The 72,089-nt window shown below is 31.9% G+C and overlaps 4 protein-coding genes, 1 long non-coding RNA gene and 2 pseudogenes across 13 annotated transcripts in view; 2 read left to right on the top strand and 5 right to left on the bottom strand.

Annotated features, from left to right (window-relative positions):
• Positions 1–6,993, top strand: part of LOC114367997 (plastidial pyruvate kinase 2-like) — an 8,862-nt gene extending 1,869 nt beyond the window's left edge. The window contains exons 3-12 of the mRNA XM_028325307.1: positions 2,753–2,918; positions 3,651–3,785; positions 3,933–4,043; positions 4,147–4,235; positions 4,376–4,438; positions 4,556–4,731; positions 4,944–5,046; positions 5,158–5,306; positions 5,731–5,839; positions 6,557–6,993. Of these exons, the coding sequence (XP_028181108.1) occupies positions 2,753–2,918; positions 3,651–3,785; positions 3,933–4,043; positions 4,147–4,235; positions 4,376–4,438; positions 4,556–4,731; positions 4,944–5,046; positions 5,158–5,306; positions 5,731–5,839; positions 6,557–6,664 (1,209 nt within the window). The 3' untranslated portion in view covers positions 6,665–6,993. The remainder of the gene's footprint in view (positions 1–2,752; positions 2,919–3,650; positions 3,786–3,932; positions 4,044–4,146; positions 4,236–4,375; positions 4,439–4,555; positions 4,732–4,943; positions 5,047–5,157; positions 5,307–5,730; positions 5,840–6,556) is intronic.
• Positions 6,994–9,597: 2,604 nt separating this feature from the next.
• On the bottom strand, positions 9,598–12,568 carry LOC114368317 (annotated as a pseudogene).
• Positions 12,569–22,644: 10,076 nt separating this feature from the next.
• On the bottom strand, positions 22,645–24,349 carry LOC114366924 (acidic endochitinase-like). The gene is made up of 2 exons (XM_028323962.1): positions 23,887–24,349; positions 22,645–23,338 (listed from the first exon to the last, which is right to left on the bottom strand). Exons 1-2 carry the CDS (start codon positions 24,290–24,292, stop codon positions 22,845–22,847), a joined length of 900 nt encoding a protein of 299 aa, XP_028179763.1. The 5' UTR covers positions 24,293–24,349; the 3' UTR covers positions 22,645–22,844.
• Positions 24,350–26,959: 2,610 nt separating this feature from the next.
• Positions 26,960–29,717, bottom strand: LOC114367651 (annotated as a pseudogene).
• Positions 29,718–30,640: 923 nt separating this feature from the next.
• On the bottom strand, positions 30,641–33,649 carry LOC114425487 (receptor-like protein EIX2). 5 transcript variants are annotated; one of them, XM_028392424.1, is made up of 4 exons: positions 33,042–33,649; positions 32,745–32,808; positions 31,443–32,613; positions 30,641–30,865 (listed from the first exon to the last, which is right to left on the bottom strand). In XM_028392424.1, the coding sequence occupies exons 3-4, from the start codon at positions 32,034–32,036 to the stop codon at positions 30,776–30,778; spliced, it is 684 nt and encodes a 227-aa protein (XP_028248225.1). In that variant the 5' UTR covers positions 32,037–32,613; positions 32,745–32,808; positions 33,042–33,649; the 3' UTR covers positions 30,641–30,775. The 5 variants fall into 5 exon arrangements, with proteins under 5 accessions (XP_028248225.1, XP_028248227.1, XP_028248226.1 ...); XM_028392426.1 differs by having other exon boundaries at positions 31,443–32,606; XM_028392425.1 differs by having other exon boundaries at positions 32,745–32,781.
• A 2,753-nt stretch (positions 33,650–36,402) lies between these two features.
• On the bottom strand, positions 36,403–40,306 carry LOC114425353. The gene is made up of 2 exons (XM_028392248.1): positions 39,681–40,306; positions 36,403–36,746 (listed from the first exon to the last, which is right to left on the bottom strand). Exons 1-2 carry the CDS (start codon positions 40,079–40,081, stop codon positions 36,641–36,643), a joined length of 507 nt encoding a protein of 168 aa, XP_028248049.1. The 5' UTR covers positions 40,082–40,306; the 3' UTR covers positions 36,403–36,640.
• A 14,627-nt stretch (positions 40,307–54,933) lies between these two features.
• The window catches only part of LOC114367433, a 20,959-nt gene continuing 3,803 nt past the window's right edge, over positions 54,934–72,089 (top strand). The window contains exons 1-9 of one of the 5 annotated variants that reach the window (XR_003657199.1): positions 54,934–55,240; positions 55,375–55,509; positions 55,981–56,016; positions 56,198–56,308; positions 56,593–56,686; positions 56,900–56,985; positions 57,736–57,852; positions 57,966–58,061; positions 67,653–68,052. This is a non-coding gene — a long non-coding RNA (uncharacterized LOC114367433). Of the gene's footprint in view, positions 55,241–55,374; positions 55,510–55,980; positions 56,017–56,197; positions 56,309–56,592; positions 56,687–56,899; positions 56,986–57,735; positions 57,853–57,965; positions 58,285–67,652; positions 68,053–72,089 lie in introns of those variants that run through there. The other 4 variants (XR_003657202.1, XR_003657201.1, XR_003657198.1 and 1 more) reach the window with 4 other exon arrangements.

The raw sequence follows: 72,089 nt of genomic DNA, 5'->3' as shown, positions 1-72,089 counted from the left end.
AATAGCTGGAAAATATGATATCAATAGGCAGTTATTGATATTTATTTCACTTTCGTTTCTGTTCTTGGAAACATAATTAAATGGCCAAGAGGTAGTGGTTAGACACATGCTACATATTGTAATAATTTAATTTGGAAACTTGTGTCGTTACTCTCTGTTGTCTAAATCCTATTTAATGGTGTTATAGAGCTAGGTATTCCTAATTTGATGGGTGACAATTTCAATTTATTCTCTTTCTTTAACCACTGAGAAGTTGAGAATGTGATGTATTTGTATTTAGGCCCTATGTTTAATAGCATAGCTATCAATCCTGGATAGTGGCACGTAATGATAATTGTAAGATTAAGAAATGTCTTTAACCTTGGAAATGCTAAGCAGGGTGGCCACTACAACAAAATTATAATCATAAGATTAAAAATTTATATGATTCATATACAAACAATCAGAAGTTTAAAAATGACCAAGTTGGACATTTTTTTTTTTTGATCAGCAAAGATAATATTTTATAGATATGTAAAGAAGTACCAGAGGTACTATATTACAGCAGTATGGGTACCATAGCAATGGTTCCAAACTCAGACAAAACAGGTCTGAGAGGGAACCAGTATATGGGTACAGTAAATATACATCTATTAGTCAAAAAGATCTATCCTCTACTGATGCAAAAGCTGTGTCTAATGCTACTTGACCATTGATTAAAATGGATAGTAAAATCTTTCTCAAAGTGCCTGAGCCACGTCCATAGAGTGAATATTGCATCTTCAAACAGTTTGTTAGCATTAAAGGTTGCATTAGAGAACACTATGCTGTTCCTAAGCTTCCATGTGGACCAAGTTAGAGCCAACCACCAGCATTGCCATCTCTGCATCCTAACACCATCAGCCTGAACATCTATGTGTTGGAGGAAATGCTGTTTTGGGGTGAAGGGGACAGCACCTTTTGAATTCAGCCATGAGATAGTTTCCCACCAAATAGGCTGGATTCTATCACAGTGAAGAAATAAGTGGGCTGAATCCTCCTCGCTGTTTCTGCAAAACGGGCATGAAGTTTCTGTGAGCTGCACTTGTCGACGCTGTAAATTCTTTTTTGTGGGTAGCCTATCGAGAATTAACCTCCAAGCAAAAACTGTTATTTTAGTTGGAACCTTTACACTCCACAGTTTGTCAAAACAGTCCTCCCAGCTTTCACCTACAGATTCCTCCATTAGCATTTTGTAAGCATTGTGTGCTGAATATTGACCTGTTCGGTCTCCCGTCCACTCCCACCTGTCGGATCCTTGTTGCTGAATAATCTTATGTTGAAGCTCGTTTAAAAAGCTAACAGCCCTATCAACTTCGTTGGACATTTAAAAAAACAATAGATAGCAGAAGAGAACTCGCATCAGAGAAAGACAAAACTTGAAAGATCTGTTTCAGAATGTGTAATCTGCTTCCACAAAGGACCTAATGAAACAGAAAGAACATAGGGATGCAACAGTAACTGAGATCTAAGAGAAATGGGAACAAAACAGAATAGAGAACTGCAGAGATCACAAGCTGGCTAGGAGTCATGGGCTAGCCAGAGAACAATGGAATATGCTAGAAATATGGCTAAAGAAGGACCTTTGGGTGTGCTTCGTCCAGACACAGATGTATATATGTGTAGTATAAATTATTTAGCTTGTAACTGTAGTCTTTGAAATGACGGCCATCCTGCTATCTACTATCCCACTATAGAACTTTTGGGATTGGCCTCAAATCCAGAATGCTTCAATATCTCGGATGGATAACTGCGTTAGGAATATGTTTTGAATTTTGATTAAAGAAGAAATTTATTAAGGTGTAGGTAATAAAAGTACTAGCCATTCATTGAGGCATAAGGGATTCTCTGCTCAAAAATGGAAAATAAAACTGCTAAGAAAGAGGAAACATCAATAGAGCAAGGCTGTCCAGTCCTCTGAATATCTGGTGAGGAACCCCTTTAAAGATACAATGGCTTCACCTCAAACAAGCCAATGAGCAATTACCTTATCTATTCCCAAACAAGGTTGTCAATGCAAGCATAATAGCTGCTATAGAAGCATAGCAAACATAGAGCCTCTCCTGAATGCATGTACCAGAGCACTACACTGTTGTGGTATTGAGTGCCACCACCATGGTGGGATGTAATAGTGGCCGCCATTCTGCATTGAGCCTTGTTTCAACCTCACTAAAACCCACCTACATCCATTGGGTTGTGCCGTTGACTATGATCCAAAATTAACTTCTGGTCAATTAAAACTTAGATAAAAATGTGTTATGCTTCAATCAAATGTTCCAAATAATTGCATAGTTGCACATTGCCATTGAAAGTTAACATCTTTACTTATACCAGAGCCCCCAAAGCTAATCAGCCGAAAGTATTATACTGTTAAAGGATCAAGGGCAGTCCTTAGCTCCCGTGCTTATAATGTTAGCTCTTGGTCAACTGCAATCAAATTGACTAGCTAGTGATTATACTTTAATGGCCGTCAGCTTCCAGCATGCCCCTTTTTCTCTCAATTGATTGATTGATTGTATTCAAGCTATAAATAAGAGTGCATGTCTGATTTAATTAAATTTGACAATAATTGTTTTTCTTTTGGTTATAAGCTGTTTCAAACAAAAAAAAGCTAATATGAACATACACAAGATCAAATATGCGGCATATACACACAATTCCTCCCAAACATTTTTCTTTTCAATTCTTGAGTATTTGATTCTGTTATCTAATATTTATTTTTCTACTTTCTTAGGGTCCTGAAGTTAGGAGTGGGGATTTGCCACAACCAATTACATTAATGCCTGGTCAGGAATTCACTTTTACTATTCAGAGAGGTGTTGGAACTGCTGATTGTGTTAGTGTGAACTACGATGATTTTGTCAATGATGTGGAAGTGGGGGACATGCTTCTTGTCGATGGTATGGTTATCAACTGATCAACTAAATGTTCAAACTCCATAAACTTTTTTGTTATGCTAATGGATTGATAAATTAGCTCTCCAACATAAGTGTAATTTATGAATATTTATTAAATTTCATTGAGGAGTTTTCCTTGCAATGCGGAAGAAATCTCAAAGTCATAACAGAGTTAATGCATTTTTACGGATAGGCATCTTGGTGCAACCTTCTGGTGAAATTATGTTATCAATTCTTTTTGAGATACATTGGTAGCTTTTTTGATCTAAGAAACATGTTCAGGGTTAATGGAAAAAGCATTTGTTTGTACACAAGTGTTGTAATCTATTGTATACTGTCATTAAGTTTGCCCACAAACATGTTAGGACCCTGTTATCTTGCCTTCCATCTTTGTTTGTGCAAGATAATGGGATGCTGTTTAGCTCTGTTGCATAAGTTTCAATCTACATATGAAATTAACTAAACTGTTGAGATATGTAATCCTGATGTTCTTCCTAAGAATGTGATCGGCTAGATAGAATATATAACATAGCAAAAACTTACTTGACACTTATATAAGGGAAACCTAGTGCTATTACTATAAAGTTCCCACCATGTGGGGTCCAGAAAAGGGTCAGACCCTTTATTTAACACTCTTTATAGTTGTACAATATATCCACTTGTCTTTTGTTATTAAAAAAAGGTTTGAACTTTTGAGTGAAAAGGTAATGATGCTTACTCTTTGATGTGATGTAGGTGGTATGATGTCAATGGTTGTTAAGTCTAAGACAAAGGATTCTGTGAAATGTGAAGTTGTTGATGGAGGAGAGCTCAAGTCAAGGCGACATTTGAACGTTAGAGGAAAAAGTGCAACTCTGCCTTCAATCACTGGTCAGAATTCAGATTATTGATCCCAATCTTGACGATGCTCTGGTGTCTATTTCTTTGTGTGCCTCTAGTTGTGTGGGAGGGTAGTTGCTCAGGATTGATGTTATGGTGGCTTCCTATGGACATAATATTCACATTAATTTGTTGCAGAGAAGGATTGGGATGATATCAAGTTTGGAGTGGATAACAAAGTTGACTTTTATGCTGTTTCCTTTGTTAAGGATGCTGAAGTTGTTCATGAGCTGAAGAATTATTTGAAGAGTAAATATCTAAAATATTTTAAAAATACTTTTTAACATTTATCCAATTAGTTTGCTGCATATATTGATTATAAATATGATAAATTTTCCATTTGGTACTGCAGGCTGTGGTGCTGATATACATGTCATCGTAAAAATCGAAAGTGCAGACTCTATACCAAATTTGCATTCAATTATCACTGCGTCTGATGGGGTGCTAATCTAATCCTTGCATTATTTCTTTATGCTTTACTGTTGCATGTATTTTGCTTGTGGTTATGAGTCATAAAGTTTGTAGAGTATTTCTGTACCGATTGCTTATAGTGACCTGTCTATTTTTACCCTTTTGTTTAGGCTATGGTTGCCAGAGGAGATCTTGGCGCTGAGCTCCCTATTGAAGAGGTTCCACTTTTGCAGGTAAACTCCTTTACCTCTTAAATCCATAGTAAAGATAATTATCAATTGGTATCATTTATGCCACTGGAAGGATGTCATTTTGAGCTCATCTTAACATCGTAATGCTTGTTATTGTAGGAAGAGATAATCAATTTGTGTCGTAGCATGGGAAAGGCTGTTATTGTGGCAACAAATATGCTAGAAAGCATGATTGTTCACCCAACTCCAACCAGAGCAGAGGTATCGGATATAGCAATTGCTGTTCGAGAAGGTTCTGATGGAATAATGTTGTCTGGAGAAACAGCTCATGGAAAGTAAGTAAATAGTTTTCCTTCCCCTATAGTGTCCAATTATTCAGTCACTTTATTTTACTAGTAGCATGTATATGACTTTTTGGCAAATCTGGGCTTTGAATTGTAATGTTTCTTAGGTTTATACAGAAGCAGGGGTATGGGTTGATACTGTGAAAATAATGGAATTGTTTTGTTTTTATTATCGAGCCAAAAATAATTTTATTTTACTGCAGGTTCCCACTAAAAGCTGTGAAAGTAATGCACACAGTAGCATTACGGACTGAAGCTACTATACCAGGTGGTCAAATGCCACCTAATATTGGTCCAGTGTTGAAGGTTTAAGTCACTCTATTTGTTGCCATGTTGACTTTTTATTTAACCCTTTGCACTTCCTCATTTAATTGTTAGATCTGAAATTTGTATTTTATTTTTTTGGATTCAATGTAGAACCACATGAGTGAGATGTTTGCATACCATGCAACCATGATGTCTAACACTCTTGGAACCTCAACTGTTGTCTTCACTAGAACGGGTTTCATGGCTGTCCTTCTGAGCCATTATCGTCCTTCGGGCACCATATTTGCTTTTACAGATGAGTGAGTTCTTTTTGTCCCCTTATCGATAAAATGACTTATATATTTTTTTAAAGAAACTTGTATGGATATTTTGATTTTTTTCCCTTGTTTGACATTTGTTCAAAAGTTAACTAAGATTTTTCAATTTCTTAGTTGAATGTCTGCACACTGTAGCATACAAAACTTCATGTTTGGTCACCTTATGAAATGTTCTGATTTTCAGAGTCCTCTAGGATTTGCAGATAATAAATTTGATGAATCAGCTTCTTTAAATGAATCACTACTGTTCCATTTTTGAGAAGCTGTTAGATGCAACAGTTACCCATGAGTTGATTTCTTTTGTTTCAATGGCGTATGCATCTCAAAAAATGAGAATCACTTTGCATGTATCTGCTTGAAAGCATGGACAGATTGATTATCTAACCTAGTTTTGCTGGTCATGCAGGAAGAGGGTACAACAGAGGCTGGCTTTGTATCAAGGAGTCTGTCCAATATACATGGAATTCTGTGACGATTCTGAGGCAACTTTCAGAAGAGCCTTGAATTTGCTGCAGGTAATCTTTGGAGGATGTGTACACTGATTTACAGTGTTGTGTTTATTTTCTGTGATTCATACTTTCAATGCATATTCAATGCCAAGCCTTTCTTCCGGTGGATTGGCATTGAACATGACTCAATTATATTCCAAACACAAACTTTAGTTGTTTTGGATTCAAATTACTTCTACTATGTAACATGATAAATGGTAGTTTGAACTGATTTTAAAATCTCCATATGGTTTCCCACTAGGGTAGTTTTTAGTTTTTACATTCAAGATTTATGTGTTTGAGTCTATTCATGCATGCAGTACTTTACATCATGTGAAATTCTTGCCACTGGTGTATGGCATATGCCAATGCTTCGTGTTGTACTTCCCTACGAAAATATCTACTGTTTCTACTAACTGACCTTGATTTTAACAAGCATGTTTTTGTGCTATGCCACTAATGAGTAGGGACAATTGGCTCTGCAATTCCTTTTTAAAAGGCATTTCCCAATCAAAGGAAAAAAATCCTTTTAAATGATTTGCCTTTTGTCAAACTTAGATCAAATATAGTTTTGATATACGATATGATTGTTTACATGTGGCTATAAAATGAAATTCATTAACTTATGGAACATACTTCTGCCTCAAAAATACTACTCTCACCTTAAGTGACTGCTTAAACCAGGGCTTGTGCAATTGTTTTATTGTTTCTTTATGATGATATTTGCATGGTTTTCGTGCACAGAAGCAAGGAATGGTGAAGGAAGGAGAAGAAGTAGCACTTGTACAAAGTGGTAGGCAACCCATATGGAGGTTCCAATCCACGCACAATATCCAGGTTAGGAAAGTGTAAACTAGAAGAATGGAGGTGGCCACGAATAATGTTTCAAGACACAGTACGTTTAGCTTCACAAGAGCATCATCTTATTATTGCCTCTTAGTTGGTTGATGCTAGTATTTTTTTGTTTTTGTTGGCTTGTTTAGGTTCCATATTTCAAAATATTATTGCTATTATTTTTTTCCTCTGTAATTTTGTCACGTTTCTAAATGTTATTGAAATTTTGGTTAAGAAATTGAAATCAGAAATATACTTTCAGCATCAAGGACTGACTTGTTTGTCATGCTAAGTATGGATAAACGACTTAATAATACTTTGAGGGCAAGTCCCGATGCAATGGTAAAGTTGTTTCTTGGTGATTGTCTCCTTGCATATATAAGGGTAAGGAATAATGACCCTCTTCCATATTTTTGCATAAGGAGGAAACTTGTGTTAGTTTTATTTAACAAGAGTTTATGTCAGTTTTATTTTATAAGGTTTTGTGGGTTTTAAGTAGTTGCATTTTAACCGTTTACTGTCAAAAAATGATTGTAGTTTTTAGTCTTTGAAAAAATTCAAAAATTCAAGTTGACTGATTTTCTTATTATTCAATGAGATATTTATACATGCATTTCAATTTTATCCTTTAATAAATACAATTGTCTTGATTGATTTAATAATATATTTATTAAAATTAAGAGAATAAGGATATTTTAGTAAAATTGTTTCCTAATAACTATTTTCTTGGAATTTTTGCTTTTTTAATCTACGTGAAAAACTTTAAATATCAGTCATTTTAAGTTAAAAAAGTATTACGATAGATTTAACTGTGATGCTTATTGAATTAGGTTGAAGTGTCTATATGACAGTCTAAATAAATTAAGTGGAAACCTTTTTAATGTACTGTTTAGTAGAGCCGAAAGAAAAAAAAATGAGAAGATTTAAATTAGTGTATGAAAATGTGAGATTCTTGCCAAATTTTTGAAAATTCTCACTAGTAATTTTTTTTATCCTGAAAATTAAAGACAAATAATTTATAGTAATTTATGTATTATGCTTAATCAATCAACTGCATTAAATTCTATAATAAGGTTCTCTAGTTGGTAAAATAATGACACTGCCTTTAATGTATTGATTACACGCGTGTCACGGGATGTTATTATTGCCTCAATAGCCAATGCGACAGTCCAAAAGCTGTGAATTATAAAAATAAAGTGATAAAGACCTACATATCATGTCAGTATCAATTGATTTTTTTTAACTCGTGCTAAGAAATTATATTGTGACGTGTTAAAATCTACAACAATTTGTTTAAGATAAATTTACGCCAAATTAGTCAAATAGGGTAAATAATAATTTTTGTGTATGAATGTCTAAAGTGTTAGATAAATTTATTTATGAAAGATAAAATTTTAAATTTTAATTCAGAAAATAGAAAAAAAAATGCATTTTTATGTGGCATATTTAAGGATGAATTTGTTAGTATTTTATACATTTAAAATCAACAATGACTATTTATCGAAATTATAATTTAATTTTTATCTTTCCTCTTTTTTTAATTGTTTGAAAATATAATATTATAATAAATACTTAAAAAAATAAGAAAACAAGCCTAGGTTAGAACAAATATAATAATAAGTATAATTGTTTAATAAACATAATTGGTTTGTTATTTAGGTCATGACAAAATCAAATTGAGTATCATTTTATTTAGATTAACTCAATAATGGTATATTTACTTGAGTTTCATATTTTGAGTTAGTCATCATGTTGAAGAATGTCCATTTTCCCTCATTTAGAATGTCCATTTTCATCATCATCATGAGTCATCACGTTTCACCTCTTCTCCATCATGAGTCATCCCGATTTATCTGTGGTTAAGCCAATTGATATTGGGGTATATTAGTTGTAATTTCTCATTTTCCCTTGTTTGTTATCCAAATTGGACTACGTGTATTTGGTAAATTCATGAATTCTCGTGCTGATTATATTCCTACACTCGATGGTACTTGATAGTATATTACAGAATGAGTCAGTAATATGCAGGATTTCTCACGTCAGTACTTCTATTTTGAATTTAGATGAGTAGTTGAGTTTTGTGTTATGCACTTCAGTTTATGTGATTAATCCTTTAGATGATGCACTGGTCTTTGTTGACCTTAGATATTGATGCACTGATATTCTGATTATTCGACCAAATCATGTAGTTGTTCGTGTAGTTCTCTAGTGGGCTTTCCTACGTTTGATTTTTTTTAAAAATTCTATTACCAAATTTCTCTCTTTTTCAATGAGTATTTTGACTTGGTGGTTCTTTGTATTTTTAATGGTTTTCTTGTTCCCTAAAGCCCTGTGTACCTTGGAGGATTTAATAGTTTTTGAAAGAATATTTTCATTTAAGCCATTTGGACCTTTACAGTTTTTGTTAAATGAGCCATCATTACATTTAATGGTGCAAGGTTTATGCACGTATAAGCATTTGCATGTGTAAGTTTTGTGGTTGTGTTGTTCACCCATGATGAGTATATATTATGCTGGAAACTCCTTGGCATCGATTCACAAACAATATCTGGATATTTGAATTTTCTTTTTCTAATAACCATAAGAAGGATCTATTAGCAAGGTTATCCGATTCGCGATTTTACATAGACTCGTAACAGCTCTATAAACTCGACTTGTAAAATTGAATCGTAAACTCATAAGAATTTACTCAAATAAAAAATATATATTAATATTTTTATATATAAAATCATAAGTAAATATTTTAATCCTAAAATAAATGAAAATAATCAAATTCTTAGTGCAAGTACAACACAATGGTATGAGAATGCTTAAGCATATTCATAATCAAATTATGTGCCAACATACAAAATCATCAGAGCATAAAGGTTTAAGCAATTATTCCATAATACTAAAACAAAGAAATTTAATAACCTTTTCACTGAAAACAAATGCACATCTTTTTCTAATCTCTATATTGTCTTTACTTTGGGGATCTTCTTCCTGATTTGCCTTCTAATAATCGAGTACTTCATCTCTATAAAAAAATAGCAATGCATGGCAAAGTGCTATAATTCTTTACTAATTATAAGATCATCATATAGAAACAAATACACATATCTTTTTCTAATCTCACATATCGAGTACTTCACTAATAATTATAAAATCATGAGATAGAAACACATAAAAATAGTTTGCACATACCTGAACGAAATCATTCAACAATAAATAATATTCAGGGATATTAGATCTATAGTTGTAGAAATCATACAGAATTGGAGTAGAAAGCCCCATATACAAGAGCTAGAAAAAGAAAAAAAAAACAGAAATCAAGGTTATAATTCTTTAGTACCAAAACAAAGATCAAAACCGAAAAAGTAAATTGATACAGCTGTGGATACTAGAGGTGCTGATAGTAACATTGATGCTGCTAATCCAGACACTTCCAGCTCGTTAGAGCAGCCTACTACAAGGCCCAAGCGTACTATTCAGCTACCAAACAAGTATCAAGACTATATCACTTACAAATGAGAATAAATTGCCGTTTCTATTTCTTTCATTCTGTACTTCCTTTTGCTTCTAGAAACTGTGTGAATCAGCATTCTGTTATGATTGCTGAGCTGTAGTATCTAGCACTAGATTTGGATTGTTGCTTTATATTCAGTATTTTCCCTAGTGGAAAGGTATGAATGAAAATTTTATGAAAACATTTCCCCTCTTCCATTATGCTTTAGGAGGCTCTCTCAGACCTCATATATCTGAGATAATATCATCCCGTCATCATAAATTTAAGAATGACAACTTCAATTCGCTTCAAAGCTAAGAGAGCAAGCCTTACTAGAAGATAAGATACAAATGTACTGTCACACAAATAGAATTCCTCCAACCCCCCTTAGTAATATGGTAGAGGCAATGACAGGCCGAACCTATATTTAACATTTTAATCAGAAAGGTATATACAAGTAAAAATTAACTACATTCCAAAAAATGTATAATTTGAGAAAAGAAGACCTTACATTAATATCTGGTATCGCTACCCCCACCTTGGAGGATAAATTTCTCCTCACAATAGTGAGCTTGGGAATCAACTCCTTTTCAATGGGTCCATCACTGTGAAAAGGGGAAAACACTTGACAAAATAAGCAGCTGCAGACTTCATCAGTGAAAAGGGAAAAACATTTAACAAAAATCAAAAAAAGGGAAAAAACTGAAAAACACTTCACCGTGTCGTAGTCTCGCACTCTGACACCGAACACCTCCCTTCACCGTTGCACCCCACGGTTGCACACTTGTCCCTTCACCGTCGCACCCCACCGTCGCAGCAAGAAGCCAAGAAGCACAAATGAAATAAGCAGTTGCAGAACTCGAACAAGTCAAATAGAGAAAATGAAGCGCGACCAAATAAAACGACGTCGTTTTGGGATTTTAGTAAACCCACAAACTCGGGGGTAGACTCGTGAGTCTACCCAAACTCCCCCAAGTCTGCGCTAACTCGAACGAGTCTACTCCATTTTTAATTCTGCTCCCGATTTAACTTGCTAAGACTTAGTAGAATCATAAAATCGTACGATTCTACGATTTAAAACCCGAGTTGGATAACCATGTCTATCAGGTTACATGCAATATACAAGAGGATTATACACACACAACATTAGTGCTTCCGATGTTCCAACATTCTAATAATGTGCATACATTTAATAGAGCAATCATTTCTCGTATATATTCCTTAGTAGGACACTAGAACAAAAATTCTGTCATAAGTTAAATAGAGCAAGTTAACTTGGCTTTAATTCATTGTGCAACTTTACCTTACTTTATTAATGTCTATAACTTATTATATTTTTTTGTTAATTATTGTTAAAGTTTGTTATTTTTATTTATTTTAGGATTGAAATATTTACTTATGATTTTATATATAGGAATCTTAATATATTTTTTTAATTGAGTAAATTTTTACAAGTTTATGATTCTATTTTATGAGTCGAGTTTACAAAGCCTCCACGATTTTATGTAGAATCGTGAGTCTGATAACTTTATGGGGTTCTATGCCTATATAGATTTCTCTCCTTTAGCTAACAAAGTAGATTTTTTTTTTTTGCATTTTCCCTCTAAATTTCTTTTCCTGTTCTTCTAATTTTTTTTTTTGAGAGAAAAGAATATTGATGTTCAGAAGGTTAGGGAATCCTTTCGGTACACACAATCGGAGTCAACATGTGAGCATTTTTTCTCTAAAGATAATGTTTGTGTGCTTTAATTTAGACTATTTAAAACTTCTCCTCTTTAAAATTATTTTTCTTTGTACTTATTATATTTTATATTACATTATTAACCCATAATTTGTCATATTTTAAAATTATATTGATAATGTTGTTCTTTTATTTAGTTTGAGACTTTATATTTTCTTTTCATTTGTTTTATTTTATTTTCTTCTCATTTATTTTATAAAAATGAAAAACATATTTTAGTTTTTAAATAAAAATATTTTTTCTTTTAATTTCTTAATTAATGTTTTAAGGACACTGATTATTGTCATTTTTCTTTGTTTTTATATGTTTGTTTATCAAAATTAAATGTGTTACATAAATTTCTTAAAGATGAGGCATTGATTCACATAAGTTTAAAGTTCCGGAGCAGCATCGCATTGATTCCTTTCTCCTTTTGAGAGGTCACTATTAGCTAGTGATAGTTAGGACGTGGTAGCTAGAAATGATAGTTACTTAGACTCCCTCTAGAAGAATTTAGCATTTAAGTTAAAGAAAAGGATGCAGGTTTGTGCTTAAATATTGTGGTTCACGGTTTTTTTTTTTTTTTTTTTAAATCAGCGAAGAAGAATTCTTATAAAATGGTACCAGTGAAAATTACATTAAAAAATTACAGAAAAATGTCAACACAGGTTAATAAGTATTAGAATCCAATAATTAGATAATAATACCTTTTAACCATTGTCACATAAACTCCTACCCAGTAGCCAATGACACTGGTAAGCCCACGCAAGTGCGTATGTAAATAGTCATCTATCAGTATTACAAAAATTAGACTAGAGAAATTACAAAAAGCTGCATACACTTCAATTTTGACACAACGCCAGTGCAGCCTTAGGACACATCATCACTTACAGTTGTTCTTACTCATTTGATTTTTTTTAATCATAGTTTGGAAGTAATTTTTTAATTTTTATAGATTATATTTTAATTCTGTTTTAGATTTTATAGTTTAAAAGTAATTATTTTAGTGTTTTTATAGTTTGTATTTAAATTCTTTTTTATTCTTTATAGTTTAAAAGTAATTATTTTAGTTCTTTGTATTTTAATTATTTTTTAATCTTTATTATAATTAAAAAAATATAAAAAAAATTATTTACAAATTATAATTATTTTTTATTATAAATTATCCTGAGATAAATTAGTTACAAATTACTTGCTAATATTTTTGTAGTTAATTGTAATTGATAATATTACTCATATTTTGATATTTTGATGGTAAGGACTAAAAGGAAATTAAAATATAAAATATAGAAACTAAAAAGATCACTTTCAAACTATAAAAACTAAAAGAGAATTAAAAGACAAATTATAAGGACTAAAAAAACTACTTTTAAATTACAGAGACTAAAGAAGAATTAAAATATAAATGTGAGGGACTAAAAGAAAATTAAAATATAAATTATAGGAACTAAAAAAATCACTTTCAAATTATAAGAACTAAAAAAATAATTAATCCTTGTTTTAATTTCTGGTACAATTTTGAGGACATAGGTACCATTGATCACATATGAATAATCAAATTATGTCCAGATTTTTAAACCAATTCCAGATGTGAAAGATAGCTTCATGGATGAGACTTTGTTTATCAAACCAGAGAGTCCATAAAGATGCAATTATTTCTAGCTTTCCATAATGACCATACAATAGCAATCCACATACAAATCCATTTATCACTTGCTTTTTCCTCTCATTAATAGGAACATGTTGCAAATAATGCTGCCTAATGGATCTAGGGAACACACCTTGTACTCCACACTACTTATAACACAAGTGTCATATTTCCACCTCCCAAAAAGGATATAACCATAGGCCATCTTTATTATGTAGGAATTTTTTATTCCAATAATTAATGTGGGCTATAATATTATAAGATAATTATATCAGCTATTTATCATTAATGGTTTTATTTTATCTGATCAAATTAAGTGAGTTCGTTAGACAATCGATAATATAGACTTAAATGAGTAGATGTCAGTGTTGACCCATTAGAAGATAATGAAAACTTTATTAGGTTAACACTATAAGAAGACTATGGTTTCCAATATACCAAGTCATCACATATAGTTTCTCTCTTCTCCCCATCTGAAGAGTTACAAAGGTCCTATTAAGGAATAAAAAAGTTCTGGTTGAGGAAGAACCATGAAGCTACCGGTTAGGTTGTTAGCCTATTATCCTTTCCGTAACAGATTCTAAGAAGATCACATAGATCCAAATTCAAATTCCATGTTCTGTTTGATTAATCATTATGGATCCAAGTATTCCTAAAACTCTTCATAATAGTCTAACATAATATGTTTTTGGTGATTATTGGTATTTTATAAGGATCCCCTAAAATTCCAACAAGTGGTATCATAGCCACTATTACTATTAGATTAGTAGGATTTAAAGTTATTTGATTCTAATTATACCTGGATTGCTTTGGTTATATGAACCCAATTTTTTTGGAAAGAAGCCGTAGAAATTGTTCTTGCTGTATGAATTTGGATTTGACACTGATATCACTTCTTGCACACTTTGGGCAATTCAAAGTGAGCTATAACACTCAGAAGGACAACTGATCCACTAATGAGCTTATATCTCATTGTTAATATTTGATCATTGCGCTGAAAGTACCAATTACAAGTTAATTTCTCTAGGAATTAATGTTGTGCTAGGTATCTTGAGATGAGTCTATTCCACAAAATATTTGCATGTTTTGTTATATATATTTTTTATATAACTAAATTATATGTGAAAGTTGTGTAATTTTAAGACCTGCCATTTATTATATTAAATTGTCTTGTATTTTTTGGTTAAATTGATTGAAACATGTTGTCAAAATAACCTTGGTTGCGTAAGTTGATTTGCTTGAATTTACATGGATGTTGTATGGAATTATTCATGCGAATTGTGCTCGTCCTAAAGGAAAACACAATTTGGCAGAATAATTACATGCTTGTGATGGTAAACATGTGGTGATTATAAATAGTGTGATTTTCTATGTGAACAATGAAATGTTAAGACAATAATTATTTGCCCGGAGTAATCATCATATAAGTTTTCCATGTGAGCAATGGAGTGTCCAAAGACAACCTTTGTTTGACAGAACTTATAACCAATGTTTGATCAATGCGTTGAGAGTATCACTTACAGTTAGTCTTTTTCAATCCAAAGATTGAGAATTAATAGTGCGCTAGATATCTTGTTTGGGTCTTGAAATTTACCATAAAGATTATTTTTGCATTGTATGTTTATTTTCTCTTCTTTAATTGTTATTGTTGATACTATTATGGTTTAAATTACTCATATTATTTAGATCCCAAATTTACATGTATAAAATAATTTTTTGTGTGAGTCTTAAGGTGATATATGAGTAATCTTGGTATGCAATACTAGAAAGTAGTAAAACACATTATGTATTAATTGAAGAGAACAAGAAATTACATGTTTTTATATTGAAAGTCTAGAAGTTTAGAGATCATTGGGTATTCTGATTTTGATTTTTTCGGAATGTCTTAATAGCAATCACTCCAGGTAATGATCCATATATAATTATGTTGGTGAAATTAATATTTTTCTATGAGACATCATACTAGAATTATGATTGTTAAATTATTGTAATTGATTTACCCGTTGTTGCCAACATTAAGTAGCCATCACGTATTTATTGGAACAATATCTTAACGGTCTTATTAAGGATTCAACCAAGTAAAAGTTGGTTGACATAAAGTATTTGGTGGTTAAATAAAGAATCCAGAAAATACAGATTTGTATATAACATATAGGGACTCATTCCATGCTAGCTGATTCACTTACTAAAGGTATGACACTTAAAGTTTTTTATGAGCACACTGCTCATATAGTACTTTAGTTTAGTAAGAGTCTTACTTATGTTCTATATCTTATAGTTTACAAATATTTTGTTGTTTGGATTTTCTGGAGAAATAAAGTTGAAGTTTATCATTTCATTATCAGCTTGTTTTGTTTGCAATATTTATGTTGTGTTTGGATAGATCTCTATAAAGAATAAAGTTTGGATCAATTGAAAGTATAATAGGCATGACTAAGATAACATTGCATGTAATTTTCATGCTGGTTATCCATATTGACCTATGTCATTGAGTGTAATGATGTGGTGGTCATTGGGGTCTAGTTACATTTGTTGTAGTGACGAAAGCCATAATGATTATATTATTGATATATGAAATGAACCATGTTGTTAAGGTGAAAGTCTAAAGGTAAATAACATACATATTAAGCATGTCTAAAGATAAACAAGCTTTTAAGAGTTACAAATGTCCTATTAAGGAATAAATAGATTCTAATTGAGGAAGAACCATGAAGTTACAGGTTACGTTGTTAGTCGATTATTCGTTCCGTAACAGATTCTAAGAAGATCACATAGATTAGAAATCACCTACGGATTCAAATTCCGTTGCATTTATTTGATCAATCATTATGGATCCAGATATTTCTAAAACTCTTAATGATAATCTAACGTAATATGTTGTTAATGATTATTGATATTTTATAAGGATCCCTAAAATTTTAACATATTAAACACATTTTTTTTTCTTGAGATTATTACTGCTTGGTAAATGGTAAACAATCTCTGAGTAGTCTCCATAAAAAACGTTGTATTTTAAGAGGAATATTTGAGGACACAAATCTTCCAAAAAGAGAATTGTGAAACTCTAAATTATCAAGTCCACATAAATGTGTGAATGCAAACTTTGACATTATAGATATCACTTTGATGAGGTATTCATCTCCAAGTATCCAAAGTATTTATTTTGCAAGAAAATCTCCCTCAACTCACTATGAAATTTCTCCACATCAATGTTTTCCCGTTGGAACCATTCCTTCCAAATTAAATTCCACTCGCATTTAACCCCGTATCACCTCCCAACATCACCATTTTCTTTGTTTCTTTGGCAATAATTAAGAAAAAGCCCAGGGTATCTATATGCTAAACACTCCCACCCAACCAAAGATCGCTCCAAAATAAAAAAAGAATCACCCTTCCCCAAAATTCACTCAACCGAAGTGTTGAACCACGACAGAGAAGGTTGGCTCCCACAAATCATCCTCTAATATCTCCATTAAATAGATGATTTTTTTATTGACCCCTTCTAGTTGCAACCCTCTCCAACTCCCATATTTTAACTCAAGCACCTCACAAAGCCCATGCTTACCCATCATAAGTTCCCACTTCCATTTTATCATAAGAGCATTATTGAAAACAAAAATATTTTTTATGCTTACAAATTTTTTTTCTTGACAAATTTTGTCCCAACTTTTCCAACAAATTTTCTTTTTCCCCTCCTCCCTACCCCAAAAAAAATTCTTTGTATGCCCACTAATTCTCCCCCAACCCCCCCCCCCCCCCCCCCCCCCCCCACAGATAATAATTACAGTTCTAAAATGCAATTGCTGATAATCAGTGGTTACATGTGAATACTATTAGTCTATTACCAAAAACAACATTCTTGGAGACCTCCTCCTAGTCTCCAACAATCACTTATTTTTCTATAAATTTTATATATGTAACATTTTAACATGTATCACTTATTTTTCCCCATAGAATGCTCCAACAATTATTCAAAAAAAAAAATGATTGGATATTAGTTTTCTATTTTATCTTTTTTGAAGAATTCTAATGTAAAATATTTTTTATAAAATGATTTATGAGTTAGTCATCCATTTATTTTTCTGCTATATAATTGATTTTTTCATTTACTCTAATAACTCTTTTTAACTATCACAAGAAACATATTATAATTTAAAATTATCAAAAGTTAAGTAAAAATAATATTTAACAGAAAAAATGGAAGAGTAATTAATAGAAAAATAATTATACAGTCTCTATCTTTCAGTGGTTTGGTCACAAATTAATGACCTAAACTTTACTTGTAATGTGAAAAGTTTGAGAATCTTGAAGTCGTTAACTTAAGGAAATTAAAACTTTACCTGACCACTATTGTAAACTTTTTATTCTTTTGATCTTTTCTTTTTTACACTAAAAAACAGAAGAAGAAAAGTAAACCATTTTTTTAATATGTTATTTGCTTGATATGTTATTTGAATTTATAAAAAGAACAAAAACATCGCTGTTAAAATTATATAACAACATAATGACAATTAATTTTACCCTTTTCTTTCGAGCAAAAAAATGAAATGTTAAGATAATAATTAAATAATAGTAATGGAAGAAAGAAAAATAACACATGAATTAACCCATGGAGTACGTGGATGAGGGTCGAGGCTCTTTATACTTAGTCCCCCCATTTTTGCATGCCAGCCATGGTCCACAGTTACTTTGTACCCTTCTAATTCTAGTTATCAAAAATATATTTTCCATCCTCTTAAATATAAAATATTTAAAATTTATTTTTGAAATTTTTTAATATATTTTTTATTCTCATCAAATTAAAATGTATTATTTTTTAGTCTAGACTAAATTCGGATAAATCCAAACATACAATGATAATTTTTTACATCAATTATGTAAATGACAAATATAAATATGACATTTTTTATGTAAAATGTGACTTTTTTTATATTAATTGTGCATATAACTAATATAAAAAAATTGTATATGTAAATTTAAACGTCTAAACCTTATTTGGAGCCAAAAAAATAATACATTCTAATTTTATGAGAATGAAAAATATATTAAAATTTTTACAAGAACAAATTTTAAATATATTTATATTTCTGATGACAAAAAATATATGTTAGTCTGTATAATGTTTATTAAAAAAACCTGCTATTATTTCTTCCGCATCCTAGCTATGCATCATTGTAGTAACTTATAAAAAAAGGGGAAAAAATTAATGGTGTGCCTCAACTTTAAACGTATGTGAATATGCCTTTCCTCACAACCACAACCACAACCACTGTACCTGCAGCTTCCATAACATGCCCAACCTCCATTATTCCTAGCTTCACTTAGGTGCAATCTTACTCCCCATCACAATCATACTATCTGTTAATAAGTATTGTGCTATATATAAATAATGTGTTATAATGTAACTGATGCGCGCTTAAGGGTATTTTATTAGTGGATAGTTAATTGTCACTCTCTTACGTTATAATCAAGACTCTTCACTTGTCAGTCTATAAACTCATCTGCATGAGCTGTAGTAAATTGTAATGTGCAGCCAAATAGTGATAGAACATATATATTAGGCTTAAATAACATTTTCATGATTTTAAGTTGCGGTTGCAAATGCCGTCGTGGTTGCATTGCGGCAATTACAATGCGAATTGTGGTTGCTGCAAAATGAAATTATTATATATGTCTACTTAATGTAAAAATAATTTTAACAATTATTCTAATTATTATATTTCTTAATTCATTTATAAGAAATCATAATTTCTCATTCAATTTAAGATTTGGTATCCTCCACCATTCCATGCGGGTCTTCCCTTTTTTTTTTACAAAAAAATGAAAAAGCACGATGCTAAGGTTGTGTTGCAACTCTAATGCGGTTTCATTGGGGCTACGTTGCAACATTTTATGTGATTCAAAATCACAGCGTAATTGTGGGCTGATGTGGTTGTGGGCACAATAGCGTGGTTGTAGATGGAAATTTAAAACCATGAGCCTTTTAGTTCTTATAAAATATTTTTTTAGTTTTTTTTAAAGATTTTGTTTTGATTAGTCTTTTTAATTTTTTCTTGTTTTAGTTTTTCTTGTCAAGATATAAGAATTAAGTTGACAACTTAAATTTGACGGGATAATTACATGTAATTTTCTTGGATAAGTTTTGTTTTTAAATTTTCATTTATTCAAAACAATTAATGATGACATATTAGTTGTGATAAGGAATTTAAAAATATTTTTTTTTTAAAATGTCTTGTTAGAATCCTTGAATGATAATATGTGAGTTGAAATCAGAATATTTTATTTGACTCTCAATGATCTCTTTTATAGAAAGATTAAATTATCTAATCTCAAATTTTTTTCAAATAATGTAAATAAGAAAATATAAAATAATTATCTTATCTTTCCTTTGATAAAAGATATTTTCTAGTATTAAGATTATATCTTTATCTTATGATTAAGAAATAAAAATTTTCTTTTACCTTATTTAAATCTCTTTTATATTCAGGATTTGAGTAACCTATTCCATTGACCATCAAGTATGGTGATTAATCCTAGTAGATCAATAATTTAAGACTCAATTCAAACAAGTAACTCGTTGAAATTAATTTAAACCAATTGAGTAGAACCTGAGTTAAAAATTAATTAAACTCATTCAATAAACAAATTAAACTTGAATTATGTATAGTTTAATTCGATGTATTAATTTATGAACCAAAACTCGATATATATATATATATATATGATGGGTATTAGGGTTTAATACTTTAATCTGATTGGTACACTAGGATACAGCTTCTTCCTAAAAATATTAGTTTGGATATTGGATTTTTAATTTTTTAAAATAGTTTGGATATTCGCTTCTAAAATGGTTTTCGTAAAATCGTTCTGAAAAGTCATTTTAAAATATGTTTTTTTCATTAAATATTGGATGGTACAAAATAACTGCAGCTTATATAAATAAATATTTTAATTAATTAACTTACATTGTTTTCTGAAATGCTGGGCCAGAGCTGCTAAAACATCTAATTAACTCAATTTATAACCACACCAAACAAAATTACTTTAAATTCATTTTTTTAGATTTTAAATTTAATTCATTTAATGAATTTTAAAAAATTCAATCTATGACCACCTTTGCTGGTTAATTAATTGGTTGGCTTTCAATTGAAAACCCTAAACTAACTTAAAACGAATTATAATTTTATCTATCAGAATATATTCTGTCAGATGAAATTACAATTTCTTTTAATTTTCTACTTTACAGGTTTAAATATTTATATCAAAACGATAATTTAAATTCAATTTAAGTTTATATATTTTACTATATAGTATTTTTTAGTCTATTTATAATAAATTCATTATAAAATATTATCAATCAATATTTCTATAATGAACATATTTAAAATCTTTACAAAACACAAATAAAAACATTTATTGACTATATTTTTTTACCGCAAAAATGTTGTTAAAACTATTCTTACAACTTGGATTTGATAACAATTACACTGTAAATAAATTTTTAATTATTTAACTCATGCATCAAACAAAAATATATGTTGACACACTTCTATTAAATTTTGCTTGTACTAAAAAGAACAGATAGGATTTTTTTTTAAGAGATTTTTTTTAAGAGAGACAAAAGAGATAAGATGAGTATATGACATAGAATCTACGTTAACACATTTTTTTATGACTCCACGTTAACACTTAGGTTATTTTTTGACAAAATTAACTAAAAAATTAGTTGAAAATTGAAAGAAATAGCTAGCTAAAAATTAAAAGCTAAAAAATTAATTTTTAAATTAGAAGTAGCTAGCCGGTTAAACTAATTGTTTAAATCACTAAAAAATATAAAATGGTAAAAAAATAATAAAATTATAATTTATTTAAAAATGTAACATGAAAAATAAATAAATATATTGAGGATAAAAATAAAAAAATATAAAAAATTAGAAGATAAAAACTATGATTTTAAAAAATATTATTTTAAGTAACATTTTTAAAATGCTAAAAATTACTTATTAAAATTAACTTTTAAGTTAATAAAAAAATTTAAAATTAACTAAAATATGTCACCAAATATAACCTTAACCAGAAGAAGAAATCAGATTTCGTGTACCGGTGACAAAAGAGAAAACGTACATAACTACATAACGATATTTATTAAATAAATTTTTCTATGGTCAACCCTAAAACAAGAAGAAAGTCAAATTATAGATACGTCTCAATCAACGAGTCGTAAACTAATAAAATAATTAAGAACCTCTCCATCAACATGTAGTACGCATTAGGTTAATAAAAAGATTTTTCTATACACCATTAATATTAACTTTGCAATCTATTATACATTTTTTATACCATGCATTTCTTTTATATGACTCTTATAATACAAATTTATGCAAATGAATAAAAATTGTTTTTATTTGAAATATCATTATAAAATAATTGAATTATTTTATCAATTCATATTCAAATTAAATTAAAATTAATTAAATTTAATATAATATATTTAATCATTTTAACATCTAATAGTAATAAAAATACCATTTAAAATTCTATGCTATTTCAATATTTAATTTTACAGTTTTTTTATTCTCAAAATATTTAAATTATATGAATGTTTTATAATAATCATTATATATATTGTAGAATGGATATGTCTCATCTAAATATTTTATAATTTATTTAAATATTTTTTCATTAAATATAACTCTATTTTTTGTTATTAAATATATTAATAATGATATCATACAAATTATTCAAATAACTCTGATTTTAATATTTATCGAACCTTTTAGATAGTAAATTAATTTAAAATTTTATGAATAGTTATCATACAAATTATTCAAATAAATAATAATTTTCACTATATGATACATAATATGTGGAAAATATTTATTTATATAAATTTATAAAAAAAAACTAAAAATAAGTTTAATGGTAAAATTAATTCTTTTAACTTTTAAACGTAAACTTCTCATACTATTTTTTTAGTATTTCAAATAAAATAAATATTTATAAATTATATATATATATATATATATATATATATATATATATATATATATATATATCCAGTAGTGTATATTTTATTAATTGCTAATAGAAGAATAAATACAGGAAATTTTCTAGAAGAATCATGAAATTTTCAAACCATAGAAAGGTTGAAAGATGAAAATGACACTTCTCAATGAGATTTTTATTATTTTGATAATTATTACATGTAACTTGTAAGTCACATATGACAATAAACATATGTAGCGTTCACAGCACATTCAATACATAGTAACAAAACCAATCACAAGTAGTGGTGATTATTATTTAAATAACTGAATAATAACATGCATAGTTTGTCTATAACTAATTAATTAACACTTCCAATAATAGCATTACTATAACCATTTTGGACATCATTGAATCTGTCCCAAAGCATGACTCCACCATAATTTGAAGACTGTTTAATCACAGGAAGAATCTGAGAGGTTAACACATCAGCAGGCACAAAGCCACCACTTGGAGCAGCTGCTTCAGATGCAGGAAGCCCCATGAAGACTAGAGAAGCTGGCACTGTGATCCACTGGTTCCATGAATTGATCAAATCGTTGGTGTTTCCACTGGAGTATTGGCATGAAGGGTTGTTGTAGAACTGAACCCACACATAGTCAAAGAGCCCAGTTTGGATGGCAGCATCCAAGTGTGCATCAGGGATTATGCACTGTGGGGCTGCGGACAAGTACACCTTACTCTGTGAGCTGAAGCTGTTTAGTGCCCTGGCTAGGTCATCATAATGGTCACTCCCACCAGACTCAATGTCAAAGTCAATGCCATCCAAGATAACATCACCTAATGGCCCTGATCCTGAATTACCAGAAGGAAAAAGATTATTAGTAGACTAATGTTAATTAACACTCAGAGACAAAGAAGAAAAATATACATATCACAAGTAATGTGATGTGATAGAAAAGAGAGTATTAAAGAAAAATAACATATGTTGATAATATTGGACTATTAATATGATACCGATCTTAATAGATAGTGTGCTTAATAAAATATTGTAATTGTCAATAAATTTTATTGAATAATAAGTAGTGATAATATTATTTTTTAACATCCCTTATGAAATCTAGATCTTGTTAATCAATATTCTTATTAAATTGATTTTTTGTTTTGCTAAACCTTTATCAAATCGAATAAGAAATTAATAGAAAACTTTTATGATTATTCTATTGAAGCCGTATTTGAAATTATAAAAGAGTGCACTCCAACAAAAGTATTTCCACTTTTGATTCTTTAATTAGTATCCTTAAAATACTTACCAACATTTTTTTGAGAAAAGTGTGTTAGTAAGTATATTTTTAATATTTTTCTCTTAATATATCTAAATGTTTGTATATCATTATTCTTACCAGTTTGGCCTCCAAGGAAATTCTCCCAGAGGTAGTTTGCAAGTTGTGTGGCATCATCAGCTGAGCTGAGGGAGTAGCTTCCAGCACCACCTCCAAGAGAGAGCAACACTTTGATGCCAAGGTCTTGGCAAGTATTGATATCACTGCTCAACCCTGTGCAACCATTGTTGTTAGGGTCACAATGACCAGCAAGGTTGAGTTGTGGGGTTTGGCCATTTCCAAAAGTGGACAAGAAGGCTATGTTCACATATTGGTAGTTTCCTGTGTTGCAAGCTTCTGCTAAGGTGCCTTCTCCACCGTTTTGGCCCCAGTACACAGCGATTCCTGCTGCATGGGAATGGTTGATAAATAAGGAAAGGGACAAGAGAGGGAATAAGAGTAATGAGGCTTTGTTAAGGGTTTTCATGTTTCTAGTGGGTTGGTGTGTTAATCTTAGCTTCTTGGTTTGGTTTAAGATGAGAGTCTAGCTAATTGGTACCTATTTATAAGAGTTGGAGGCGTGTGAACACATATAATTAAATGTTGCAGCAAGAAAAGCCTATGAGCCGTGTCTGATTGGATATCAGGAATGTGTATATAGTAATTTCTATGAATTTATTTAGGAGTTTAATATATTTTTTAATGTATACTGTATAGTTTTTAATGTTCCTTTCTAATGTATTGTTTTTATTGATTATAAATTATGAAACAATGAGTAAGACTTAATAAGCAAAAAGTAAAGCTTACAAAATTTTGTAATTTGTAATAAATTCCAATCAATCAATATAAAATCTATTTAAAAAAGTATGTTAACAAGACATTTTTTAATTTTTTAAAATTAATTAAAAATTATCTTAAATATACTTTTTAAAGTAATTATTAAATAATTTCGTAATTTGTTACACATAATGATTATTTATTTTAATTATAAAAATACTCTGATTAGAAAATAAATCTTAAAAATACTGTTATTTAAAATAAATATTCTAATTCTAATTTATATAGAGAAAATATTTATAAATAGATAACTGTGTAAGAAAAAAAACCGTGTGTTGTTAAGAAACTCTATCTTCTAGCTTAACATCCTGTAAGCTGATTAAAATAGCATTATCGTGTGAAGCAGAAATGGGACTAGAAACAGTGCATGACTATAACGCTAAATTATGTTCTGACTTCTGATAGTTGGTCAAGTTCGGTGGAATAAATGCTACCTTAACCAGTACGTTGTAGAGTTTTTTTATTTTTTTGAAACTCAAAATGGTCTTAGGTTCTTATTAGAGCCTATCAATGTTGAAGGTGACGCGTGATATCTAGAAAACGACCAAGTCACCTAATTATCGTCTTTCTTTAATTTTGATATTATTTGAGTTTAATTATTGATAAAAACAATTTTTTTATTTATTTTATTTATTTATTTTTTAATCGATCTCTAAAATTTATCATCTCTGCTACCACTAGTATATGGGTTCCTACTTCGAAAGTTAAACCTGTCCATGATTGCATTAATTCTAAAGTTTTCTTTCCATAGATTAATTAATAAATATTTCACTTATATAAATTAAAATTAGAATGTTCTATTTTTTCCTGGTTATAAAAAAATAGAATGTAATGTTCTTATTTATTATGTATTAATTTTATGGATAATTTTTATATAACTTTTTAATGAATAGTGTTCATTTTTAATGTAAATTTATTAAAAATAGTATTAATTTTTCAGTATATAAAAATTTATTAATACTTTATTATTAAATACTCTTAATTATTCTACTTTGTAAGAGAATAATTGAAAGAAAAAATAGATGTACAGTTACATATTGAAATTTTCGAAAACTAAAATTTTAAAAATGCTGAAACAACAAATTGAGCGAGTATTTTATTAATTAAAAAATTCTAAAAATACTTTCTAAGACATATTCATTTTTATTTTTATTTTTATCTACAAACACCTATTCATTATTCACCATTCATTATACATAAACATATGTGTAATTGTTTTGGTGAATTTGAAAAAAATATTTAAAATTATTTTTTCTTTTAAGACTAAAATGTGATTTTTGTCCTTTAGTTTTTAACATTTATGATTTTAGTTTCTTTATTTTTAAATCGAGACACTTTATCTTTTATTATTAAAAAATTCACGATTTTGGTTTCTCATCTTTTAATTAAAATATTTTATTTTTCACTCTTAAAAAATCATAATTTTAGTTTTTATGATCAATTTCAAATATTGATATAAATATTATGTAAATATTGGCTTGATACATGTCTTTTTGTTATTCACATGATAAATATTTTTAAAATCATTTAATTTATTAAAAAAAGAATTAAAAAATATACAATTAAGTCTGAAATTGAAAAAAAATATTAAAATCGTATATTTTATATATATATATATATATATATATATATATATATATATATATATATATATATATATAAAATAATGATATCTTTGGGATTTTTAAGAGTTGAACTCTTAGAATATTGTAAAATTTTAAATTAAACATATACACCTGTCATTTTCAAGGTGAAATAAATGTACAAATACAACTTAGTTTCTGTTATGGGATGGGCTCTTCTCATCTCTATCTTCTTACATGACAAAGAAGAATTTTACCTGTCCTGCCAATCCTTTCAAAGTTTGCTGTTGTGATGTAGTTAGTCATTTGCACCTGAGTAGATCCAGAACCTCATCAAAAACTGATCAGTAACATGCTGAAGACCGCAGTGATCTCTCCCTAGTCCCTACTTTAATTCTTCATTTTTCTCATGTAATTGTCCAAATTCCAAAGCCTTGAGTTCCTCTAAAATTGAAGTTACTGGTGCCAATTGGAAACAGTTCCTACAAAATGAATTTGGCTCAATTTGGAAAATTTTCACTTTATATTTAAAATCTAATTATGCACCTTAACTTTTTTAGAAGCTCTGTTATATAACTTGTTCAAAAATTAAATAACCGTTGATTTTAGTTTAAAGAAGTTTGATTCATTTTAACTCCTTATTTTCTTCTTCTATAAATACTCAAGGAGAAGATTAACTAAATTGGGCAATTGTTTTTAATGCATGTAAAGGCTTTTGGTGAGTAAAAGCCAAGATGTATTTTAAATTGAATCAGGGAATATACACCTTTTTTTGCCTACTTTAGGAAAAAAATGGTCCCTTGAGCCATAACCAATGCAAATATTGCCTTCAAATAACATGGTGACAGTAAAATGTATAACAACAACAACGGTCCTGCCTTATCCTGCAAGACAAATCAATCACAACTAAAATCCATTTATTAACAGCTGTACAGCACAAATGCCAATAGAAGGCAAGAGGCCAATACTACTCATTGACCGGCATCAAAAATTATTTTTTTGTTGTCAATGGTGAAGCTCAACTAAGACCACTTTCAATCTGTAACATCGGAGTGTGATGATGTTGGAGAATCCCTCTTCCACAAAAACATTTATTCCTTCCTTCTACTCAAGTTCTTGTTCCTCCAATGTACCTAAAAATTAAGAAATAAAAGAATCATCAACCATCATTATAGAACCTGAGGTAGAACCCTGAAGTTGTCAAAATTAGAGAGTGCTTCAGCCTGAAGTAGCTTCACCAATAATCACCACAAGAGCATATGCCATCCTTAAAATGGTGAAATTGATTGGTGTCCCTGATGACAATTTCACGTTGAACTATATATATCTTGGGAGATAAGCTTGGCAGCAATATGACAATCTCCACAAACACGGAGGTTTTTGGTAATTCTCATAGGAGATTCTTGAGTCTTCAAAATAGCAAACACAATAGCTAACTTCTCGCTGTGAACAGCTGGATGGCATTCTTTATCCTCCTCTTCCTCATCATGAAGGGCAGAATCAGTCTCGGGCACATAACCTAACTCTTTCATCTTCCCCATCAGCACACTTAGCTCTTCATATATCTCCTTTGACTGTGGATGGTACGTGTCACCTGCAAGAAAGGTGTGGACCTGATTATTCAACTCAACATTGCTGATGCAAGGCATTTTCTGAATTCTTCATCTCTTCATTAGTGATCGAATAGCTGTTACTTCTGTCCACCTACCAGCCTTTGCATAATATTAGATAACAACACATAGTAACCCGATTCCTCAGGAGCCAACTGAAGTAGTTTGTCAGCAGCTAAACTCCCAATATCCATGTTGGAGTACACCCGACACGAACTAAGAAGTGCCCCCCAAACTCTTTCATTAGGCTCCATTGGCATTTGACGATATTATAGGCCTCATCCACTCGTCCAGATCATCCTAAAAGATTCACCAAATAAGCAAAGAGTTCAATTATGGGTGTTATTTTGTAATCATATGTCATCTGCTTAAAGTAAAACTTCCCTTCATTGAGTAATCACGAATGGCTACAAGCTGAGAGAGTTGCAACAAAGGCAATAGAATCTGAATCTTGGCCTGAATTTTGCATTTCAGTGAAGAATGCCACAGCATTATAGCCTTGTCCAGTCATACCATAGGCAGATATCAATGAAGTCCATGATGCAACATTGCGAAACTTCATTCTGTCAAACACTCTTTTTGCATCTTCAAGACTTCCACACCCAGCATACATATCTATCAGTGAATTCTCCGTAAGCAGATTTGGACATAGCTTCTTTCTCTCAACATATTCATGAATCCCCACATGCTTGAAGAACACTAGCACAAGTGATTGCATCGGGTTCCATTTCACATTTCTCCATTTGTAAATATAGATCTACAGATTTTCCAGGCATTGAGTTTTTCATATATACACTTATCCTTACATTCCATGAGACCAAACTTTTCTTCTCCAAATTCACAAACATCTCTAACATACAAAACATTTTCCGGTAAAGTGTTAGTTACTGCTGGCAGGAGGAGACTAGCCATTGTACATGCATCTGGCTTCGGCCTCACACCATCCATTTCTCGGCAAATCTCCAATGCATCATCAAGCCGCATGAGTTTGATCCCCAGCGATGGGTTTTCTTGAAAACTTAGATTAAAAACCTTGGAATGCAGATTGTTCAAGGTTTTGATATCAGGGTATTGGTCTAAAACTTTGCCCAGAAGCTCCAAAGCAAGAACTGGGTTTTTAGGGACACCAATGATTTTCGAATTGAAGAAGCCAAAGCTTGTAAGTTGGTAGATTGGTTAGTCAGATGATGAAAAGGTTTCATGAATCTGAAACTGTTACTTTGGTTATATTTGATGACACAGCATTGTTAAGCAAAACCTGGATATTTTACCCCGTTTCCCTGCTGTTGTTGCAGAGAGTGAGATTGAGAGTGAAATCAAAATTAAACCAAAAACTCACAGCTAAATGGCAAAAGAACGAGAAATTTGTGTTGTTAACGTTACGATAATTCTGCCCTGTAGCAATTTGCTAAAAACCTTCGGATTTTATGTTGAATGCTCCTGCTCTACTTTACTTGAACATGCCTGTGCAAGAGAAATTCTTGGGTTTTAATTTTTACTTATTATGTTTTTGTCCCTAAATTCTTTAAAGGGTAAATACCTTGAAAGTATAAGATAGTGATAAATTAGCCCATAAGAGATAAAAAAAAAAAATCAAAATGTAAGAAGTAGATAGATTGATCTTGTGTTAAATTTGTGAAATTATTTTATCCATATTTAATGTTTGAGTATCAATTTAATAATAAATTATATTTATAGGATCACTTTTTCATTACATTATAAAATTTAGGAATCATCATTAAATTATCCATAAGATTAATCTTTCTATTTTTTACACATTTAAAGACACAAATTAAATTTTTTATCTTTAGGAGATAAATTTATCAAAGCAATATGAATATTTACCAGCAATAAATTTTCCATCTAGTCTCCATATTTTTCATCAAATTTCATCGCTACTGTGCCTTTGGTTATCAATTAGCATAGTTTGATAAAAAGAAATAGTGTAAAATAGTCATACGAAACAATAATTTTATAATTAGATGATAATATAACATTATTTTATATTATCAATGTATCACTATTAGATTTAAGGATTAAATATATTTTTCATCCTTGTAAATTAACACTTTATTTTTGGCTTTATAATTTTTTTTTTTCATTTTAATCCTTATAAAATCTGTTTGTTTTATTTTTCGTCCTTAAAATACTCTAGATGATATTTTATTTTCACCCTTCAAAACACTTTGTCTATTGTTCAAAGTGCTATCTAAAAGACCTCAAGAATGAAAAATGAAATAAACACATTTTACAAGGACTAAAATGAAAAAAAAAAAATTAAAGGGATGAAATTGAAAAAAAATAAATAAATTGCAGGACAAATTGTATTTAAGCCAAAATCCAATTAATAATATTTTTGTTGACTATGATATTATTACGGATGTGTCCGACTGAAAGCATAAATAAATCATTGTTAAGAATTTTAAGCACACATAAGATAAGTATTATTTTTTTAATATAATTTATTTCATACACAAAGATCAAGATCAATTAAGATTCAAACATTGAATCACTTAATTAAGGATAACAAACAGTTACCCCTTGTGTCAACTTGTGTAGCTAATAATCAATGTTTTTACTTTTGTCTAAAACATCAATATTATATCATCTTGATTAAGGGACACAAATCATTAAGATAATACTCAATATTTTAATATACGTTAACCTTATCAATCATTTTTTTTTTCTAACCTTATTAATCATACATGATTATTTGCATTTTCTGATCATGTAATTAAAAGATAAATTCTATTTCTTACTTTTATATTTCTATAACTAAGAGAGGTATATGACAAGAGAGAAGGATGATGTGGAATGAATGACCTTCACTCTTTTAGATATTAATAGTCTTGGCTTAAACCGAAAACAAAATAAATTTATAAGTGTATCGAAACAATACAGTGATTTTGCAGATTACTTCAATATATGCTTTGTCAGATTTTACATTGTAAAGTTCAATGCCACAAATTTTACGCATCCAGCAATCCATGGTGCTTTCATCCAGATCTTGAATCTAATATCCCCCATAAACTGCAAAACTCATCCAACAATTCAGATTACAGACATTAGGGGAGGAAAAAATATTAGAGACCAGATTTTAGTGATAAACTAAATGAAACTAAAATCTAGTTACCGTTAAGTGTTTTTTTGGCTACAAACTAAAATTAGAGACCAATACCATTAGTGTACAAAGAAGTATATAGCTGAAAGCATTTTTTTAAGAGGTTTAAAAATTAGAGAAGTGATTTGAAAACAAGAAAACTCAATAGAACACAACATCTATAATTTCTTTACAGCAACAAAAAAAAAAATTCTTGAAAAGTAATTAGCTACCACTAGAGAAGGCAAGAACTAAAGAAAGAGGAGAAATGGATATACTTAATCTTTAAATAGATGAAAGCCAATGCGGGAAACACATAAGAGATGTACATAATGAAGTAATGCAGTGTCCTTTAAAAAAAAATGAAGTAAAGCAGTGCACCTTTTGGAATTAGCATTAGGGAGGATAAAGAATTAAAGATGCAAATTCTAAAAAAATTGATTAATGCCAAGATGTACATTTTTTAAGACACATATGACATTTTGCTATCTTCAATTCAACCATTACCAATATATTGTCGGTCAATCTGTTCAAGAACCTCAAGTAAGCATTCCTCCATGCTTGCCAAAGTAGCATTGGCCCTAATAAGCTCCAAAACCCTGCGAAGAATCCCAACCCCAAGCTCATGTATAATGCTTCATAGAAAACTGAATTGTCATCTTCGCCATGAATTGCTGGTTCTTGAGGCTTTACTGTTGTTTCATCTCCAGGGCAACTTTTGTTGAGTTGTTCACCACAAAGACCAAGATTTCCTTCAAAACTAGAGGCATCAAAGGTTTGCAACTGTCTTCCCCAAGGGATTCTTCCAATCAGTGAGTTGTTAGATAAGTCTAACATGGCTAGGCGATCAATTTTAGAGAGAGTAGAAGGAATTTTTCCAGAAAAATGATTTCTTGATAAATCAAGAAATTCTAGAGAACTCAAATTCCCAATGTCAGAAGGAATTTCTCCACGGAAATAGTTTCTTGATAAATTCAAAGAAACCAATCCAAGTAAATATCCAATCTCTTTTGGTACTTCACCTGTTAAATCATTGCTTGAGAGATCAATGCTCTTTAGAAGATACTCGGATTCAAAAACATATGTTCCTGACCTTTCCATGTCAAAAACACATTAGTGTCATAAATATTATAGTAAGTCACTAGAGGTGAAATTTTCCGTATCCTTATAAGTTCCCTTGGGATTACACTCCTGTCCGTCATTGCAGTAAAATTGCTCAGACATGTTGGAATTCCTCCTGACAAGTGATTCCTTGAGAGATCCAAGAGATGAATTTGGCTCAAATAGCAGAGATGTAAAGGAATACTTCCAAAGAAGTTATTAACTCGCAAGCTCAAGATTTTCAATTGTTGCAGACTTTCTCCAATCCATGAGGGTACTGGACCAGACAACAAATTTTCACCCACATCTAATATAACTAAACTAGAGCAGTTCTTCAACGTGAGTGGTAATTCTCCACTTAAATTGTTGTTTCGCTGGACCAAAGCTTCGAGTTCAACAAGAGTACACATGGACTGCGGAATCTTCTCTGACAATTTATTTTTTGTTAGATCAAGAAATTTAAGTGAACTTAGATGTTCCCAGCAGGTTGGCAGCTGTCCCATTATTTGACAAATCCAAAGTGCGCATGCTTGTAGTTGTATTTATTTCCACACAAGAATGCCTTCAAATCTGAAATCTTATATTTGGAAAGATCCAATGTGTAAGCTTGTGAAAAATAAGTAGGAATTTCACCTTCAAATTGATTTGAATTTAGAATTATAAATGTATAACCATCTATAAGTTTGATTGGAAAATTTGGAATTGTACCTTTGAGACTGTTGTAAGACATATTCATCCAACTTATCTGAGAGATCAAGGATGGAATGAGAAACTGAAAATTTTGAATGAGATTGAAACAAAGATGAAATATTATCATCTGAAAGACTACAGTTAACTAGTCTCAACTCTCTTAAGTTTGGAATAAGCTAATTAATTATTTGTAGACAATGATTCCAGGACAAGAGTTGTTAATGATGAGAGAGAAGATAGCCACTTTGCACTGTTAATTTTAAGATCAAAATTGCCATCAAGTCTAAGAGTATGCAAGATAGGAAGATTTCCAACCTGAAAAGGGATTACTCCAGAAAGTGAAATTTTTTGAAGAGCAGGATACCTCAACTGTGACAGATATCCAAGTTGATAAGGAATTTCTCCATGGATACGATAATTGTGACTTAGATCTAGATATCGTAAACTTGTAAGCTTCCCTAGTTGAGAAGGGATTGCTCCATCAAGACTATTGATTTTCAGATCAAGATACTCCAACTTTGAGAGATTTCCCGGTTGATGAGGAATCCTCCCACCAAACCCAACACTGATAGATTGAGATATCTTAGACTTTTTTTTGAAGTTGAGGAGTGCTTGTCTCTCCCTCTCAATGCATTTCACATGTGAGCTCTGTGATGGTGAGTTGAATCCAAGAATGGATACTATGGTATGCGAAAAGCAAGCGCAGTAACACTGCAAACATGATTTTCAGAAAATAACTTCCCATTGCAATTAATTTCTCTGGTGTGAAATTTCCGCTATGTTATGTACTTTGATAAGAGAAGAAGAACAAACACCACGAATTATGATCTGCTATCTGTTCGAAACCCAGCAACAAGGTTTAAATAGTTGATATTATTGTAGCAACAAGGTCTCTCCCTCTCACATGTGATCTCTGTCCTTATTGACTATTCCAAGTCAAGCAAGGAATAAAATTTCAAAGGTAGAATTATTTAAACGATATGAAAATGAAAGGAAACTCCTCGTGCCACACAATGAAATAATGGAAATAAAGATGAAAATGAGATACACAATTATCTCTTTATCATTTTTTTTGGTTTTAAATCGACATTGAAGCAAAACGAATGTATTAGGTGTTCAATTTTTTTGAATTACGGTGAAATTTTAATGGACAATATATTTCAACTAAATTATTTAATATTTATCAATACTTTATTTTATAAAATATTTAATTTTTTATAAATTTACCATTTTAATAAATTGAAAATAAAATAAATAAATCGTAAACAACTATAAAACCGACGGAAGAGAACGCTCACGCCTCCGATTATCATTTATGAGACAAGAATTAAGAGAGGGAGGGAGATAGGGGATGTGCTAGAACGAAGAAATATTAAATTGATAAATTTTTTTACAGAAAGAATATTAAATTGCTTAAAAACATAAATATTTAACAACGTAATGTTTTATAAACAATTATTCTTATAAAAATAAATGTTAAAAGAGTTTAAAATAAAAATAACGTATGAAAAAATTTATAAAATCACGAAGAATCATTGTTGAAAGAGGTTGCTCACTCTATTATTTCGATTGCTTTTGTACTAACTAGGATTATTGGTCCCAATGAATTTAATTGTGGAAAAACTGGGTCTTCACTGTACTCTTTTTCCGCACTTAGGGCCACTTGACTAATACATGAGCTACTTCCTATGAAGTTCCAAAAATATCAACCAAATCAAGGAAATTAGTTGTGGAAAAACTGGGTCTTCAGTCTTCATTGTATTTGTTGGGCTGTGACCTAAATGCATATGGAAGGTTATTCTCTTATTTCTTCTGTTTCGTTCTCTGCTTATATAAGATGTCCTGTATTTTACACAGAAGATATGCTTCCACTTGTATACTGCAACCATAATAAAAAAAGCTTTCTGTTTTCCCTCCTGTGGATGCAGCCTTACTCAAGGTGAACCACGTAAATCTGTTTTTTTCATTTTTTCTCATCTCTGTCTCCCTTTCAATTTTGCTGCAATCTGTGTATATGATGTTTCTGTTCTACTGCATCTCCTGCTGTTGTTCTTGCTTGTTCTTCATCACTTCCATAACAGTATTCTTTTTCCACACTTGGGGCCACTTGACCAATACGTACATCAGCTAATTGCTATGAAGTTTCAAAAATATCAAGCAAATACAAAGATAAATGCCATAAAACAAAAATAAAAATATAAACTGAAAGCCTACAACGACAAGTTATTTTAAGCTTTTTCAATATTTTAGGTTTAATTCTTTATTTTTATTGATAGACATGAGATTTATAGAAAAGGTGACGAGCCTCTCTTACGCTTGTAGTTTGGTGGAATTGGAACTTCTAACAAGATGTCTTCTAGGACTAGATAGCTCATGATTCTGTAATTCACATCAAATATCACATTTTATGTTTTTCATGAGTCGAGATATCCGTTGCTGAGAATCATTGTACATAATATAATGATGTGTCGCGACGGCACCCAAAGAACATTGTCTCTAGGCCCTTGAAAGTCATGAAGCGCCAAAATTTGTGTTTGTTGATCCGAAGGGGGTTAGACCAGCCTGCCGCATGAGGCAACCTGGTTGGTTTGTGATCCCCTCCTGGAATGACACAACAAACAGTGCTTGCTTTGTGGATGGATAAACAAATTCGTGGGTCTCCTTTCTCTAAGATTATTCATGTCTAATTGAATCTACATTTGTCATGCATTATATATTCAAACTGAACAAATATTTATTTGCCCAGTTATAAAGCAGGTCAAATAGGTATACTACTATAATCATATGTGGTTGAACACTGAAGTACCCACCCTTAGTTGTTTCACTATGCAGTTGTTTCACTATGCAGGTTTGCTTATACCACATCTCTGTGGAAGTTGATATGGCTTATTCACATTTAAGTAATAATGAAACAATTATTTAGAAACAGAACCAAATGGTTGATCGGCATCAGCCTTGCAATTGTGTGAAGGGAAGGATAGGTCATGGTTCGAATTTCCTTGCTAACAAAAACTAACAAACTAATAATTAACATTTGTCGATAAAAAAATTAAAAATTGTGGGCATTATAGTGTATCAGATGAAGTTATGTTTTCAGAAACAATGCCTTCTGCATGAATGCACCAGGAATCGTATATTTTGAAATAATGGTCGCAAATGATGATAATCTGAGTTATTGGTCACACACACACTCAACGAGTGGTTAGGAATTACTGAAAACTGTAATTTAAACTAAAAACTGTCCGCACTTCATGAGATAATAAGGTTTACCTGTTTTTTTATAATCTTTGCCGTATAATTATCAAGGTTTCAATCACCAAAGAAGCCCCGTTCCATATGGTACTGAACATTCTCCAATATTAAGGATATTTGTTTGATACACTCTGTTTGTTGGACTCTTAAACACCATTTTCTACTTCTAACCGTAAAAATTCAATCTGAAATGAAATCTGAATTTCGTCTCTTACACTCATTATGGAAAAAACATGAAACCGTGGAAACCAAATCAATTAATTATAATTTTTGTTTTGATTGAACATTTTGTATCTAATTTCACAAAACAATTAACAAGCATGATAGATTAACAAGGATAAAGCCCTTTAACTCAGCCCTTACTAAAAGCAGCTCCTCAACTTCTTCTATGAAAGTTGGGCTTTTTGTTCTTTAAACAAATGTATTTACACCTTCCCATAATTTTGTAGTGTGATACTACTAGCCCTAGAACTTGTATTGTAGTTTAATGTCAGAACCAAAAAAGTGTTAATGTTGTTATGGGGAAACAAGGGTAACATTTTCTTTAGTCCTTTCTTTAGAAGGCATGCTGACATGAAAGTTAAAGATTCAACATATGAATTGACTATTTTCAACAAGGAATTATTCCATTGTTTGTATATGACAGATAGAAAGAAAAATGGCTATGGTCCTCCAAGTACAGCATTCTCAATGTCTTCTCTGCTCAAAGCATAACTAAACCTTCTCTCCACATCCTTTTCAAGGTTCCCAGGTCCACTCTTCAGATACCTGCACCAATTAAAACTCTAAAATGTAAACCTCATTATGTACCACCATTTTTGTTTCTTATCAACCATTATGCACCACCCATTCAATGGGATTACTCTATACATAGTTACCAAGTATTTCACATCCAACTTTAAAAGACAAGCAATTTACATTGTAATACAGGTCACCACATATGAGGTATTATCCTCTTTTTAGTGCTCGGTGGCTCGACACAGTTTTGTCCTTGAAAAGCACCTTGGTAGGTTAAGGGAGGAGAGTGTTTATAAACTACCCTTGGTCACAACTCCTCAGGGATGTGGGACTTTTTGACAAAAAAAACAAGCCCACTTATATATTCTCTCCAGGCATTTATCGGTCACCAAAATAAAAATCTCCAGGCATGTATCTTCAATGACTTCACTAATATCAGCTGAATCTCCAAGAAGCATCATTTTTAACAAATTAATAGACATTTAAGTAGTATCCTTCTGATTCGTATTCAAATCGTGACACCAAATTACTTCTAAGATCCAATTATATCACTTCAAGTGTGCAAACTTTCCTCAATGGAAACAAAAAGCATTCCTATTTTCACTTTGCAAACATTCTGATTGGCACATCCTCGTGACACTTTTAGAAAAAATCATATTCCTTAGAGGCAGGGAAGGGAAAGTATCTCCAGACAATATAGAAATAATCACATATGATCAGTGATATGAGAAACATAAAACAGAAAAAGCGCAACCTCCACACCCTTCTAATTTTAAATAAAGAGAAACATCTTATCATTCAAAATGCACATTATCATTCTCCTCCCTTTTAATCAAAGAGAAACCTCTTATCTTTAACCATGTAAAACATTTAATTGTCGATCTTTAAATTTTTTGAAAAAAATACATGAATGTATGACTCCATTCAAGAAAAGAATTTGACTCTAGCAATAGTGCCTGATTTCTTTTACACTTATTGAGAATAACATTTGTAATTTTAACAATGGTTATCTTAATACTTTTTGCTGGTAAACATCATTTAGCTTGCCAATTGTTCAGTCCTTTTGCAGATGTATATAATGGGCAACTACTTTAAGTTATATTTTTTTATATTAAAAACAAAAAGAAAGAAATGGTTGTCACAGTTTATTTTAGCTCACCATCATTAGTACTATACACATTGCTCCTAGATCTTTCATTTTCACTACATTGACAGAAAAATTAGACAAATTTCATGTTTGATTTGATCTACTAGTGTCAATATCACTAGGAAGCCCCACATTCAAAAAGCTAACATGAAAAAATTAATAAAACATATAGCAGTGAAGAACTTAACACCATTAATAATGATAATAGTTTAGGCAACTGGTCAAGTTTTAACCATTCTACAATATTCTCGACTTTCAGCAGACTATAATGAAGATTTGCATTTTGCAGTATCAGAGTTTCTCCCATGTTCTTGCTTGTAATTAAAGTTTACAGAAAAGTAAAAGAAACGTTGATTTTTTCATTCCCAAAAACAAGAAATTAAATATTCCTCCAAAATACAATGCATGGATTGGGGACATGAAAGATATGCCAGTTTTTACGTTTTTCTATTGATTAGGGCATTAGAGCATTCACTGCATACTTTTGAGATGTTAAATTTAACAAGTCTTATATCCATACCCCATCTCTTTGTTCCATCTCTTTTTCCACCCAATTATCTTCCTAACTATTGCTTTCTTTTCCAACTAGAATACTCCACCTTCATAAGAAAGTGGTGAGTACTGTCACACATTAGTCTATCAAACTAAGAAAATGTTAAATATAACTATTTTCAGTCGTTTTAATCCCTAGCATAAGTTAATATTATCACTTTAGTCACACATTTTATTTCAAATTTTAGACAAATGAGATTGACAATTTATACTTTCAAGGACTAATGTGATTGTGCCACCTTTCAGTTTCAGGGACTAAAGTGACAGTTTACTCTTTGAACTGCACATACATATGCATGATCTATGTTGACACCAACAAAGGCAGTGGTGGCCCTGAGGGCGGTCGAGCTGGGAGATCGCCCAGGGTCCCATGTTTAGAGGGGCATCAATTTTTTTTATTTAATCTATATAAATATTAAAATAAAATTTTATATAATTTTAAAACTACATAAAATTATTGGTGGGAATCCAATTCTTGGATTAAGGAACACAGAGTTCTTCACTGTAGGCCGATGGACAATTTTCTCCAGCACTCAAGTATAGAAGGAAGGATGGCTACCAATAGAAGATGGAAAATATGGTGGTTGGCAGCTACAAAGTCAATTTGGAAGCTTAGAAATGACATGGTTTTTCATAATCAAACCTTTGTTATCTCTAAGCTGGTGGATAATGCAATTTTCCTCACTTGGTCTTGGCTGAAAGGGATTTCAATGTACCTTTTCAACAATGGTCTTCAGCTATGTCTATAGCTTTTAAGTAGAGTTGGTTTGTAGGGTTGGGTTTGTGGCTGTTTTTGTAGGGTTGTTGTATTTCTTTTTTCCTGCTTCTACTATGTAGTACCCCTGGTACTGATTAATTATTAATATAAATTATTTTTGCAGTTAAAAAAAACATAAAATTATTATCAAAAAATGAGATGATTACTAATAATTTTTTAGGAAATTAATTCCTAGTAATTAGTCAACAAATGGGTGATGTTTATATTTGTCAACAAAAGTCCACACATAAGTTTGAAAAAATGAACCAATAATTTATGCACAATGCTAAATGCAAAGAGGATGATAGTATGGTATATTATTTTTCTCCACTTCAATCGGCATTAATGGGATTACATAAACAAGGGTCTTGAATTTTGTTGTTAGCCCAAGGGCAAAGAAAATCTCAGGACTGACTCTGAACATAAACGCAACATCGCAATCCGACAACCTTAAAAAAAATACTCAAACAACAAATAGAGCACAGAAGCAAGCAAAAAAGAAAGGTACCTAATGTAGAGATCGGTGACATCAAGGGAGAGCTGCGCGTGCCAATCGGGTTTGTGAACGACCCAGAGGGCTCTGTCCTCCTTGCTCTGGCAGAAGCCGAGGCTCCGGAGCCAGGCCTCAATGCAGGGGAGGCTGTGGGAATAGAGCGGCTTCGACTTCTCCGGGAGCTTCTGCAGCCACTCGTCTTCCTCCGGCGGCGGCGCGGCCTCATCCGCCTCCGTGCCCTCGGGGGACTTGCAGAGAAGCGGGGGAAGGAATGGTGGTGGGGTTTGAATTCGCAGATGAGGAAAAGGGAGGGGTTTGGGGAAAAGGGTGTGGAAAAGTGGGAGTTTTTGTGAGGATAAGGAGGTAGAGAGGGAGAGGTTGGAGTTTGGAAAGGTTGAGGAGGGAAGTGTGGACATGTCTGCTTATTTTATTTTTATTTTTATTTTTAATTGTTTGGATGGAATTGGAAGAAGAGAAAAATTGAGAAGGGACAGAAGAAGAAGCAGGAAATACGTAGTGTGTTATGTTGTATTATCTATTTATTCTGCTGCTGCAGCACAACACAAGACTCAAGAGTAAAGAGTTTTTCTCTCGGTTCCGGGTGCTTCTCCTTTCTTGTCTGTTGTTTGAGGAGGGGTCGCTTATTTCAGTTATTTGTCGTAATGAATCTTTATTGTAAGCTGCACCTGCCCTGCACGGGGCATACTTCATAATCAAAGCTTGGCTGATAAAATTTTATTATTCAACTTTTATTCTTTTGTAAATTTTATTATCCAGTTTTTTTTTTTCAAGTTTTCAAATTTTACATATTTTACTGTCGTTGATGATTATCAAAAAATAGTAAAGAAAAAATAAAATAACATCGTTTTTTAATAATATGATGATAAAATACAAAAAAATAAAAACTTTTTTACTCATAAAATTTGTGAAATATTAAAAGTTTAGTGATAAAATTCATGAAAAAAAAACCTTGGGTGATACAATTTGTAAAATGATGAAAGTTATGTGATAAAATTTGTTATTAAGGCAAAAAAAATATATTACTATTAATTAATTATAAGTGATTTTAGATATTTTTTAATTAATTATTATAAAAGCTCATTTTATTAAATGCTAATTTGTAATTGAAATCATGTTAGAATGATAAATTAAGTTGATTAAACTTTTTTTTTCTTGTAAAAAACAAACTCTTTTTCTTTTATTTAAGCGTATTGACCTATCAAGAATGGGTTGCATTGGCATTAATATTATCAACTCACTTTAAAAAAAATAGGTCTATCCAATTCAATTTACCTTTGAGCCCCAGATAGTGACTCACAAGTGAATTGGACTAAGATGAGTTGACTTATTTTATCACCTTTAACTTAATGGGATAATTTGCAAAACCTTTTAGAATCATGAAGTTGATATCACTACTACAGAAGTTGGATTCTACATCGATTAAATAAGGCATACTATGTCGATTAACAACCGTCGTCATAGTGAATATCATAAAAAGATGTCGTGTATTCAACGACGGTTGTGTCGGACCATCCTAGGATGTAATGCATTCTACGACGGTCACGTGATAAGTACCGTCTTAGAATGTAATGTTATCTACGACGGTCCTTGGCACGTGACCGTCGTATAATGCATTGCATTCTAAGACAGTCTTTGTCATGTGATCGTCTTAGAATGCAATACATTTTAAGACGGTCTTCCCAGAACCATCCCAGGGTCACGAATCCACCTTTTTCTTTTTAGATTTGGGGGTAGAGTTACGTATTTTGTTGTTGGTCCAAATGCTATGAAAGTTGGAAGTCTATTATGGAAGTTTCTTGTTGGACCATACAAAAACAAGTAGATGAGTCCAGTTAGCCTAATTTAGAATAAACAAAACTTTGGTTAACGTGTTTTCCATATTACTTGATTAACTGTTCTAGGAATATTTGTAACTATAGGTCTTAGAATTTGATACAATTTGCTAGGTTTGAAATGAACTTCCTAGGTGTGATATTTTCTGATGAAAAGTTTGTTAAAAAAAAATTTTGGGGGGCATAGACAATTGATAAAGTTGTGTGTAAAATAACAGGAAAATGGAGAGGAGAGCTTTGAGGAGTTGCAACAATTTTTTGAAGAGATGTTTAAAGTGGATATTGGATTGGACGGAGGCCCTTCTCTTGCTTCTTCTCATTGCTCAACTTCATCTACTTACATAACTTATAGTGAAAGTTCTAGTTCAAATAAACATAATTCATCTAAGATGCATTTCGGGAAGGTAAAGAATTCTTTTGTCTTTTATGCTGGTTACCAAAATTTCTATTTTGGGGTAAGTATGTACTGCATTTTTCATATTTTTTCTTTCGATATATCATATATCATCCATGGCATATACATAATGATTATGAAAAGTGAAAGGTTAGAACCACAGTATATAGAAATTAAACTCAAAGAATTTGCATGATCTGTTCGGGCTCTATAGCTTAATGCTAATAAAGATTTAAATTGGTTAAGGGAAAACATAGTTCATTCGTGTTGAATATTTAGTTAGAGTCTTTTAATTAGTGGTGCCTTTTATGTTGTTCATGTCATCAAGGTAGGTCATGTAAACTATCATTACCAATGAGTAAGGATACAAAAATAATGTAGTTCCATATGCAAAAGTGTTGTACCCCAACATAATTGTTTTAGAAGTAACATAATAACAAAAACTAGAATCATGTCTGAAGACATAATAACCAATGATATAGAAACCATAAATTTTAGTATCCAATTATCTACAAATTGTGACATTTATGGCAACAATTTTTTTATAAATAAAGCAGACGTAGTAGATTTGCAATCAGCTACAAAAAAATGATTTTAGGACTTAATTTTATTGTACATGATAATAGATCAGTCACTATTACAAAAGATTATTTATTAATCTCTACAAACTCACAAATGTCACCCATAATAGAGGAACTCACATCAGAGTAACCACTAGTGATGCCCCCACCAGTAACCAATATCCTTGTGACATACCTGGTAGTTGTAAAATAAAAGGATCACAAAATTATGGTAGGATAACCATTTTAGAAACACCCCAAGATTCTTACCGAGAAAATATCTTAGATAGCATAAAAACAAAAGCTGAGCTACAATATGAATTATCTGTAGTAGAATCTGACTACAATTTCGTCAGGATCAACAAAATCATAATTCTTGATAACATACAACAGATTATAGACGAATTAAATAAAACAAGCATAATAGGAGAAGACCCCACTAAATATTGGAAAAAAGATCCTGTTATATGCAAATTAGAAATTATAAACCCAGACCTGATAATCAAAACCAAAGACATTTAGTATAGGAATTTTGAACAAGAAGAATGCAAAAATCACATAAAAGTCCTTTTAGATCTAAAGGTTACAGAACCTAGCACTAGTCCTCGCAGGAGTCCTGCTTTCATTGTTAATAAACAATCAGAACAAAAAAGAGAAAAAACTAGGATGGTCAGGCTTAAAGATAATAGTCACATAGATGGATACACTATTCCTTCTAAAGATGTTTTGATAAATAGGATACAGAAGGTCAAATGATTTTCAAAATTTGATTTAAAATCAGGATTTCACCAAGTAAAAATGCATCCTGACTCAATAAAATGGACCATTTTTTCTTGTTTAGAAGGATTATTTGAATGGAAAGTAATGCCTTTTGGATTGACAAATGCACCACAAACTTTCCAAAGAAAAATGGATAACATTTTTGGAAATTAAAAAGAATTTATGTGTACATATATTGATGATGTACTTGTTTTCTCAAAAACTAAAGAAGAACACTATCTGCATCTCAAACAAGTTCTTCACTTTTTGAAAAATTTGGCTTAATTATTTCAAAGTCAAAAATGGAGATTTGTAAGACCCATATTTCTTTCCTTGGAACAAAAATAGGAAATGGAAAAATAAGGCTTCAACCTCACATCTCCCAAAAAATCCTTAGTTTTCCAGACAAAATGGAAGATATAAAAACTCTAAGAGCCTTTCTAGGCTTGCTTAATTATGCAAGAAATTTTATAGAAATTTTATAAAAGACTTAGAAAAATATACAACTCCTCTCTACAACAAGACCTCCTTAACTGAACAAAGGAAATTTAATATGGAGGATATAAAGTTGGTCCAGAAAATAAAAGAAATGGTTAATAATTTTCCATATTTATCTCTCCCACTAGATTCTGATTATCTAGTCATAGAATGCGAAGTTGTGAGAAAGGATAGGGAACCATCTTAACGAAAAAGAAAAATAAATATGAAAAAATTCACGATGAAGAAATCTGTAGGTATACCTCAGGAAAATATCACACGAAACCATAGGTATACTCATCTTCTATAGATTATGAAGTCAATGCTGTCATAAACGCCCTAGAAGGATTTAAACTCTTTATGGTAAATAAAAGCGAAATCACCATAATAATTGATTGTGAAACAATAGTAGCTTATGATTGATGCAATCCTACCCCGCAAGGGCATTGGATAGAAGACTCCAAGTAGATTGGGCCAGAGATGCAAGAGAAGGCCCTAGGGTTCTCATGAGCCTTAGGGTAGATTTCGGGCCCATGGGTTAAGTATGAGTCCACTTATCTTTGTACATATTAGGATTTCATTATTTTTTTGTCCTTGTATTTAGGGCTCCATAATGTAGGTAGGGTATCCTAGAAATATAGGATTTTTCAGCCCTTGTATTTTAGGGTAGCTAGACTAGCTTTTGTATTAGGGGTAGTTTTATAATTTCACATGCATTAAGTGAATATTTGATGTGAGTGTTGGGAAATAAATTTAATTGAATTGGGAGAAGCCCAATCCAATTAACTTTTAGAGGAGAAGGTGAGCATTTTCTTGCTACACCCCATTGTCACATCATATAGTCACACTTTGTGCATGTCCTTCATGATTTACATGCTTTATGACACCTAAGCACGCTTAGTGAAAAATCTTGGACTTGATCTTGGATTAGTGGGCTGAACCATATCTGAATTTCACTAATCTAAGCTCCATTGGAGCTTGTAGTATTGATTCCTTTGCTTCTTGGAAGATGAATGGTAGTAGAATGGAGAAGGAAGAGAGAGAGGAGACGCCACTTCAAGGAGAAGATGAGTCTAGAAGAAGCTCACGACCATAAGAGGCCATGGATAAGAGCTTGGAGGAAGAAGAAGATGAATGAAGGGAGAGGAAGAGAAGAGCACGAAATTTTGTGCTCTAAAAGAGCTCTGAAATCTGAAGTTTAATTTTCAAATGATCAAAGTTGTAAAAATGCACACACATAGCTTCTATTTATAGCCTAAGTGTTACACAAAATTGGAGGGAAATTTGAATTTCTATTCAAATTTCACTTGAATTTGAAATTGAATTTGTGGAGCCAAAATTTCACTAATTATGATTAGTGAATTTCAGATATGGTTCAGCCCACTAATCCAAGATCAAGTCCAAGATTTTTCACTAAGTGTGCTTAGATGTCATAAAGTATGTAAAACATGAAGGACATGCACAAAGTGTGACTATATAATGTAGCAATGAGGTGTAACAAGCAAATGCTCACCTCCCCCTCTAAAAGTTAATTGGATTGGGCTTCTCCCAATTCAATTAAATTTATTTCCCAACACACACATCAAATATTCACTTAATGCATGTGAAATTATAAAACTACCCCTAATACAAAAACTAGTCTAACTACCCTAAAATACAATGGCTGAAAAATCCTATATTTCTAGGGTACCCTACCTACATTATGGAGCTCTAAATACAAGGACACAAAATAATGAAATCCTAATATGTCAAAGATAAGTGGGCTCATACTTAGCCCATGGGCCCGAAATCTACCCTAAGGCTCATGAGAACCCTAGGGCCTTCTCTTGCATCTCTGGCCCAATCTACTTGGAGTCTTCTATCCAATGCCCTTGCGGGATATGATTGAATCATTCCCTCCCCCTTGAAATGGATTTGACCTCAAATCCTGAGGTTCTTGAAACTCTGGGCTTTTTTCCTCAACACCTGTAACAAGAACAAAAACATATATATTAGTTGTGTTTGGTATGTTGAAGTAAGGTAAGGTTTGAAAACCCATTTGCTGAGCATCTTCCCATGAAGGAACATGGTTCCTTACCAACTCAATGAGTGGTGCTACAAGTATAGAAAAATATGGGACAAACCTTTTGTAAAAGTTTGTTAAGTCATGGAAGTCCCAAATTTTTCTTATACTTGATGGAGTGGGCCACTCATGAATGACATTTATTCTTAGGGTTCATGGGAACCCCTTGATCACTATTTAAAAAATTAAGAAAAGTAATACAATAAAACATACATTTTTCTGTATTTTCATGTTGATTATTCCTACCAAAAAGTATGACACACCTAAGGTGTCCCATATGAGTACCTAAGTTTGTATTAAAAATAAAAACAAACCTACCTAATGAGTCCCTACATACACAAATCATGAAGATGTTGGGTGCACAAGTGATTTTATAAAAGAGGGTTGCACCACTCAAAACATTCATCATACCACCTATTTTAGGGATTTGGTGCCTAATAATACCTATTTTGGGCACCAACAAAGCACAAGGATTTAAGCTCTTGCGAACCAAATCCTCATCCAACAACTCCTTTACTTGAGGAATAAACTCAAGCCCAAGAGGTGTGGCAATGCTAACAAGTGTCTTTTTACAAAGGAGAAAATGTGGAAGTTGTCTAAGAGGGGAAGTTTCTTTAATGTTTGTCTTTATTGTAAAATGACTTTTCTTCTTAGCTAACCTCTTCGAGGAGACACTTACCTCCTTACACTCCTCCTTAACCATTAATGGTTGTCCTTCTTCTTGGGGGTAGATTTCTTCACTAGATTCTTCCCTTTTTGCTTCTTCACGTTCACTAGAGGAAGGTGAAGTAGTAGCCTCATCTTGGCTACTATAAATGTCTTGGCCCCTCATAATCATGGTTTTCTTGGTGGGGCATTGAGAAGTAATGTGTCCTCTTTCAAGACATTTAAAGCAATTTATAGAGCTAGTTTTCCCTTGCATACTAGCCTTAGGGGGTTTCTTTTTTATTGTCTTCCCCTTATCATCTTTGGGCTTAGAAGGTGCAGCCCCTAAGATGCCTAGACCTTGGTCTTTCTTTGGATAAGAGTGAGAGCCATAAGATTTTAATGTAGACTTTCTTTTAAGTTTTTGATCTTCCCTTATTTCCCAATCTAAGTTAGCCTCTACGTTGTCCTTCCCATGGAAGTATGGGAGGTTAATGTTTGTGGCTTTCTTTCCTTTTCTCTCCTATGGGAGTGATGTTTAGTATGTGAACTATGGCGCCCTCTATAATAGTCGCTAAGTTATTCACTTAAACTCTTGCAAGAGTCATGACTATTATAGAAGGCATGTTTTTCTCTTTTCATTTCTTTCATTATTTTTCTTCTTTCTTTCTCTCTTATTTTGTCTCTTTCATCTTGACTTATTTCTTCCACTCTTTTTTTACCTTTTTCTTTTCTCTCTTGTTTTTCTTTCCACAACTTAAGGGATCTCAACTCATCTAATATCTTATACAAGGGGTCCTTAGGAGTAGAACCCTCACCATTAACACTAGATGAAGAATGAAGACTCATGTTGGTTCCTAAGTTATGGTTCTTTCTTGTTGGGGGTTTGAAAACAAAAGGTAAAAGAAAATATGGTTGAAACTAGTCAAAATAAACACTAAAAGAGGTGTGAAAGATAAGGTAAAAACTAATTGGTAAAAGGCAAGCTATCTAGGCAGTTTGACAATGGAAGGTAAAGGAAATAAGCAATGAAAGTAAGCAAGAAATGTAAACTAGGCGAATCCTAAGAGTGTTTGGATGACCACATTTAAGGTTCCCAACAAAACACTCACAATCCTAAGGGAAAATTGCCTAAAATTATTACACACAAATGGAAGTAGGGTGACCTATTGGAGGCTCCCAACTTACTTCCAATGAAAAACCTTTTTGTTACAAAATTTGAAAGCAATGAAAGTAAGTAAATTGTCAATTACAAAATTACAAAAAAATCCTCAATTTTGGTGGTTGTTCTCTCTTTGGTGATTCACTCAATTTGGAGTGCTTTTTAGTCCAATAGCTTTTAAAGTGGTTTTCCCCTTGCTTCTTGACTCAAATTCTTCAAGGGATGACACCAATCCTCCTTTCCAATTCCCTATTTGGCAACTCACAAACAAGGAAACAAAGAGACAAACAATAATCAAAGACCAAAAAAATGAAATGAAAGCTAAACCAATAGAGTTTTAACAAGACAAATTTTCAAGGATTATTCAACAATTAAAGCAATGAAAAGCACATAAAAGCAAGCTAGGACTTAAAGAGAAACTTAGAGTGAGTCTAGAGTAGAGTAAAAAAAACTATAAAAAAAAACTCAAGAAACCTATAGTTTTGGAACTTGTATTCACAGTAATTTTCAATAGAAATTTCAGAACTAGGATTGGTATAAAATAGACACCAATTATATAACAAATTTTGAGCCAAAACAACAAGCACACTTCCCTTTCACTTTTTTTTCCTGGACACTGATTTTTCTGCCAACTTGTGTGATTTTTCTTATTTTTTCCTTTAACCCAAATCTCTTGGTTATTTTTTTATAATTTTTTCCTAGATGTCTAGAAAATTCAGTAAAAATTTCAGCTCAAAACATGTAGTGACCAATTCCCAGTAATTTATACAAGTTTGTATCTTCAAGCTGCTAGCACCAGCACTTTCAACCTAGAAATCAAGAGTAGTGTTTATGTAGCTTAAGACTTGGATAGTTACAATTTGTGTTAGCTTATGCTCAATTATCTTGAATAACACAATTCAAGAGAGCTTAAGAATTATTTTGATTCACAAATCCAGCCACAACTCAGCACCACAACTCAACTTCATCATAGGCATCATGTAGGAAACTTAGAAAGAAAAAAAAGTTCAACAACAAGACTACTTCTAGGAATTGATTTAGAACATGTTATGAACTAAGTAACATGCATGAATTAGACTCAAAATTCAAAAGATAGGATAAGAATGACAAGAATACATGAACAAATGTATCTAGAATTCAATCAACAAAAATAAAAATTCAACACAAACTTAGAACATAATGTCATACCATAATTTCGTCCAGGGACCATCCGTTGTTGGGATGCGACCCCCTTTTGACCACTTTGAGGTATTTGGCATCCATCGTTAGGCAATTTGTGAAGTTCCGAGACATGCCGGAAGCCAAAAGAAAAGCGTCGTAGCACAATTAATCCGTGAAGTTCCGTGACATGCCGGAAATTAAAAGGAAGTGTTAGTGTGCAATCCGTAAAGTTCCGTAACGTTCCGGAAGGCAAAAAAGGGATGATTACGTAATCCGTAAAGTTCCGCAACATTACGGAAAGAAAAAAAGTATCGTTACGAAATTCATAAGTTTCCGTAACTTTACAGAAAAAGAATCACCAAAAAAAGGCAGGGGGTTTATTTAGTAAAAATGGGGGTTCAAATAGCAACTAGGCCCACTTGGGCCTTCCAGGATGTTCCTCCAGAAGGCGGTTGCTTTTGGAGGAAGCAACCTAGCTCGTCTGGGCGAGCTGGGTGGCAAGCATCTCCTTCCTTTTCCTATAAATAGGGGAAGGAAGGAAGAACAAAATTGTTCAACCCTCCTGGTATTTGAGATTCACTTAAAATTAGTGAGAAAAATTGTTTCCGTGAAGAAAATCCAAGCCGAGGCGCTTCCGTAACATTTCCATGGGTGATTTCGCGAAGATTTTTAACCGCTCTTCGACGTTCTTCGTTCGTTCTTCGTCGTTCTTCGGTCTTCAACCGGTAAGTTGCCGAAATTGAACTTTTCAATTCATTCTATGTACCCTTAGTGGTTCTCATTTGTTTTACGTACTTTTATTTTCATTTCATTTACTTTCCGTACCCCCTTTTGACGTGCTTTAGTCATTTACTTAAGTCATTTTCTCGCCTAATCAAAAATAAAATAAATTTTCACTGATCATTTGAATTGTAACATCCGTTAATTTCTGTTAAAATGAAATCCGACCGTTCGGTCATGCCGTAACCACGTTGGAAACTAAAAAGAGGTAAAATAATAATATAATAATAAAAAATATCTTTTAGTAAAATAAATAAAAAAAATCAATCGGATGTTTTTCTTTGAGATTTCTCTTTCTTAAATCGAACCGACTAATAACCAAAGTGAAACTAAGGCTAAAATCAATTCATAAACCAAACTTTTGTCATCGCCTAAAAAAGCCATTTTCAAAGGTCCAACGCCTTGAAATGGTCTTTTCCGCTTTTATTGGTTAAATATAGATTTCTGAAGAGCCTAAAATCAATATGTAACTTTGTTACCTCTTTCAAAAATAAAGAAATCATTAATGGTCCAATGCCTTAATGTTTTCTCACTTTTCAAAAGAATCGAAAGATTGTCTAATGGTCCAACGCCTTAAATGACCTTTCATTCAATAAAAACATATCTTGCAAAAAAGGATAAAAAAATAACTTAACCAAAATGCTTTGTTCACAAAAGAACTACGTAGGTCTGATTTCCTTATCACAATTGAGGAATACGTAGGAGCAAGGGAAACACCCTCGTCGACCACAAAAAGATAAAAATATAAAAATGCATAAAAAAAGATATAAGAACGTAAAAAGGGAAAAGAATATAAATTGAAGTCATATTTGCACATTTGATTAAAGGCTGCTGTCTCTTGTAACGGACGCGTGGGGTGCTAATACCTTCCCCGTGTGTAAATATAACTCCCGAACTTTTCACTTAGGGTTTGTAGATCACATCTTTTCTGATTTTTCCGACGTTTTCCTCAAATAAACGTTGGTGGCGACTTCGCGTGTATTCCTTTCTTGGAACACACACCCGCGAGTCACGCGTCGCCCTCCCGCCGAAGGGTAGGTTGCGATACATAATGTAACAATTACTATGACTAAACATGAGTACATGACTCTAAGACAACATGGATTAAGTGATTTACACTTAGATTTTTGTGTTTTTTTTCTAATCAATATTTTGGAAGAAAATTTAGATCTAAGGTTCCGCACAAGAATATTATGAATGAAAAATGATAGAACCTAAAATCAACACAAAAACATGATTCAAGAGTAGATCTACAAAATTTGAACCAGAGAAATGCAAGAACAAGTGTAGATCTAAGATTTAATCGGTTTTTTTTTTTTTGAATCTACTTTAAACAGCACCAAACCACAAGACAATGGAGGATATACATGGAGAATAAGATGAAGAACAAGGAATTAAAGAGAATTCACTGAACAAAAAGATAGAGGAAGCAAAAGAATATCACCTAGATGAAGATGCTCTTGATACCACATGATGTAAGCTCCATTGGAGCTTGTAGGCCTAGGATCTTCTTCATCAATGGATTCCTTTGCTTCTTGGAAGATGAATGGCAACGAAATGGAGAAGGAAGAGAGAGAGAAGATGCCACTTCAAGGAGAAGATGAGTCTAGAAGAAGCTCACTACCATAGGAGGCCATGGATAAGAGCTTGAAGGAAGAAGGAGATGAATGAAGGGAGAGGAAGAGAAGAGCACGAAATTTTGTGCTCTAAAAGAGCTCTGAAATCTGAAGTTTAATTTTCAAATGATCAAAGTTGTAAAAAAGCACACAGATAGCCTCTATTTATAGCCTAAGTATCACACAAAATTGGAGGGAAATTTGAATTTCTATTTAAATTTCACTTGAATTTGAAATTGAATTTGTGGAGCCAAAATTTCACTAATTATGATTAGTGAATTTCAGATATGGTTCAGCCCATTAATCCAAGATCAAGTCCAAGATTCTCCACTAAGTGTGCTTAGGTGTCATAAAGCATGTAAAACATGAAGGACATGTACAAAGTGTGACTATATGATGTGGCAATGGGGTGTAGCAAGCAAATGCTCACCTCCCCCTCTAAAAGTTAATTGGATTGGCTTCTCCAAATTCAATTAAATTTATTTCCCAACACACACATCAAATATTCACTTAATGCATATGAAATTACAAAACTATCCCTAATACAAAAACTAGTTTAGCTGCCCTAAAATACAAGGGCTGAAAAATCCTATATTTCTAGGATACCCTACCTACATTATGGAGCCCTAAATACACGGACAAAAAATAATGAAATCCTAATATGTACAAAGATAAGTGGGTTCATACTTAGCCCATGGGCCCGAAATCTACCCTAAGGCTCGTGAGAACCCTAGAGCCTTCTCTTGCATCTCTGGCCTAATCTACTTGGAGTCTTCTATCCAATGCCCTTGCGGGGTAGGATTGTATCAATGATAGCCAACAAATAAATACTGATGAAAAAACCTCACAAAAGATGACTTTTATTCCAAGAATATGTTTATCATAACAGAATAAAGATAAATTTTGAACACATAAAAGGAGCTAAGAATGTTGTTGTTGATATTCTTTCTTGTTTTGCAGGAATCTAATAAGATGAAGCCCTCTAAGGTGTCCTAACAAAACATAAAACATAAAATATAGTTTGGCAATCAAGAATTGTCAATGCTTACAAATGAGTTTCACTACCCTGGTAGAGAAGCCATCAATGATAAATTCAATTGCCTTATTGACAATATTTGGAATTTTCCAAAACACACAAACAATAATGAGTAATTCATCTGTTAGGTAAAAAAAGGGCATAATTTGTGCCTTATACAATTTCTGTATAACAGATAACCAAGTAGTATCTCTCCTTACAAAAGCCTCTCATTCTGGGAAAGGTTATACAGTTTTTGTCCTATTATCAGGACCTTATAAAGGTGTTTACACCAATTTTAAAGACCTTTGCTTGGCAAAGGAGGGTATTCAAAGCCCAATCTACAAATGATTTTTTCAAGGGAAGAAGTAGAAAAAGCCCTTGAATTAAATAGCACTAATATTAATAAAATTAAAAGACTCAGTCATAAATGTTGACCAAACCAAAACCTCCCCTAAAACCTACAAAGACTCAATCATCCTAAATGTCATCGGACCAATAAACAACTTGAACCTAGACAATTTCAAGAAAATACAAAAATTATTGTTTAGGGTACACAACAACCAAACCCAAATTCTTGGCCTTTACATAGGTGTGCATGCCTATTTCAACCAGAAATTTGTGTGTACTAACAAAATGCCTTTCTGCGAAGATAAAATTAATTGTCGGTGCAAAATAAAATTTCTTTTCAAGAAAGCTAGACTAGACCTACACCAGTTCAAGTCTTTTGAATATGAAGACTTGGCAATCTCCATAAAAAGTATTTTGGACTATGGATGTCTAGAATCAATCCAGATCCCTCCCTTGGACAAATTTGAAGGGTTTAACCCTTCTATAAATGAAGCTATAAATCTATTATAGGCAAAAATGATGGATTATATTTCCATCAAAATTGTAACATACCCGAGTAACTTTTTTGCTAAAATTTATCCCTGTCATGTTATGAAACTCCTACTAGAAGATCACAAGGACTTTCCCTGCTTGTTCAATGATGAATACGAAACCTGGGATGTAAAGGGCAACATACAACACCAATACAGCCTCATGAGGTCACAAATACAAGGGTACCAATGGTTTTTCTCAGAATCAGACAAACGAGATTTTGACCTGATAAGACAAACCCATGATACAAAGCTCTTCCAGCCAACATACAATGAGAATTTTTTTATACCCTTCTCGGTTGATCATAACAATAAATTGGTGCAATTCTTCCAAAAGGAGAAGAAGGTTAAAGAGATTTATGAGGCCAGTGGTTGTCATGGATAGCAAACTCCTCCATTTCCATCCACTGATCTTTCCATGGAAGACTCATGAAACATTTTCTGCTCCGGAAACGTCCAAGAAGAAGAAACTGTTACTGTTACAAAGTCATCAAAGAGTTTATCAGAAGAAAGACACATCTTGCCAAAATACAGCTGTAAACTGAAGCATGAATCTTTACTTTTGCCGAGACTTTGATATTGAGTCTTTGCATAAACAGCTGTTGTAAAAATAGGCCCTATGATAAAGAAAATGAATAATAATTTTACTATTCTTAACTGAAGGGGTCTTTTGTTTTATTCCTTCATCTTTCTATATAAAAAGAGCCTCAGGGCTTAGTTTTAACACACACGGAGACACTAGAAAGATAGTGAGAGAAAGAAAAGAAAAATGTTTGTAATAGTTTTTTGCGAGCAATAATATCTAGTGTTCTTCGGATATCCCCATCTTCCCCCTTTTTTCTTCCTTCTATTTGTAAGTATGTTATCTACTATGGCTGGCTAAGTTTTTCGAAGGCACCCTCAAGGGGCCTTATTTATCTTCATTTAGAAAATGCAAATATGATTTAGAATCCAAACATTTACTTTATTTCTTCCCTTTTTTAGAAAACCTGGGATTTGTAAGCCTGCAAAGGTGTGCCCTTGATATCTGTTTTCAAAAAACAATGGAAGTCCTTTATGGTTAGGCTGATACTTGTAGGAAAATAAGATCCTTGTAAGACCCAAAGAGTGTGGGCTGTTAGAGATCTTTAGTACTCGGCTTATTATTAAGAAAATTGCAAAAGTGTTCCTATTTTCTTTATTTAAAAAAAAAAGAGTCTGACATCATCATATTCTATATTTTTCTTAAATGAAATAACTTACCGTGTCCACTTGAGGAGTACCCTTTATCCATCTAAATCGATATTTCCTTCCGCTTACTCTTATAATTGTGTTTTTCTTTAGTCATGTTTTATTTCTGATAAAAATATAATATAATCTAACCAAGAGGCTTTGCCATCTTTCCTGATCTATATTATATTTATCTTTATCTTATTATTTATTATTTTTGTCTTTATTTCTAACTTGTATAGTCTCAAAGACACAAGACCTGTTCGAGCTTAGTAAAGAGTCTTCACTCTTGAGTTTTCAAAATCAGAAGGTCACTTGGCTTTTCATGTTTGGTGAAAGCCGAAGTACGTAGCTAGCGACATTGTTGGCTCACTTAGAGTTTCTTTCAATACCTCCTTGACAAAGAAGATTACAAATTGGCATTCAATGTTTGACATGTGCTTGGAGAATGATAAAACTGATAATGTGTCTTACTTTAAAAATAAAAATTCAATTACACATGTAAGGCTTCACTACTAAAAAAACTATTTTCTACGACACGATATCTATGTCGATCATATAGAAACCGTCTTTGATTATATAATGATGGCAATTTTGTAAATATGATGAATATTTTAAAGACGGGGTTTCCCTAAAACGTCTTTGAATGCTTATTATTTTTAATTTTTCCCTTTTCTCTCTTTAAAGACGTGTTGGCCCTCTGCCTCTTCATTGTCTCAACTTGTTCATCGGGACGCTAAGGGAGCTAAGGGAGTTGGCGCCTCGACTTTTTCATCGCGTCACTCTCTCTCTCTTTGTCCTCACACAACTCCAAAATCCCTAGAAACAAACTATTCTCTCTCTCTCTTTCTCTTTGTCTCCTCACATTCCTACGTTTTCTGCACTTCGGGGCCGAGCAACCATAAGATCCGCACCGTCACCGGAATCAACCTCAACGACAAGATGCCAGCAGTTCAAGAAGAACATCTTATGGGTGAACCCTGACTGTGGGATCAAGACTTGTAAGTACTTACTTTTTAGTGTTTGGTTTATGTGAAAGGAAAAAGCCTTAGGTAGGTGATGGTGAGGACAACTGAACAGAGTGTTGCTTCTTCTTCCAATTGTACTTACTTTTTTTCTCTCTCTATATTGTTAGGAATCGTAATGGACAAAAGAGATGCTTTTCTTTTCTTTCTCATTTCTTTTCGTGAAGAATTTTTCACGCGCTGGAATAATTGGTACACCACTCTTTCGGAAAAGATAAGAAGAATTGGAAAAGAATGAATTGACGGTAAGTAGGGCCGAAATTTTGTTTCTTTTCCTTTCTTTTGAGTCACTGAGTTCTCCATAATCAAATTGGTATCTCTATCACTGTAATTGATGGGTTACATTCTGATTAATTATTAAATTCTTAATCATGAAAAATATTTGTCACTATAACTGGTGGGGGTTTCAATTAGGGGTAATTACATGCTTAAGAAAAAAAGGTTTCAGAGTATTTCTTTTTTCTTCAAAAAAAAATAAATACAAAAATCCTTTAAAAATCATATTACGAGTTTATTTGGCAAGTCATTGTGGCATGAAGAAGCTGATATTGATGCATAACAATTTCGCATCTTATTAATAATAAACTAGTACTGCTTTGTCCAGAGATTCCTATAACTATGTCAATAAGGCACACATTGTTAAATGACATGTACTCTTGTGCTGGTGGTCTAACTTATTATTCCCTCATGCATTTGTTTATATTTGTAACTATCAGATTGACAAAAAATCGAGTTCCTGGGGTGAACCAAAGGTAAAACTATGATGTCAGACTACTAGCCCAAGTAGATTTTTTATTTTTATTTTCAGATTTAATCTTCAATGCTTTACAAAATCCCAACTAGTTTTTGCAAATGACGGCAATGATTGATTTCACAATTCTTGCCTAATATATGATTTTGTAATTTGGACACATTTTTTATGTGTTGGTGTAGATGTATCCTACAACTTCTGGGAATTTGAAAGGGTTGCCACAAGGTGTAGTTCATGCTAATTCGGATTTGGAGTTAAAACCATTATGGTCGACAAGTAGTTCAAGGTCAAAGGTTAGAATTTTGCATTATTCTTCTATATTTTAGTTTTATTGAAACTGTTAAAAGATAGGTTAAATTTGGGAATTTGTTGCATCACCTGTGTTAACAATATAATGATTGCTTGGGGTTTATGAAATTGCAGGCTGTTTTCTCTAACCGTAACTTATGAGTTATTTAAAATTATATGTAAGAAAATTAAATTTTTAAAGCAGGGTGAGTTTTCTGCATTTTTTTTTTATTTTTCTTCATTTATTTTGATAATGTTGACAGTGCATTGCTTGATTCATTTGGTTCAGCTTGTCAGTTCAGGACCTCACTTGAGAATGATGTTGAGAAGTGGTCATGCTTTCACCAGTAAATGTTTGCATTTTGTTTTGGGCCGAGTAAATGGTATGTGTTTTGGTAAACTTTTTGGTAATCTTCTCATATTATCTATCACTACTTTGCACTTAGTTTATTGATTAATTTAAATTAGATTCTTATTAGCACTTAGTTCTTATTTGCAATTCACTATACTTAAAACACGTTTTACTTTCCATAAATTATGTACTATTTTAAGTTAATTTTGGGGGTAATGGTTTGGTGGAATTTAATTATATGTAGGTGGATGACAAAAGTACCAATATTCATGTCACAACAAAGATAGCCAAGTTCATGGATGGGAAGACGCTAAACTAGCTAAACTACAGGTTTAATATTAATTTACTTTATCTATCTAATATATAAGTATATATTATATAGCTTATTTTATAACTTAACTAATAGTGACACTAGCATACAAATATATGCCTAGCATACGTATATATTATCTAATATATCACTTTTATTAATTGTTTTTTTATGACATATATTTAAAGAGCTTTGTCAAATTCAGCAAGCACACGCTGATTTGGATATTTTAGTTCGGTCAACGGTCAATCCTGTTGTTTTTGTAATTGTTACCTGTAGCAGTAGGTGGACGAGGAAATTCTGTTGCCATTAAATTTGAGTGCTGAGTCAGATGAACATTTAACTAACAACAACACATATTCTTCTCCACCAATACCATCACCATCCCTTCCCTTAGTTGTCTCTGCTTAATTATTTCCTTTTTATTGTAATCTATCTCCAAAAAAGCCCTTTTTAATTTCCTAAGATCATCATCACTTCACTTGGCACTTGCTCCTAACATTCAATTGAGTTAAATCTATCCTCGGTATTCACTGGCTTGCCACTATTTTCTCACTTTTTAAGTTATAAAGATATTTACATGAAAAATCTCAAAGTTTCTTTCGTTTAGTTTATGTTATTGTTTGGTAGGCATGTTAATTTAACTTAGTTTATTGCTTTTCTCAACATGTTCCTTTCTTTAAAAGTGTTTTAGTCTCTATCTCAGCTGCATGCCTGCATGTTTTTTTGTTGTGGTGTTATTGGTTAATAGATATTTGTCATGTTTTTAGCAGTATAATGGATGAACAATTGAGGATACTAAAAGTCATTGTTGTGCAAGGCAAAAAATTAGTGATCCGGGATTCAAGAGCAGTGACCCTTATGTTGTTGTCAAGCTGGGGAATCAGGTAACTTGGTTTTACATTTCAGTTTTGTCTTGTATCTTTTTTATGTCAACATTATGTAGCATTTTTAAAACATCTGAATGTTGAAATGATTCACTAATTATCATGTATATCAGACAACAAAGACCAGGGTCATTCATTGTTGCTTGAATCCTGTCTGGAATGAAGAGTTGAATTTCACTGTGACAGAACCTTTGGGACTTCTGAATTTGGTGAGTTTCCTCTTATTTATTTGCATTTGTAAATATACACTTTTATTTGTTGACGATTCATTTTGCGTTTTGAAAAAAAAAGAGCTTGACATTGAAAATTTAGGACTTGTTAGTTAACAGGTCAGGGTCAGACCTCTACATATTTTCTTCTAAGTATCAATATGATAACCTAATAAGTAAAATGGTAAACAATAAGGGTGTAGTAATTAACTCACCACTTGTATCTTTGTGAGTTTGGCCACATTCAATTTGCAGCCAAAGATAACCATTACCACATTACTAACCGGTTTAGTGGTATATATCTCCTCCCAGACAATTTACATGCATTTTATTATAACATATTGATAAGTTTTGTGGCGAAATATTTGAAATGGTGAGTTTAATTAGGTTGTAACTAAGTTGGTTTTTGGATAGTGATCGAGGCCGTACCCGAATCAAATAAACATTAAAAATACAGTATCTAGGAAGTGATCTTAGGTCGTCTCCTAACGAGCAATGATCAACCAAACGTTCATAACAAATGGTAATAAAACAGTAACGAATGGGGGGGAGGGAGTTGTTTGTTTTTGTAAATTAAACAGCAAGTAAATTTGAATTAGAAAATATCATAATTAAAACATGTTGTTTCCCCTTGATTCACAAGCAAGTCTCTTATCCTAGGTTACGAGGATTTATCCTTTCTCAGTTCAACCACTTAATCCAACCCTAAATTAAATTACTAAGCGAAATTTAACATAAGGTATTCATTATGTGATTAAGCAACACATATACCAAAGAGAGAAAAACTAAGCGCAGATACAATTAATCAAGCACTAAGCATGCATGGATTAATAACAACAAATACAGAGTAATTGGTGAAGAGGAAAAACTGAGCAGAATGCAATAGTAATAATAAAACCTCAAAGAGAGTTGTGCTTGATCCTCAAGAGAAAACAACGCTGGAGACTTAGCCTTGCATTAATCAATAGCAAACAAAATTGTAGTAGAAAAACAAAGAAAACTAGAATTATTCTCCAAAACAAAAAAGCTAAAACGAAAGAGAGAGAGAGCCTAAAACTAGAACCTTGGTGCTGTTATATAGTTCTCAGCCCCAAAGCTTACAAATCTGTTTTAAGTCCAAGCCCATAAATAAAATAAAATCTAGACAAGATAAGATAAGATAAAATCTAGATGAAATAATATCTAGATGAAATAAAATCTAGATAGGATAAGATATAGATAAAATAATATCTAGATGAGATAAAATTTAGATATGATAAGATAAAATCTAGATGAAATAATATCTAGATGAGATAAAATCTAGATATGATAAGATTTGGTAGAATAAAATTGTCTGCTCTCTTCAAGTCCAAGCCCAATTCCAGATTCAAGCACAATTACTTATAATTGTCCTAAAATTAAATTAAAAACACAAATTTAATCCAGTAGGCCCAAATGATAAAACTACATAATTAATTTGACAATTAAGGCTAATCAGTTATTAAAATGGTGACAAAAAGGGTTAAGAAATATGAGAAAATGATGACACATCAAATCCCCTCACACTTAGCCTTTTGCACTCCTAGACAAAATAAAAAAAACAAAGTAAGGGACAAATCCAGAGACATTAAAGAGAAACAAACAGACACAACAACAATTACATATTTCTCAATGAATCTAAAGGAATGAACAAAATGGGTAACATGCAACACGTAAAGAGTTAAAGAGTCAAGGCCGTCATGAAAATCATCCAAGCATCTAAAAAATGACAAGATAGTAAATCAACTCAAGAATGAAAAGTGATCAAGCCTCACAAGATATGCACTCTATCTCTCAAGTGTCTAGGCTACTGTTTACTCTCATAGCACCCATGAAAACAAACACCACATAGACTTGGCAAGACTCTAAAATTGACAACCACATCACAAGCACATGCATATGAGGATCAAAAAGTCTTTTAAGGTTATAATGGGGCCAATGACAAGGTAGATGAAAGTATGGGATGGTGGCTAAAACCCAAAGAAATAGAGGAGCAATGGAAAATAAGTGGGAAGTAAGAAAAAGTAATAAATCCCAAAACCAAAATTATAAATTAAGCTCTAAAAGTAACCCAAAACAAAATCAACTGAATCCCCAAACCAATTCAAGTCTTCAAACCAAGACCTCATTTATTCAACCTCATTCTTTTTCTATATTTTTTTTTATTTTTTTTCAATTTTTTTTTGAACGTGAACAGTAAAAATTGAAAGCATTTGAAAAATAAAGCAACAATTAGACAATATATGTATATACATCAAGCATGGCCAATAAAAACATATCATCCAATGAAACACCCCGCTTCACACTTATTCCCAAAACAATTCCAAAGATCCAAAATTCCTTAAGAGTGTGTTTGGATGGAGGAATTTAAAATTCTGAGAAATTTTAAATTTTAAGAATTTCAAATACTTTAATTGAAATTCTTTTATTTTCAAAATTTTGTGTTTGGATAAAAAAAGTTAAAATTATGAGGGTGAAAAAAAATGAATGAAAAAAAAGAAAAGATATGATTGGTGTGCTAGTTATACGTGTTCCTCTACGTTCTCAGGCCCGAACGATGTTCCACAATCTTTGACGGTGTTTCTTGAAGAAAACGGTAAGAAGAGAATTTCAATTTCTCACCTTTTAGAAGGAAATTGAAATTCCAGATTTTTAGTTGTTTAAAATTCCAAAATTTTAAATTCTTCAAAAAAAAAACATCCAAACAATGAATTGTAGATTACAAAAATTCAAATTCTCTGATAAATTACTTTCCTCAGTTAAAATTCTCTATCCAAACATACTCTAAGGGTAGGGTGAAATCATGGTTTTTCACTTAAGGCTTGTAATGAGTTTCAAAACAAAGAAAGGGAAACATAGGCTCAAAGGGGCTATCAAAGGAATTAATTCAAGGTAGGCTCATTTGGCTAGAGGCTTATAAGAATAAAATGCCTAAATCATCTCCCAACATGCATGTGAAGCAAGAAGTATCAACAAGAGTCAAGCCAAGGCTATTGTGCAAGCAATCAATGGGGCAAAACACACGAATAAAATAGATGATGATGGCTCAAATTCTCACCAAGGGTAAATCTATCACCTTCAATTCAAACTTTCAAAACTAACTTGACATGCAGATAAAAACAAGGATTTCAATTCACAAAATGCCAAGAAACTCCTATTTCAAAAACAATTAGCCATTACCTGTACATAACCTATAATTCAAAGAGAACATGCAATGTTGTATACAAAACATAAAACCAAAATAACAAAATTAACCTCGAAAACCTAACAAAATTAAACTAGAGAACCTAATAAAATTAAACTAGAATACCCAACAAAATTAAAGACAATCTTCTACCCCCCCTCCTCACACTTAAACAGCACATTATCCTCATTGTAGCACAATCATAAGATCAAGAATAATCAAAGCAATCAATAAATTTAGACAAGTGCAATAAAAGTAAAGAAGGAGACAGAAAAAGAAAACTCCCTAAGTCATGGCGGAAGAGAAGTAGGGTGAAGTAAGGAGGTATCCTCCACCATTACATCCACTAAGGAGGGATTTGTGAAGAATGGTTTCAGCTGGTGTCCATTGACCTTGAAGTCCTTATCTGTGGATTCACTTTTGATCTCATCTGTACCATAAGGAAAAACATTAGTCACCACAAAAGGACCAATCCACTTTGACCTCAACTTACCACTCATGAGTCCAAGCCTAGAGTTATACAATAAAACTTTTTGTCCAACCACGAAGTCTTTCTTAGCTATCAAGCTGTTATGGGTGCTTTGTAGGCAGTCCTATGTGCCCAAAAGCATAATCTAACCTAGTGCTCCAATCCTTTCTGTTCGGCTGCATAATCTTCTCCAAGATCCTTTTTATCTCCCTGTTTGAAATCTCAGCCTGCCCATTAGTTTGGGGGTGGTATGGTGTGGAAATTCTATGCACGACCCCATACTTTTTGAGCAAGACATACATGGATTTGTTACAAAAATGGGTGCCTTGATCACTAACGATGGCTCTCGAGACTCCAAACCTACAAAACATATTAGATCTAACAAAATCTACAACAACCTTAGCATCGTTAGTTCTGATGAGTTTGGCTTCCACCTATTTTGAAACATAATCAACAGCATAGAGAATATAAATAGAACCAAAAGAGACAGGGAAAGGCCCCATAAAATCTATACCCCAGACATCAAACACCTCACAGAATAACATGGGTTGTTGAGGCATTTGTTGTCTCCATGAAGGTGAGCCGCCTGCTCTCTAACAAGGCTCACAAGTGCTATAGATTCTCCACACATCCTTGAAGATGGTGGGCCAATAGAAATCGCAGTCAAGCACCTTGCAAGCTTTCCTCTGTATGCCAAGATGGCCACCTAGTGCGGAAGAATGACAGAATTGCAGGACTGAGTCAATCTCATGGTCTGGAATGCATCTCCTAATAACCTGGTCACTGCACAACTTCCACAAATAGGGGTCATCCCAAATATAATGCTTAACATCGCTCTTAATTTTATCATTTTGAGCTTTACATGCTTAGGGAGGAAAAATAGAAGCAACCAAATAATTCACAATATTAACAAACCAAGGAGTGGGGAAGGAATCAGAAATACTATACAGAATGTACAAATGATCATCTGGAAAATCATCCCGAATGGGTGAGTCCTCAGACGCACGCTCAATCCTACTCAGATGGTCAACCACGAGGTTCTGTGTACCACTCCGATCACGGATCTCTAAATCAAACTCTTGGAGCCAAAGCATCCACCTGATCAATCTAGGCTTTGATTCAGCCTTCTTCAACAGGTACTTCAGAGCTGCATGGTCAGTATAAACAATAACATGAGTACCAAGCAAATATGAACGAAATTTTTCAAGAGCAAAAGCTATCGCTGTGGTAGTGTAATTTGCTTGAGCTGCATCCAAAGTTCTGGAAGCGTAGTAGATCACTCAAGGCAGCTTATCAATCTTTTGAGCAAGGACAACTCCCAATGCATAATTGGATGCATCACACATTAACTCAAATGGGGTTGTCCAATTAGGTGCCTGAATGATAGGGGTGGTAGTCACCGCACGCTTGAGGCAATCAAAAGCCTCTTTGCATCGGTCATCAAAATCAAACTCCACCTTCTTTTGCAGCAGATTGGATAATGGAAGGACCACTTTGCTAAAATCCTTGATAAAGCGCCTATAAAACCCTGCATGACCAAGAAAAGAACGAACCTCTCGCATGCAAGAGGGGTAAGGCAATTGTGAAATAACATCTATTTTTGCAGGGTTTACTTCTATGCCCCTATTCGAAATGATATGCCCTAAAACTATACCTTGTTCTACCAAGAAGTGACATTTTTCAAAATTCAACACAAGGTTAATTTCAATGCATCTATTAAGAATTATTTCCAAACTATCCAAACATGCATCAAAAGAGGGTCCATAAACAGTAAAATCATCCATGAACACCTCTATGCAACTCTCTAAAAAATCACTGAAAATGCTAAGCATACACCGCTGGAAGGTACCAGGGGCGTTGCATAGGCCAAAGGGCATCCTCCTATAGGCAAAAGTGCCAAAGGGACAGGTGAATGTGGTCTTTTCTTGATCCTCGGGAGCAATATGAATTTGTAAATAACTAGAAAAACCATCAAGAAAATAGTAATGAGATTTACCTGCCAAGCGCTCAAGCATTTGATCAATGAAAGGCAGGGGAAAATGATCTTTTTTGGTTACCTAGTTTAGCCTCCTATAATCAATGTAGACTCGCCAGCTGTTCTGCACTCTTGTAGGGATAAGCTCATCCTTTTCATTTTTGATCACTATGAGGCATGTCTTCTTAAGAACCACTTGGACTGGACTCACCCACTAGCTGTCAGAAATGGGGTAGATGATTTTTGGAGTTTGGGAGCCCCCAACCAGCTTCAATGGGTTGCCACAATATGGAAATTTTTTTTCTACCCCAAATGCATATATAATAATAGTTATTCTGATACCCAGAGCAAAAGTTATGGCCGTTTTAAGTTTTGCTAAAAACAAGTTCCAAAATTTTTTGTCTCTCTCAAATAATGCCACACCACGTGCTCTTGGTATTTTTCACACAAAATATGGATCGAAAGAAGCTACCACACAAAAATTCAGCCAAAAATAGCAACTCTAACTATCAAAACAAAAATCGTTAATTAAATTGCAAAATCCGTCGCTAATTCCCAATCGCTAATCACTGTTCAGCACTGTTCACAGCAAAACAAAAGGCTGAATCAGTCGCTGAATCCGTCGCTAAACAGGGAATGCAACTGAAATGCAAAACAGAACGCTACACAAAATAAGATAACTAAACACTATTATGAACCTTTAGCCCATTGCTCCCCAGCAACGGCGCCAAATTTGATCGAGGTCGTACCCGAATCAAGTAAACATTAAAAATGCAATATCTAGGAAGTGATCCTAGGTCGTCTCCCAACGAGCAATGGTCAACCAAACGTTCATAACAGATAGTAATAAAATAGTAACGAATGAGGGGTTTGTTTGTTTTTGTAAATTAAACAACAAGTAAATTCGAATTAGAAAATATCAGAATTAAAACACGTTGTTTCCCCTTGATTCACAAGCAAGTCTCTTATCCTAGGTTGCGAGGATTTATTCTTTATCAGTTCAACCACTTAATCCAACCCTAAATTAAATTACTAAGCGAAATTTAACATAAGGCATTCATTATGTGATTAAGCAACACATATACCAATTAATCATGAACGAAACTGATCATTAAGCATGAACGTAAATTAAGCGCAGAGACAATTAATCAAGCACTAAGCATGCATGGATTAATAGCAACAAATACAGAGTAATTGGTGAAGATGAAAAATTGATCAGAATTCAATAGTAATAATAAAACCTCAAAGAGAGTTGTGCTTGATCCTCAAGAGAAAACAACACTAGAGACTTAGCCTTCCATTAATCAATAGCAAACGAAATTGTAGTAGAAAAATAAAGAAAACTAGAATTATTCTCCAAAACAAAAAAGCTAAAACAAAAGAGAGAGAGAGAGCCTAAAACTAGAACCTTGGAGCTGTTATATAGTTCTCAGCCCCAAAGCTTACAAATTTGTTTTAAGTCCAAGCCCATAAATAAAATAAAATCTAGATAAGATAAAATCTAGATGAAATAAAATCTAGGTAAGATAAGATATTGATAAAATAATATCTAGATGAGATAAAATCTAGATACGATAAGATAAAATCTAGATGAAATAATATCTAGATGAGATAAAATCTAGATAAGATAAGATTTGGTAGAATAAAAGTGTCTGCTCTCTTCAAGTTCAAGCCCAATTCCGGATTCAAGCCTAATTACTTATAATTGTCCTGAAATTAAATTAAAAACACAAAATTAATCCCGTAGGCCGAAATGATAAAACTGCATAATTAATTTGACAATTAAGGCTAATTAGTAATTAAAATGGTGATAAAAAGGATTAAGAAATATGAGAAAATGATGACACATCAGATAGGAAGTATTTGGTAAAGATTTTGTGAAGGCTGATGACAAGATGGGAAATAGTTATCTAAACCTTCAACCATCAAACTCTGCAGCCAGATAAAGATTTTTAAAGGTGTACTTATCATATTTTCAATTAATTTTCTAATTATATGTACTTATCATATCTTGATTTAATTTTTAAAATAAGTATATGTACTTGTCATATTTTTAATAATGTGTTGTTAAAATATAAATTTATATATAAATAAATTGTTAATATTAATTTAATATAAATAAATTAATAATAAAGTGTCTACGTCGGTGCTTACGTGATAGACGTCGTGTTTAATGCTTTCTACATCGGTCGTATCACAACCGCCGTCGTAGAACACGTGATAAACGACGTCGTGTTTGTGCCAGTAACGTCGTAGAAAAAAAGCTATCTACATCGGTTGTAAAATGACCGTCGTAGAACACGTCATAAACAACGTCGTGCCTTCGACAACAATGATGTAGAAAACAATACTTTCTACATCGTTGTTGTGGTAGGCACGATGTTGTTTATGATGTGTTTCTAAGATGGTCATTGTATGACCGATGTAGAAACTCACCCTTTACAACGACATTCGTTTCAAAGACGCGCGTCCACCGTCTTTGAAAGTCCATTTCCACCGATGTAAAACGCTGTTTTTCTAGCAATGCTTCTAACATTTTTCAATTGTATAACTTTGATTGAAGAAATAGTAATTGTATTTTGTAGATACATTAACACACACGTATAATGTAGCATATATGTGAAACTCAAAGTTACAGACCAATTCCAATATTAGCAAATATTTGAGCCTTCTAAAACAAAATATTCTAATAAAAGCTCATATACCATCCGAGAAGTGGTATTTTTTAATCCTGTTGCATCTTTTATTCCATTCCCATCTCTTAAGATTAAAAATTTATCTTAACAAAGCACATTTTACATCTTCTAATCACACTTTCTCGACCTTTTGATAAAACCAAAGAGAGACAACAATGCTGGCATTGAAAACGCCATAGTTAGCATCAATGGGATTCTGTAGACTAAGAACGAGACCAATATTCTTGGACAAGTTGTCTGAACAATGACCCTTCTCGCTTCATCATGATATTTGGTTCATCATACTTGACCAATTTTCCTATAAATACAATCCTAAAGTTCATTTTCTTTTAATAAAACAAGCAAATGATCAAGCATATTATTAACATTTTTTGTTTTTTGATAAGTGATAACAGTTCAAGTGTGAAATCAAATATTCCATATTTTACATGTGATAACATGAGTTGAGTTAGATTGGGTTTGGAAAAACTCATCACTCAATCCAATTAAAAAAACCTTGAGTCGGATTGAGCTAGATTTTAATGATTTTGCTCTTAGGTATTCATTCAGATTGAGTTGAGTTGAATTGAATTCTAATGATTTTGTTGTCAAACTCAATCCAACTGGATCATGAAATTCAAAAATTACAAATATTAGAACAATTTTTTAAAAATAATTTTCTTTAAAATATATAATATAATTACATAGAATATGAAAATTTGTTGCATATTTAGATTTCATTATTTTTATTTTTTGTATTTTATTATATGTTAAATTGTAGTTTTGGTTATGCTAATTTTCTAAATCCATGATTTGGGTCCTTTTAATTTTTAATTGTAATATTTATTCCCCTAGTTTTATAAAAGGAAGAACAAAGTGTTGTAAAGGATTAGAGTTAATAATTTTTTATTATATTTTTTAATTAATTTACAATGAACTTAATAATTCTCAATCAAAATTATTTATTAATAATCTAATAAAAGGATCAAAATCATTAATTTATAAAATTAGGAGAATCAAAATTACAATTTAATATTTATCATATTGTTAATAATAATATTAATATATTTTTTTTTATTATTATTATATCATCAAGTTAGATTGAATCACGGGTTGACAATATGTAACTCATTATCCAACTTGAATATAAATAAGGTCATATTATATAAGTTGGATCACATTTTAACCCGAATCCATTAAGATCCCATTTCTTTCTTCTCACAATTCATTGACTGATATAATTTTGCCCGGAAATTCATTGTGACTCCAGGTCTGTTAAGTTTGCTGAATATACCAGTTCCACCTTGTGAGAGTTGATTTATGGCTCTTGTTTCATAATCACCTTTATATTAGAAATCCAGTCATACATGGAACACTTGAAGTGGTTTAATTTGGCTGTGTTCCATTTCCAAGATCTGACTTTGATGAACTCCATAGCCTTTTCCACATCGAGAGGATAGTCATTGAAGAGCAAATTATTTCTTGTGGTACAAATAGTCCATAGAGCTGCTAACCACACATTCCACCACATTAGTTTTTTTTTTTTTTAATTGCACCAACCCTGCAAACTGCCAAAAGAATTCCTCCACTGACTGATTATATGCTGTTTGAATTCCACACCAATGTGCACATGCATACGACAGACTAGACGAGATCTTGCAATTAAAAAATGAGTAGCAATTTCATCCTTTATCCTACAAAGAGAACATTACAATTGAATCTTTAATTTTGTAAAATTTTTATAATTGAATTGAGTCCTTAAAATTAATTTATAACCACTTAAAATTTGTCGTGGTTTAAAAAAATTTAAAGACTCAATTGTAATTTTCTTAAAAAAAATTAAAGACTCTATTAAAACTTTAAAATTTAAAAATCAAAGTAATTAAGATTTTCTAAATAATTCACAAACTACAATTAATTTAACCTACTTTTAGTGCCCCACCATCAGCGTATCATATGGTTAACATCTCTTTATTTATAATCAATCATGCTTTATTGAGCTAGACTAAGTTTACCAGATTTTTCTTAAAAATTATGCGGGGGCTTTTCCGTAGACCTCTCTTCCATCCCCAAGGATTAGCGATTTGCGCTTTTATAGGCAGACAGAGTTTTTTACACAAAAATATTTATCCTACAAAAGCAAGTGAGAAATCGATCTCCTCCAAAACCGATTTCTCACTTTCATTTTTTAAGTACCTTAGAGTTTTTATCTTTTCAAAATCATGTTATAAAATCGATTCCTTCTTTTTTTTTTGTTATTTCTTTTATTTTTTAAATTTTTAAATTTTTTTCCTTTTTAATTATCTATATTTATGTTAAAAAAATTTAAACGGAATATAATTTTATTTTGTATATGTTGTTGTTATTTTATTGCATATCTTTTGTTTTATCATATTTTGAAGAGTTGAAATATTTTTTAAAAATGAATGATAAAATAATATTGATTTGAAAAAAAGAATATGAAAATAAGTATGTTTTTATTTCTTATATCTTTATTTTATAGTAATTTTACCAAAAACACAATAGAAACTAACAATAGTGACTAAAAATTCATAGAATTACTCGCTTAAAAACTACAGAATATTTTGATATTGAAATTAAAAAAAAAAAAAAAAAGAAATATAGAGTCAAAAGACTAAATAAACCTAAAACAATTCATAATCAACAAAATAGTATTTTTTAAATTTAACTATTTTTTATTTGTTTTTATTTGTGTTAACCTTTTTATTTTACTAATTTATATATATATATATATATATATATATATATTAATTTATAAAAATTATAATTTATCTAGAATAGTATTTATTTAAAAAAATAATTAATCCTTAAATGAAACTCTTGAAAAAACAAATGAGAAAGTGGTTTGAAAGAAATTAATCCCTTAAAAATTATAGAATATTTTGATATCGAAACTAAAAAAATAGAGTCAAAAGACTAAATAAGGATTATGTTTAGAGTAGAAATATCGGTTAGGCATAAATATTAATTTATTTATTTATCTTTTTTGGGTTAAAAACACTTGAAAGATTATGTTTTTTAAGGATGATCAGGGATAGGTTGATTCAAGTTAGGGGAGTTTTGAAGTCCAAACCAATTAAGTTCTATTGATTCTATTTCTTTTTTCTTTTTAATGTTGGTATCAAAATATTCATAATTTTTATGCGAGAAATTTTTATAAGTTTTTAATCATTATTATTAGTTATTATTGTATTTTTATAAAATTACTATATAAAATAAAAATATAAGAAATAAAAACATGCTTTTTTTATCATCTCTAACCAGTATACGTTGACCACACTTATAAACATTATAAAAGGGATCAACAGTTTGAATTTATTGAATTATTCTAAATTATCGCAAGAGATAGTTTGCTAAGTAGTAGAATAATTTATTCTAATCTAATAAGTAGATTTTTAGCATATGACTAATAAGACTTTTTGTTTTTGTAAAAACAAAATATAGTTAACGTTAACGTAGATACCTATCTTTCTAATAATTTGATGAAGGGGTTGGGTGGCATGTGAAACTAATAATTATTATCATGAAGTTGTATTCTTGAGTCGATCTTTAAAACAAATATTTTTAATTTACCTTCTACGTAAATATATTTTTTATTCATTGTAAAAACCACATAACATTAATGAATATTTTATGTAAAATTTAATTAAAATTTGCATATTTATTGAATAAACTCTAATTTTTATAATGCGTCTGTCCTCCTATCTATATATCTACATATATATGCTGGCTCCCTCCCTGACCACTAGTAAATATTTTCCTAACCCAACTAACAATCCACAAAGCATTAAGTCACTTTGTCGAAAGGATAATCGGATGTTAGTATGCATTTAATTTGCATTTTAGAATAATAGGAATACTGGAATAGGCCACGCGATGTTATAGTTTGTGTTAGTATGAAGGTCTACCAAGCTTCAAGTTGCTTTCTCGTTAGTAATGGGTTCCTTAACATTAAGTCGCTTTCCATGATATTTCTTCCCTCCTCGCACCAATAAATGTTAAGGTAGACCCTTCATACTAATTATATAACATGGCGTGGCCTATTCATGTATTCCTATTATTCTTAACGGTGAACGCTTCAATATTCTAACACATAATCACATACTAAAATCCAATAATATTATCTTATAGGGAGGAGATTACTAAACACTGTTTCGGTGCCACTTCCTCCAAGGTCCCACGATACCACACTTCTACTATATATATTCTCTGCATGCAGTTACACCCTCTCCATCCTATCTCTTTTTAAGCTTATGCTTTTTTTTTTTTTTTCTATTTTGTCTTTCTTCTCATCAAACAATGAAACATAATAAAGCTTATATAATTCTCATGGGCTTGTTGTTAACTTAAATTGGAATTAAGTTCGAAGGCTCAAGCAACAATCCCTTCAAGCATTCAACAAGCCCATGTAATTAAGATGTTTTTCCTCACAGCTGCATGTTGTCATGTCTTTGCATCCTCAACTGAAATGAGCTTGCCAACTACTATTTTCATATTCCACATGTCTGGCGTAGTTGGATGTCAAGCACTATTGTGAATTCTCATGGACGAGTTATTATGGTGGTATATCATCAACGTGTTTCTCTTATTGGTGGCCTCATTATGCTTCAACAACTACAAGGATATTATTGAGCTCATCCGTGGCACACGCCACCTGCCAAATTTGGATGAGCAAGAAGCTAGAATGTAAGACTAAGATATATATGTGTGTGTTGCACGCATGCCCATAACTGTTAGAAACAATTTAAATTTCTAATTTCAAATTTTTAGAATATTGTTTAAATTTAAAAGAATATTACTTTATCTTTAGAATGTTATTTAAATTTAAAAATATTATCTATATATTAGGTATTTTTTTCTCTTTTAAAATTAAGATGCTAAATTTATAAATAGAAATTATTGAAATGAGCACAAATATCAACCTTATGATTTTAACTTTTATTTTATTGTGTGTTCTATCATCGCATGAGAAAAGGTGACTTTTACCGAACAATAAGAGCTGCAACGTGGAGTACGTGTCTTAATTTCCTAGCTTTTAGGAGTTTGTTTTCTTCAATTTACATTTCATAATTTCGAAGTTACTGATTTTGTTTGAAAATTTTGAAATATTGTTATGCCTAAAATTAAGCGGATATAACTTATATGTTTATGCTTTTTACATAGAGTTTTTTTAATAAAATATTAGCAATTCTTCCTGTAGATTATTATTTTTCTCTTTAGAATATATGCAACAAATTGGTATCTATAACCCTTATCTTTTTTGAGAGATATGTAAGTGGAAAGAAACATTATAATGGACGGAGAGATACATCATACACAAAAGGCTCACTACCAATTTTGGATACTAAGTAGGGATAACAAAAGAATTCGCATCCACACAAATAAAAAATAAATATCTTTAATAGGTACCCACATGTAATAGGTTTGAGTATTATTTGTTTGTTAACAAACAGTGGCATGAATACAATGGATTGAAAAATTGATAGATTTTTGGGTGATATTTTATATGAGAAAGATAGATTGTGTGAAGCTTGTAATACATTGATTGCTCTTTATATCTCATGGTTCTTGTATTCTAAGAAAAACCAAATTCCTTTGAAGTCATGTCACAATATAAGCCTTGATCGAGTTCTTGTGATTTTCATGTGTGTGCATGCTCTTTATTGCTTATGAGAAGGAAAATAAA

The sequence above is a fragment of the Glycine soja genome, chromosome 9 (genome assembly GCF_004193775.1).
Source record: "Glycine soja cultivar W05 chromosome 9, ASM419377v2, whole genome shotgun sequence".
Classification (NCBI taxonomy): domain Eukaryota; kingdom Viridiplantae; phylum Streptophyta; class Magnoliopsida; order Fabales; family Fabaceae; genus Glycine; species Glycine soja.
The sequence above is the reverse complement of the archived record's forward strand: the minus strand, read 5'-3'. Positions and strand labels throughout refer to the sequence as shown.

Coding starts and splice junctions, on each gene's coding strand:
- LOC114366924 (XM_028323962.1), bottom strand. CDS start 24,292: ATGAAAACCCTTAACAAAGCCTCATTACTCTTATTCCCTCTCTTGTCC. Junction 23,339..23,886: donor TTTCCTTGGAGGCCAAACTG/GTAAGAATAATG, acceptor CTGGTAATTCAG/GATCAGGGCCATTAGGTGAT.
- LOC114425487 (XM_028392423.1), bottom strand. CDS start 32,036: ATGGAAAGGTCAGGAACATATGTTTTTGAATCCGAGTATCTTCTAAAG. Junction 30,866..31,442: donor GATTGACCGACAATATATTG/GTAATGGTTGAA, acceptor TGAGTTTTGCAG/TTTATGGGGGATATTAGATT.
- LOC114425353 (XM_028392248.1), bottom strand. CDS start 40,081: ATGTCCACACTTCCCTCCTCAACCTTTCCAAACTCCAACCTCTCCCTC. Junction 36,747..39,680: donor GTCACCGATCTCTACATTAG/GTACCTTTCTTT, acceptor TAATTGGTGCAG/GTATCTGAAGAGTGGACCTG.